Source organism: Aquarana catesbeiana, linkage group LG01, assembly GCF_042186555.1.
Source record: "Aquarana catesbeiana isolate 2022-GZ linkage group LG01, ASM4218655v1, whole genome shotgun sequence".
Taxonomy (NCBI): domain Eukaryota; kingdom Metazoa; phylum Chordata; class Amphibia; order Anura; family Ranidae; genus Aquarana; species Aquarana catesbeiana.
In genome coordinates, this window is record NC_133324.1 from 317,772,379 (window position 1) to 317,833,326 (window position 60,948).

A 60,948-nucleotide genomic window follows, 5' to 3' on the forward strand; every position below is an offset into this window, starting at 1 on the left:
AACAAAGAAGTATCTCCTTTTGTAATATCTAAAATTATGTGAGCCATTTAAACTCAGGCTGTAATGGATACTACAACACTAGACTACAAATTCTTAAAGGGAAAGTATATTGCATTTTCAGGGAACATATATTTTTGCAGTATTAACCACTTCAGCCCTGGAATGATTTACCCTCTTCCTGACCAGAGCACTTCTTGCGATTCGGCACTGCGTAGCTTTAACTGACAATTGCGCAGTCGTGTGAAGTTACACCAAAACAAAGTTGACGTCTTTTTTTTCCCCACAAATAGAGCTTTCTTTTGGTGGTATTTGATCACCTCTGCGTTTTTTATTTTTTGCGCTATAAACAAAAAAAGAACGACAATTTTGAAAAAAAAGCAATATTTTTTACTTCTGCTATAATAAATATCCCCAAAAATATATTAGAAAAACACATTTTTTCTGTTTAGGCCGATATGTATTCTTCTACATATTTTTGGTAAAAAAAAAAATCGCAATAAGCGTATATTGATTGTATATTGATTTGTTTGCGCAAAAGTTATAGCGTCTACAAAATAGGGGATAGATGCCATTTTTATTATTATTATTTTTTTTTTTTAGTAATAGCGGAGATCTTTTTATCATGACTGCGACATTGCGGCGGACACATCGGACACTTTTGACACTATTTTGGGACCATTGTCATTTATACAGCGATCAGTGCTATAAAAATTCACTGATAACTGTGTAAATGACACTGGCAGGGAAGGGGTTAAACACTAGGGGGCGATCAAGTGGTTAAGTGTGTCCTAGGGAGTGATTCTAACTGTGGGGGTTGTGGGCTCACTACAACATGACAGAGATCACTGCTCCCGATGACAGCGAGCAGTAGATCTCTGTCCTGTTGCTAGGCAGAACAGGGAAATGCCTTGTTTACATAGGCATCTCCCTGTTCTGCCGCTCCGTGACATGATTGCGGTACACTGGCGGACATCAAGTCCACGGTACACGCGTGCATGGTCACGCAGTACATGCGTGCATGGTCACGCAGTACGCGGCGGGCACGCGCACACACTAGCCCACAAATTAAAGGGGATGTACCTGTACTCCCATTTGCCCACCACTGCCATTGTGCCAACGTAAATCGGCATGCGGCGGACGGCAAGTGGTTAAAGTAGTATATTTTTTTTTTAGTTTAACACATTGAGCACAATAAGAGTAACAAATTCTCAGTAAACTGTTTGTTAAAATTCTTACCCAAGCACTTTCAGTGTACAATGTTCAATGCTATTGGCTTCTGTGCTCTCAGTGCTGCTTCCTTGAACTTCTGTCCTCGCAGGAATTAACAGTGGACAGTGCAGTCTCCAGTCTGTCTGTTAGCTTAGAGAATGGAAGAAGAAGGGAGAAGGGGATGAGTAGAGGATGAGCAGAGGATGGCCTTGCCATCCTAGGCTATGGAGATCTGTATTTCTATTAATGCACACAGTGTAATAAGAGAGGGCTCTAGTCCCTGCATGCAAGGGTAGATCCAAAGGATGCTGCAAGAGAAAAGAGCCATCCTGAAACAGGAAACCTGGGGCAGCAGTCAGGGCACCAGCTGAAACTTGAATTTGGGCAAGGATTAAATAATAAACTGACCTTATGCCTTCAATACAAGTAAAGAAATACAACTCAGAGGTCATTTGCATGCATGTTCTAGGACAGTGATTCAAAGTATTTTTAAAAAAGGTAATAAAACAGAGTCTTAATAATAAAAAAAAGTTGTATAACAGTGATTTTTTAACATTTACAAACAAATATGACTGATGTTTGGCTCCATTCACACTTGTGCGACTTGTTATGCAACTTTGGACATCAAAGTCGCATGGCAAGTCACTCCCAGTGTTTTCCAATGATAACCATTCATAACTTGAAGTTGCAGCAACTTGAACTTGAACTTAAACTTGCAGCAACTTCAGAGTAGTTCATGTACTACTTTGGTCAGACTTTCATGCAACTTGAGGGCCATAGACTTCAATGTTAACCCTCAAAAATACACTAAAGTCATACCTGAATGTTATACAATGCAACAGCTGTCCATTATTACTGGTCAAAACCAAAGTGGTATCCAAGTTCCACCCATCCAAAGTTGAGTCAAAGTTGCATCAAAGTTGCACTTCAAAGTTAGCACAACTTTGGAGTCATACAAGTGTGAATGGAGCCTAATGGATCAAGTGAGGACTCAGGTAAGTGTTTAGAGTTGTGAGGGGGCTATACTGCTACTGGGACATTTTTTACCTTAATGCAGGGAATGAATTACAGTATAGTAAAAAAAAATGTCTTGACTTCACAACCACTTTAAGATTTCCAACCCTTGACAAAAAAAACCCCCAAACTATCAATAGTAGGTATAACACAGACAACAATGAATGAGTCTCCCGCTTTGACAAGAAAATGTCAGGGAGATGCAAACCAGATATTCCTGCATACAGAACTGCTGCTGCCAATGCAAATAGTGTTATCAGTTATTCAGAATCTTTTCTGATTTTTTTTGTTATTGTTTTTTTTATCATTATTTTATAGGGCAGTGGGGAATAAATGGAAGTGCCAATGCAATGAATACTTGAAAGGGTTATTTTGTAGCACCTGAGAATACAACTGGAATACACTCATTTCTTTAATCCCAAAACATTTAAAATATAATAGAAATTAAGGTCTGTGATACAAAATATACAATACACTAACTTTCTTTGATTCTAGCAAAATCCAAGTATTCGACTAGTCTCCATTCACTGGGACTACAAATTTCTACTACTTCTAATTATTTATTGACAAATTTAGTTTATTATTTGACAAATTTAGTTAACTGATATTGTATTGCTCTCTGTACTGCCTCATTTCTTGCTTGGTGTTACAAAGACAGTAAGTGAGGGAAAAATCAACAAAGTAGGATCATAGTCAGAAATGAAAACTTGAAACGGGCTAAAAGAGAGAGGGCTCGGACACAAATATATGTAGAGCAATACAAAAACAATGGAAAAATTTAAAAAGAGTTCTACTCCTCCCAAAGGTAAAAGCATACTTTATGACTTATACAATTGCCAAAAACCATAAGGTCTAAAAAAACATATAGAAGAAATGTATAGCTAACAGAAAAATGATATATAAAAAAAATAACCCAACAGTGTCAAAAGCTACAGTGTCCCACTGCTGATCAGGAAATTAACCTCTTACCAGGTGCGTAATGCACATATGCAATGATCAGTAGGGGGGGCTTTACCAGACAGCTTCTGCACACCCCTCCCCCCCCAAGATAGTGATTCCTCCAAAGAAATAGTGTAACTGACACTCAATATAGAGAATGAGATCACACGCAATCATAAGCACCAAGCATTGGATTACATAAGGGGAGGAAAAACACAACCCTACATGTTTTGCCTTGTTGGCTTCTTCAGGAGGCTTGGAGGGGGATAATACAATAGAGTTGAGCGAGTACACATTTCATTTAGGAGGGCCACAAAAGGCATTTCACATTTCTCCCAGAGCAGTCAGACGCGATAAGAGCACCCAGTGGTGCCTGCGAATGGAAACATAAGCCAGAAAGGAGCCCCACCAGGGGGCCACGGATTTGGTCTATAACATAAGGGTTAACATCTCAGGATATTAAGTCCAGATATATGAACAGAGGGCACTAAGAAGCTTTTGTTTAGGGTATAGAGGTGGTATATAGAGTGTTTTCGTCTTATAATACCAAACAAGATAGGCTCCACTGCTGTTCTATTACGAATATCCCAGAGTCCAAGCTGAACAAATGACCCAACAGTGTCAAAAGCTACAGTGTCCCACTGCTGATCAGGAAATTAACCTCTTACCAGGTGCGTAATGCACATATGCAATGATCAGTAGGGGGGGGCTTTACCAGACAGCTTCTGCACCCCCCCCCCCCAAGATAGTGATTCCTCCAAAGAAATAGTGTAACTGACACTCAATATAGAGAATGAGATCACACGCAATCATAAGCACCAAGCATTGGATTACATAAGGGGAGGAAAAACACAACCCTACATGTTTTGCCTTGTTGGCTTCTTCAGGAGGCTTGGAGGGGGATAATACAATAGAGTTGAGCGAGTACACATTTCATTTAGGAGGGCCACAAAAGGCATTTCACATTTCTCCCAGAGCAGTCAGACGCGATAAGAGCACCCAGTGGTGCCTGCGAATGGAAACATAAGCCAGAAAGGAGCCCCACCAGGGGGCCACGGATTTGGTCTATAACATAAGGGTTAACATCTCAGGATATTAAGTCCAGATATATGAACAGAGGGCACTAAGAAGCTTTTGTTTAGGGTATAGAGGTGGTATATAGAGTGTTTTCGTCTTATAATACCAAACAAGATAGGCTCCACTGCTGTTCTATTACGAATATCCCAGAGTCCAAGCTGAACAAATGACTGCTGCTCTCCAAAGTACCTTCAAGAAAAGACCCACACCGCTGTGAAAGCTATTCACAGATGTCACCTCCCGGGCATTAAAACCCACTTAAAAGATCAGGTGGCAGCGTGAAGAGCGTGAAGAGGTTAAAGTATATCTATAGCCAAATTCTTTTCTAGTTTGGAATGGAGTGGGGAGATGTTAGAACCTTTGTCAGGTTTCACTGCTATCCAGGGCTCTGTTTATGAGATTTTTTCTTACTTCCTGTCTTGGTGGCACCTCTTTAACCAGACAGAAAGTGAGGGAAAATCTGCAAACAGGGAAACAGACAATAAAAAGCTGACAATGGTTCTAGCATTATCTTAAAAAAGGATTTTTACTTTTGTCTGTGTTGCTTTTGGAGAATTTGTCTTACTACTTGTTTGGTAAAACAGTGTCACCAGTGCAGAAATTGAGGGGAAATCTATTGAATTGAGCCCTAAATAACAGTAAAACCTGACAGGGGTTCTAATCCTTCCAAAACTAGAAAAAATACAGTTTAAATCTGAACATTTGTAGCAGAATATGGTTGTTTTTAAGTAACTGCCAGGTTTACTTCCAGATCTTTGTAAAAAACCAAAGCTGGAATCCGGTAACTAAGCCTACATGGTTGCTCTTCTTATCTTAGACCCCTTTCACACTGGGGCATTTTTCAGGTGCTTTTGGGCTAAAAATAGCGCCTGTAAAGCGCCTGAAAAATGTCTTCCCTGCAGCCCCAGTGTGAGAGCCCGAGTGCTTTTACACTGGGGTGTTGTGCTTGCAGGACGTTAGAAAAAGTCCTGCAAGCAGCATCTTTCCTGCGGTGGTGGAGCGGTGTATACACTGCTCCTCCACCACCCCTGCCCATTTAAATCAATGGGCACCGCCTGCAAAGTGCTTCGGCAGTGGCGCTTTGCGGGCGCTTTCAACCCTTTATTCGGCTGCTAGCGGGGGTTAAAAGTGACCCACTAGCGGGCGAAAAGTGCCGCTATAGCAGCGGTAAAGTGCCACTAAAATTAGCGGCGCTTTACTGCTAACGACCCCCGCCCCAGTGTGAAAGTAGCCTTAAGGATAGTTGCAACACATGTAATGTGAAATCCATATGTTGGCATTGTATTCAAAAACCAACAGTCTATCTATTGCATTTGTGGTAGGATGTCCCATACGAGTGAGAGAGAGAGGAGTGGTGCCACTCTGAGTGCAGTATGTCAGTTAAAACTCAATGTTTAATAAAAGTAAAATCAACTCACACTTTGAAGAGATATAATGTGCATGGCATAAGTAGCTTGGGCTCCTGTAGTCCAGCTGGGCAGCGGTGGTGATCAGCAGTTCCCGGCGGCTCCGGTGGTTCTCGAGGCTGAAGACAGTCACACAACAAGCACGTCAGCGGTGATGAACGGGAGGCATAGTCGAACTCGCGTTCGGAGCATGCATGCTACTTCATCAGGTATATGTCGCTGACATGCTTCAAATTGTCCACTGCTCCATTCACAAAAGAGCCAGACAGTGTCCAACAAATAAAGTGAAACATTTGAATATATAATCGAACAGGATCAGAATACCGGAGGGGTCTTCCTGTGGAAGTCTTCTGCTCTCACCCCCAGGTTCTATGAAAGACACGGGTGGACTGGCCATAGCAAGACATCATTATGAGTTATCATACCTCGAGCTGTCAGGGTCACAAAAGTTTAGAAAAATATGAGTTGGTGTGGACAGCCACTTGTATCCTTGCACCATAGCTTTCTCAAAGCAGCATACATAGTTTTTTTTTTTTTTATGAGACTTAGATCACTAGAGACCCTATTAACCCCTTGCTGCCTGTACACATATATGCGGCTTCACAGGAGTGGGTCTTTATCCGTGAGGCTGCATATATGCGTATCTGTGTTTGTGCTACAGCGCCAGAGCCCCAAGAGCCCCGGGTTTTGTACTAACGCTCGGAACCAATCAGAGGCTATCACAGTGATCAGTAACTGTGCAACCTGCCTCTGTGGGTTTTTTCCCTCCTATTAAATGTAGAAAAGGATACATTGTATCTTTTTCTCCTGCTAGAGGGGAAATGTAAAAAAAAAAAATGTATGTGTGTAAAAAAATAATGATAAAAAATAAAAATAAAATAGGTAGATCAGAGTTTGATCTAGGTCAGTGTAAGTTTTAAACAATATATATATATATATATATATATATATATATATATATATATATAAATTTAGGATCAGTGTCAGTGTGTTTAGGTAGAATAAAAAAAGCAAAACGCGCACTATTGGTTTGCAGTGCAGGTCACTTTCTTATCACCCTATAAGCTATATAGTATCACCCTATATACTGTATTGTTCCTCTAAGTTGAAATCTCAGATTCCTGTGTGGTGAAAGTGCTGTCACCGGACAGCAAGTAAAGGGAGATGTCTTAACAAAACCCCAGATAGCAGTAATCTAGTCCCTCCCCACTCCATCCAAAACTAAACAAAAAAGTTTTGGCTGGACATACACTTTTTTAGTTGGAGTGAATTTTCTTGAGATTCAAATTTCTCTATAGCTCACCATACACTATACAATCTGTTTGTACAATCTCCTTTAGATCTACCATCAACTATGTAGTGCAAGGACATGCCTGATTTAAAAGATTGGGTGCATCCTTCTATTTTTTTACTTTTCATACATCTAAAGGAGATTGTACAATCAAATTGTATAGGGTACGGCCGCGTTCAAATGCCTAGTTAACTTTTGTGACCAAAGGTAGACTGTGCCTTCATGTTACACCCCAATTCCCCCCACTTACCTGAATTGTGGTGTGTTTCTCCCTGGAACATCCTGTGTCATCCATTCACAGAGATCTGTTAATGGAAACACTACAAATCCCATGAGCCACCACAGCAGAGGAACTTGTAGATCTCAGAGGTGAATGCAATAGCACTTGTAGTGAATTGATTACCTCCTCCAGCCCCATAACAGAAGGTCCTACCAGTCTACAGACCTGGAGCTGGGATCTAAATCAGGGGTCTTCAAACTGTGGCCCTTTGCTTGCTTTTACCTAGCCCTTGGGGCATTATTCCCCCCCCCCCCCCCCCCATTGTTCCTGACATAGTTTCTGCCACTGACACCAACAATGGGGCACTATTCCTCCCACTAACACCAATGATGGGGCACTTACCCTCCCATTGATACCAAAGATGCGGCACTATTCCTCCCATTGATACCAATGATGGGGCACTATTCCTCCCACTAACACCAATGATGGGGCACTAATCCTCCCAATGATGGGGCATTAATTCTCCCATTGATACCCATGATGAGGCACTATTCCTCCCATTGACATCAATGATGGGCACTATTCCTCCCATTGAAGCCAATGATGGGGCACTATTCCTCCCACTTCCACCAATGATGGAACACTATTCCTCACCCTAATACAAATCATGGAGCATTGTTTACTCCCACTGATGCCAGGCCATTTTCTTCTCCCACTGGCCACAGTGCGGCCCCTCTAAAGTTTGAAAGTCAGTAAACTGGCCCTTTGTTTAGAAAGTTTGGAGACCGACAAAATAAAATGCGGCGTGTGCAAAATATGGGTGTGGCATATTCATGTATTTTTGATGCTATTGATGTCTATGGAGCCAAAAACCCACTGTGCTGTGTAAAAAAAATCTCTCCATGTTTTAAAAAAAAAACCCCTGGTGTGAACACAGACATTGCATGTGATTTTCACCACATTGCTGTACAGATCACAGGTGATGACTGTGCGATGCAAAATCAGCCATATAGCTGTATGGCTGAACTTGTATCGTATTCGCACCAAAATGCTGCAGGACTCTTTTTTTGTCCCGTACTGGAATCCGATTTCTGTACCAGTTGACAGTTCACACTGCGATCCGATCTGGGGGTGTCATCAAATGTAGGTTCACACTGACAGCAGGAATGAAACCGTGCGAGTTCAGCTCATTCCCATGTCAGTCCCGACTTCGGGAGCGATTTCAGTGAGACCTGTGCGGGTTGCTGCACAGATGTCTATGGAAATCGCACCCAAAGTCGTTAAAAGTAGTACAGAAACTACTTTTGGGAATCAATGCGGCATTGCACCGATTCAGACCGTCGATTTGGCATGCAATTTGACATGTCAAATCGCATGCCAAATCTCTCCAATGTGAACCAGGGCTTAAGTGGAGTTCCACCCAAAAGTGGAAGCTCTGCTTATCTGCTTCCTTCCCCCCCCTTCGGTGCCATATTTGGCACCTTTTGGGGGGGAATAGGTATCTGTTTTTGACAGGTACCTATCCCCACTTTCCGGGAGACCTGGCTGCAGTGAGGTCCCCCAAAAGTTTGACCCCCCCCCCGCTGGGCCATTCACAAGGCGCAGCGTGCCTCGCGCATGCACAGTACAGGGTTGCTAACCTCCCGCAGCATTTTTTACTGACAAAACATGGACATTTTACTGGCGGAGCACATTTTTTACTGGCAACCTGAGAAATTACAGAACTCCTATTGAAAACTAACCCAGTGAATATTTGAACAGTATAAATATGATATGGAAACACTGACAATACCTATAACAAAGTAATTTTCTTGATTTACTCTTATGCCGTGTACACACGACCGGAGTTTCTGGCAGAAAAGGTCAGACGGAGTCATTCCATCGGACATTCCGATCAGGTGTGGGCTTCATTGGACTTTCACTTTCGAAAATTCTGACGGACCTAGAAATAGAAAACATTTCAAATCTTTACGACGGAATCAGTTCCTATCTCGAAAACCGCTCGTCTGTATGCTGTTCCGACGGACCAAAAACCACGCAAGGGCAGCTATTGGCTACTGGCTATTGAACTTCCTTTTTCTAGTCCGGTCTACGTCATCGCGTTCTAAACGATTGGACTTTGGTGTGATCGTGTGTAGGCAAGTCCATTTCAGCGGAACTCCGTCGAAAAAACCGTCAGAGTTTATTCTGACGGAAAAACCGGTCGTGTGTACGTGGCATTAAACAGTCAACACAGTATGAAATTATCAGCCCCCAATATTTACTGGCAGTTGTAAAAAAATCACAGATTTTTACACACTGTCAGTAAATTTTCTGGCGGTTGGCAACCCTGGCACAGTAGCGAACCGGTTGTGATGCCGCAAGGCTTTACTGCTGCTGGTTTCCCTTATAGGCAATGGCGGCGGCAGCACCCCAAGAGCCGATGGAAACACCGGCTGGGGTGCCGACACCTGGATTCCAGGACAGGTAAGTGTCCTAATATAAAAGCCAGAAGCTTCAGTATTTTTCGGGGGGGCTCTTGAGCTCCTCTTCAACTTTGTATAGACCCCCGCAGCGGTTCGTATAGGGCAGTGCCTGCAAGAAACATGCGATGTGGGAACCCGTACAGGAATGGCGCTGGTTCCCGAATCGCATATGTGTGAGCCCGGGCTAAATGTGAATGGGACTCAGGAAATAGTGTTATATGGACTGTAATGCATCTCTGTAAAGGCACGGCCTGTGAACCTAGCTGTAAAAAGAATGCGCTTTTTCTGTTCGCTGTGGAAACGCACTAGCTTACATGACACAAATGTAAGGGGGCCTTGATATGGGGGTTACACTGTTATAAAAGGTGGACTATGCCTTGAAGAAATGTGAACACAGACTGAGGTGAGGAACCATCCAGCTGACTGAACTCAGGTCACATCCAAGGAACAAAGCCTTCCCCGTCCTCCTGTCACCTGCACACAGCTCTACCTTTCCAGTAATGAGCAGAGATCACCGTACACACACACAATAGCACTTTGTTTTCTCTGTGAGTGTGTAATGTGTGTGAGGCGCCTGCTGTCCCTCCCTTTCTCTATTCCCTGGTGCTGCCGCCATCTGAGCAGCCTTTTCCCGGGCTAGAACGCGGGTAGAGCGGCGGGCATGGACAGCGCGGGTCGGGCGGGCTCCCTGGCTGGCCAACGGCTGCTCACAGCTGCTGAGGAAACAGTGAGGACTGAGCAGGACTCGGGCTCACACCAGCACGGAGCTCCTCACCGGCCCGCCTGGACATTACACCGGCCCGCCTGGACATTACACCGGCCAACTACAGCTCAGCGAGGGGTGTTCTTCTCCAGGGAAGCCAATGTATCCCCTTCACCCCAGTGAGAGGAGCAGCAGGGCGCACAGGGGACAAGCAGCTCGGCCTCTATGACACCCCGGAGAAGAAGCTTTGCTCCAAGGCAGTGAACAGCAGCAGGTGGCCCAATTCTCACGCCCGCCCGTGTGAGTTTTGTTTTTATACTTCACAAAGTGCCGTGTCTCAGCAATTAGCCGTGAATAAAGTACAGACATTGAAATACAAGCGTCTCCGTGTACTTCTACGACACGGCGTCCCCTGGGACCAAGCCCCTGACACTGGGACACTAATAACACGAGCAGCCCGGGAGCTCCGTGCTAGGGACCGGCCACAGCAAGGAGAACATGAAGACAGCACTGCCCTGCTAGTGACCCAAGGGGGGAGCAGTGCGCATGCGCCGAGCTGGACAGCTCCTGAGAGGGAAATTTAAAAACGGTTTGGGAGCAGAGAGACATCTCATTACAAAGAAGAGAGCAGTGCCCAGGGAGCTGATCAGCAGCTGCACATCCTCTGCCTCCCTCACCCAACGACACAGCAACCTGCCTTACCAGTCTTAGGTATTCATATATCACCTCCATAGGATAAAAAAAAACACTGCAGTGTTCTATGCAACATGGGAATAGCCATACCACTGCTTATATGTCATATTGTGATAACATCCATCCATCTATAGATCATCTACTTATGTCTGATCTATCTATCTATCTATCTATCTATCTATCTATCTATCTATCTATCTATCTATCTATCTATCTATCTATCTATCTATCATCTACTTATGTCTATCTATCTATCTATCTATCTATCTATCTATCTATCTATCTATCTATCTATCTATCTATCTATCTATCTATAGATAATCTACTTATGATCTATCTATCTATCTATCTATCTATCTATCTATCTATCTATCTATCTATCTATCTATCTATCTATCTATCTATCTATCTCTCATAACATGATTTTATATCTAACCATCTTTTTTTATGTCCCCATTGAAGGAGATGATAGACAGTGACATCTCAGGAATGATGTCTGGAATTATCAGGACAACGGAACATACCCACCCTACAAACCAGGATTACAGGTAAGTCCCATGATTTTTTGATTTATTTATGTTATTACAGCTACTTATATAGCGCTGTCAATTTACGCAGCACTTTACATGTACATTGTACATTCACATCAGTCCCTGCCCTCAAGGAGCTTACAATCTAAGGTCCCTAAAGCCTGGTACACACGATGAGATTATCAGACTAATGATCGTCGTTTTTTTTGTTTTTTTTTTATGCATGCTAGTCTCAGATCGAACCTGAAGAGTTTACTAAAGTCACGAAAAGTCTCATACGACAGAATAAAAATTCGGAAGTGATGTAATGTGTTGTAGTGTATTTGTAATTGCATTTTCAAACGACATCTGTACCGATTAAATGAAAAACTGTACGATCTGGCATTGTATGAAATTTTTTTTCTTGCTTGTCCGATCGGATAATATCGGATGAACTGTCTTGATCGGCTCTTGAAAGCTCTGTACTAACGATCCGATTATCTGATGATCGCTTAGAAAGCGGTATTTTTCATACGATTTTCTGATCGTGTGTATGGGGCTTAACTCACATTCATACATATACATACTAGGGCCAATTTCATTGACCAGAGGACACGTAACCCAAGTATTACAGAGCCCACCTACTAACTAAGATTTTGGTCTAAAGAGCATTAACAAGGTATTACAGTATTTTCACAAGAAAGATTATTTTTTCCTCTTTGTTTAATTAAGATGTCCATGCCTGTGGTGTTTTGAGCACATCAGCTTTGTGCTGACAGTTACCTAGTTATGTGCTTTCAAAGTGTGTGATTTTTGCACATACATTTTTTCTATCATAAAAAAAACATGATTTCAGAATAAACGGTACACTATTAATGCAGAGTAATATTCTTAAATTGTGTTTTTTCCCCCATTTTTAGAATTCATAATTTTAACTTGTTAATTGCAGATGCACTGTCAAAAATCTAAAATAAAATTATTATCTATTAATACAGTGCAGACAATTTAGGCAGCAGTTTTCATATACTGTACATTCCCACTACAGCCTGTCCTCAAGGAGCTTACAATCTATGGTCCCTATCTCACATACTAGGGCCAATGTAGACAGAAACCTAGGAACCTACCTACACAGCAGCATGTATGTAATATGATTTAGAGAGAAATTCATAAACATCACAAAACATCCATATCTGTCTATATTATGGGTGTATAAAATATTAGTTGGTTATCTGTATTGGTGTGTGTATATCTACCCTTATTGCACACAACTGATTTGATTTTTAGTAGATAGTGCTGACTGATTTTATTTTATAAAATATTAGTTTTGATATAAAGCCTTTTCCCATGCCAGCAGAATCCAAATACAGAATGTCTTTCCAGTATGTGATCTTAATGTGCTTGTGCTTTTTCAATATGTCAAAAATGTCATCTTCTCTTTACAATCCTACAAATGGGCTGATTTCTGAATGTATTAGAAGGATAACAGGGCCTTGACTGTAGGAATTAGTACATTCTTACCTGTCATGCGACCTCATGTACTGGGCAACTGAAATCTCATTTGTTTCTGTGTACAAGATGTTGTTACAGTTCAGCAAATACTATATCCAGTACATCAGAGCTGATTATAATTTCAGCATTGTCATTTTAGGAGACAACTTGCATAGGAGAGCATTTGTACCAAAAAAATAGAAAATCATAAAATGGGGCAAACAGTAGCTTTATTGCATTAAGTGTATACATTTAGCATGGCTTCTAAAGTAACATTTCTAACTTTGATTTTGTTGCAAAGTAAATGAATGTGTACATAAATGTCTATTTAGAATGATCTGTTAAAGAAACAGATTTTATCAGGTTTAGGGTGGCAAAAATTCATAGACAAAAGAATAGAAGAGTGACGTCAGAAAAAAGGACCAAGTACTCCATCAAGTAGTGGGCCTCATTTTATATATATTTATATATATATTTAAATATATAAAAATTCTACTTTTTTTCTTTGCCTGAGTATAGTTTGTCCCAAGCATGTTTGAATTCACTTATTGACTGACTTACTGACTGACTACCTCTACTACTTCAATAAATTAATACTTTCTAAGAGTACTTTTGAACTTTCCAAGTCTTTGAGCTGTACATTGTAAAATATATCCTGGAAAATATATTTATGTAGAATTTTCATGTGGAATGTGAGGACACTGACTTAGGAAAATTGCCCAGTGCTGCTTTATAAATAGGCTGATATATTTACGTAGCTTTTTATTACATTGCTCGGTAATAGTGTCTTTCTTGCTTTGCTGTATTTTTACAAAAAAAAAATGGTACAGGTTCAATATCATTTGTAAGAACTCCTTCATTAGAATAGAGTGTTGGTGGCACTCCCTGGTCCCTATGCTTTATTAGTACAGTACATTTATTGCTCAGTCATTTTATGATTTGTACGCAGCTATATTGCCTATATTGCCTAAAGGCATTTGGTGTGAAACAGCAAACATCTGGTCAAATTTAACTTATTCCACTATTTCTTATTTTTATCAAATTTGAACTTCCCTTGGTATTCCCATAGTAGTAATAAGTAGTAGTAGGCCTCTCTCACATTTATATATGTCATGCTTTATAAGTAGAGGATTGGCATATGCCAAATTAAGTACATTGTGATTTACATGTTTCTTTTGGAACACATTTTGTGGACATCAAGGTTTGCATTCATTTCATTGTTGCTAGTATTTCTATTGCAGCTGTAAGCTATGTTGTTGATCGATTGTCCATTTTACACTGAAGGTTTTATAAATAAATATGATTTTTTTATGACAACAAAAAAATTTGACATAATTGTATTTCAGTGCCCAGTTATGCTTGGCTTTGGTAAACTGTTTATTGCTTCTATAGCATGATTTCATCACTTAATAACATGTGTATGTGATGTAATTTGCTTTTTTTAAATTGTTATAATTCTGTTTCCTTTCTACCAATAAACTAGGAAAATTCTGTTATCGGTTCAAGGCACAATATCTTTGTGGAATTCAGTGGCATTTAACTTTTGCTTTCAAAAGTTTTTATTGAAATTTTAACAGAAAACAAAACCAACAGTAGAGGAAAAGTAGAATTTTACAAAAATTGTTATATATCATAAAGTCATACAAGGATACATATCCCAGTCTGCAAAAGTTCAGGTAATCCAAAAACAGCATCAGGTGACACAGGGGGTAGAAGTTATACCTATAACCATACCATGCAATTAAATCACAGTGCAAAGGACCAACAAGATAAAAAATGAACAGTCATTGGAAAGCTCAATCTTGGCATTTAACGTTTATACAAAACCGATATAGTGGGTGGACATCAGAAAACTGGATCCGTTTCTAGTCTGTTATAGGTCTTGGTGACTCTACAAACAATAGCTAGTGTTTGCTTCCCTTTGTACTGGCCATAGTTTACTTGGTATCATTTTTGTACTGCATCACGAAGAATGGTTTAAGAGAACATGATACCAGTAGTTGGCTCTGTAATGCCAGGGCAATTGAGTAGAACTTGGAATTTACTTTTTTGATATCTTGCCACTGCAGTTCCCAGGTAATATAAGAAGTCATCAACATATTGAACTTGCCATCAACCATGTTAAACTATGATTGTGGATTGAGGTGGGGTTGACTTTTAAAGTGAACATCATATCGTTTTATATGTTTGTTTTCATGTGTCTAATAAAAATATTAAAACGTGGCATATTTTAAACGTGCAATTAACTTTGGTTCTATTGGTACTTTTTTCTTGCACAGCCCATTAGTATTTAGCACTTTGTATCTGGGTGGTTTGCATTGTATGCATGATATGGAAGAAACTGCATAGTATGGTGTTTTCTTCTCTGTAAACCTGTACCCACATTGTATTTCTTCTGCAGTAGTTGTGATTGTTCCTGAGAGAGTGGCGTAAATAATGGCAAGTTTTTTTCATGAGGCCTGACAGAGAAAAGAATAGAGCTGTCACTTTGTATGAGTGCTGTTTACACTTGCCCTGTCACCATAGCACATAACGGGGCCCGAACATCGCTGCGGGGTTGCTGTGCAGTCCCACATTACATCGCCAAGAGAATGGCTCCCAATTAAGAGAAGGACTGTGTGAATTTGCCACTGTGTGGAGATCTCTGGGAGAACATCTCTTGCAGCAGTCAAAGCATATTTAGGGAATGGTTACTCAAGCTTTAAATGATGTCACGGCAGTTTCTGTTAATAACTGCTGTAACTAGCACAACATATCTTATGCTACATGAAAAGGGATCTGGTCTTTGTCCAGCTTCATAAACTTCAGTGTAAAAATGCACTGTGATGAAATGCTTGTTCATTCTTATTTACTGATTTAGTCAGAAGCCAGTTAATTACAATAGGTCTGAATGATAATTAAGTTTGCCTGTGTGTGCTAGTGTATAAGCAAGCAGAAACAGACCTTTTAGCTGGTCATTTGCATTACTAGTTGTACAACTGTGAAAGAGCCTGTTTGTAATCTCTGCAACAGGGTTCTCTGCTTTCATCTTTTGCTACTGTCCCTGAGATCATCATAGTAAAAAAAGTGAAAGGGAAAATTGACTTGTCAGGTAAAGAATTTTACAAGATATTTTTACTTGGGACTGAAATTTCAGTATGAGTGGAATTAAAGCAATATTAAACCCAAAAACAAAAATGTATTAAATTGCAGCTTACCAATTCTTAGAAGCGGTGGCTGCATTTGTTTCTTCTTTAATCGTTTAACTGGCATTTGTCTATAGGCCGGGTGGGGCATTTGTCTTTCCGGATGGACGTCATATGACATCCTGCAGCATGATCTGTCACTGGCTGTGTCCACCGGATACAGCCAATGACTGATCACTGTACTTGGCCACTGCCGGTATCATGTGATCACTGTGACCAATCACAGCAGATCACGTGACAATTGTACATGCATGAATGGCTTCCATTCATGGTGTACAATTGTGTTGCTAGCTGTGATTGGTCCCAGTGATCACATGGTACAGGCAGGGCCAATCACAACCCATCTGAACAATGGGATTAGCTGTGGCCAATCACAGTTAATCATAACAATACACACTGAATAAATCTATTTCATTCAGTAAAAATGGTTGCTGATTACAGCAATATTCGCTGGTATAAGCAATCATAATGTGCTAAAAAAAATCCTGATCACTTCCCCAGAGTACTACAATTGTCCCATGGTAACACTGTACTGCGCTGGTCACAGTGTGTTAAAAATTGTGAAACAATGTAATAAAAAAGGAAAAGAAAATTGAATATTATTTATTTTATTTTTTTTGCATCCTGTCACCAGTCAGTGTCCCTGATCACCACCACATCAGTTATATGATCACACTGTACTGCATTGGTGACAGTATGTAAAAATAAAAGAAAAAAAAATGCAAAAAAAAGTTACAATTGCAAAAAAAACCCCATGCCTCTTACTAAATACCTTGGACTGACTGCTTTGCAAATAGGGCCTCAAGAAAGGATATAGTCCGTGAGCACATCAGGACTGATCAATTTTCAAATATATACTTATGGACTCTATAACTTTGCTACAGACTAAATAATGAACACTGATTTGTATTATTTTCACCAAAGAAATGTAACAGAATACAGTTTGGCCCAAATTTATGAAGAAGGATTATTAAAATTTTTATAAGAGAAACGAAGAAAAACAATTTTTTTGTAATTATTGGTATTTTTTTCATTTATTAAGCAAAAAATAAAAAACCCAGTGGTGAATAAATACAACCAAGAGAAAGCTCTGTTTGTGTGAAAAAAATGATAAAAATTTAGTTTGGGTGCTGTGTTACATGACTACGCAATTGTCATTCAAAGTGCAACAGCACTGAATGCTGAAAACTGGCCTGGGCAGGAAGGGGGTGAAAGTGTTCAGTATTGAAGTGGTTAAGCTTTTTTCCTTTATTGTCATCTGGTGATCTAGTTAGTAAGTCTTTTATTTTTCAACTTACTTTAAAGTAGTGATGCACCGAATGTTTTTTTTGGTGCCAAAACCAATACTGAAAATAAATCTTCCTTGATCCCGAAAACCGATACCGAAACAGCACCGAAACCGAAATAGGCTTTTTTTATATATATTACACAAAAAAATTATTGGATATACAAAATTGTGTTACATTCGTATTCGTTATATTATTTATATTCAACTTAATCATTAATTTTATGAAGAAAAGAATACTACAATCCAGTAATGTCAAAAAGTACTTTAATAAAAAGTAATCCACATAAAATTAGACAGTGGACACAGAAGATAAAAATAAAATAAAATAAGACTGCAGTCAGTGCACATTGCACCACCATACCAAATAAAACAGGCATAATATAATAATAATATATAAATATAATTAATATTAATATAATAATAATATAAAAATGCCAAAGACTGACATTTTTATATTTTATTAATTTCCAACTTACATCAGAACTAGTAATTCAGTTCTCTCTCCGTAAGGTGTGAGCGGCTGGATGTGCGATAAGTGTATGTATGTAGCTGCGTGTTACATACATAGTCATACAGTAGACCGCACTATGTTCCGGCCCCGGGTATGGGCGGCGACATCCTGGAACACAGACTAGTCTACAGCAGCGGTGCTCAGCCAATCACAGCAAGCAATGTAGACTAGTTTGTGTTTGTGGAAGTCACCGCCCATTCCCCGAAACACAGTGTGGTACTGTAGTATATAGACAGCCACAGATGCAGAACATACAGTTTTGCACATGCAGCAGGCTGACAGCTTAGGGAGAGACAATGACATAGTTTGGCCCAACAACAGAACAAACTATGTATAAGTAAGTAATACTTTAAAGAACAACTCTCGTCTCAACTAACCATAACAGAAATAATATGGCAGAAGGCCGTTATTCTGTTTCACAGTTTCTGTAAATATAACATAGTACAGTGCTATCTGCTATGCTATAATAAAATTTTTATTTTATTATTTTCTTTCAACTTAAATGAGAACTAGTAGTTTTTTTCCCCAAGTTCTCTCCCTAAGGTGTCAGCGGCTGGATGTGCCGTATAAAGTGTATGTATGTAGCTGCGGGTTAGATACATACTAGTCATACAGTAGACCGCACTGTGTTCTGGCCCCGGGTATGGGGACATCCTGGAAGTGGAACACAGACTAGTCTATAGCAGCGGTGCTCAGCCAATCGCAGCAAGCAATGTAGACTAGTCTAGTCTGTGTTTATGGAAGTCACTTCCCATACCCGGAACACAGTGCGGTATAGTACTGTAGTATGTAGACAGCCACAGATACAGAACATACAGTTTTGCATTTGCACATGCAGTGGGCTGACAGCTTAAGGAGAGACATAGTTTAGCCCAACAGCAAAAAACTATGGTACAGTAGTTCAAAAGTTGGAGTTCTCTCTTAAATTGATGTGCAAAAAACTGTAGAACTACAATGAACAACCAACAAATGGCACAACTAGACAATTGGAACATACTAGGTAGTCAGTCATACTATGTTGTATGTTCCAATTGTCCAATAGCACAGTCCAATACCAATTCATTTACTATGTTCAACATGGTAAATGACTTGGTCTATGCTACGGATTTTTAAATCTATTTCAGTAAAAGTGGCAGATTTCGCTCTAAGAACAAAAGCTGTTCAGCTTTCTCACAGGAGAGACGGTTTCTCTTCTCATCAAGAATATGAGATGCTAGACTGGATAGTCTCTTACTCTTTGTACTGGTGCTTGGGGCAGATAAATATCTACGTGCAATCTGTGCAAGCAAGGGAAAACGTTCTTTGTTGATGTGCCAGTTACTCAAGGGGATTGTTGCTTCTGGCAATAGGCTGTTCAGCTAAATAAATGTCCAACTGTTGGGTATCTGCACTTGTTGTGGCACCGCTATGGATTGGGGTGCATTCGTGTAAAATTTCTTCAAACATATCAGATATGGAGGGAGTGTGTACCTCTTCACTTGTATGCGACCGTTTCTCACTTTCCTCTGTGCGACACCTCAAAACTCCTTCACTAGATGCTTCCACCACCTCCATTTGTGCCAGTATCATTTCCCGTGCATGCTGCTTTTTCTCCACATTAAAGTAATGCTCTTTAATTCGAGGATTTAGAACTGTTGCAATGCAGTACAGAGGGTTGGACTCGGTGTCTCGAAACCATTTGGTAACGGCCTTCAGTAGAGTGGTTTTAGCCGTTTTTACGCCATGGTCTGTTTCTACCTCTTTTCCAAGCAGACGCTTCAGTGCAGCAATCAAGGGGATAACTTCAGCAATGGAAGCATTAGCTGAGCTTATTTCTTTTGTTAACTTCTCAAATGGAGATAGAAGAGACAAACTATTTTCAACTAACGTCCACTCATGTGCACTCAGTGTTGCTGGCAGCTCGTAATCTGCACTGTATGCAGCTAAAACACGCTTTTGTTCAAAAAGACTTTGTAGCATATAGTAGGTGCTGTTCCAAGGAGTGGCTACATCTTGCTGCAGCCGTTTCTGTGCCATTCCAAACTGCATCTGCAAAGCTTGTAATCTGTAATAAGCAAGCGGAGAATGCTTAAAGTGACCCACAATATTTCTTCCTTTTGATACGATATCAGATATGGTGTGCTGTCTCAGCAATCCTTCATTCACAGCCAATTGTAGCATGTGTGCCATGCACGGTATGCTTTGAAGTTCACTGTCCTCCATTGCCTTTGCCATGTTCCGCGCATTATCTCAGACAATCAAATGCACTTTAGACTTCTCAATGTGCCAAGTGTCAAGCATGGTTTTTAAAGCATCAGATATTGCTGCTGCACTATGTGATTCAACAAACTCACGTGCGTTAAGTAGGATGTTTTGCAAATGAAATTTGTCATCTATCCACTGCGCTGTCAGGCTGAGCATTCTCGTTGGACTGACATCTGAACTCCAAATGTTGGTAGTAAAACTGATTGCTATGATGTCGGTAGTCATGAGCTCCTGAACGTGTTTTCTAACACTGCTAAACAATTCATGTAGACTGGTATCTGCAAAGTAGCGTCTGCTTGGTAGTGAGTAACGCGGTTTAATATGTTGCATGAGCCTACGGAATCCAATGTCCTCCACAACAGAGAATGGCTGGTCGTCTAATAAATTCCATAATTTTAGCTGTAATGGCATGAGCTTTGGGACTGTCACTTGCATATTTTTTAACCTTTTCAAACACTGTGGCCACAGATGGTGTTAAGCCTGAGGCACTTTTTGAAAGTGGCACTGTTTTCTTGTAATGAGAATGCTGAACTGGATGACGTGTTTTCAGGTGGTGTATCAAACCTTTTGTTGAAAAATTCTTTGGCACTGTACCACCTCTTGAAATTTCTGTTGAGCAAAGTACAGAGTACAGATTGCAAATTTGGGGTCTTTATCAGAAACTTTAAAATATTTCCACACTGCAGACATGGTCCACCTTTGCTGGTAACGTAGAATAATATCATAGAATGATTTATAGTGGGAGTGAAATTTGAGGGGGGGTAAAAAAAAGGACGACATCAATTTAAAAGCTAAACCCCAGGAGGCAGCTTCAAAAAATAAAATAAAAACTAACCAATTTTTTTTTTTATGGTGCTGCTCTTGGCATGCAAGGTAGTTATGTCTGCACTGCAGTACATCTGACTTGTACCAAAAAAATATAATTGAACTGAATAAATTTGATTTGAAATGGAATGGATTGCTTGCAAATTGCAATTGCATGCTATTTTATTTTTTTTAGCTATTCTGTAGTATACTTCATGCGCCTTGTTGTCATTGAATAAAGTTTGTCACTTTGTCTCAGCGTAGTATTATAAGTTATACAGTTATACGACACTGACATGACAGCAAGCGCATTAATTTTTTAAACATGACAGTACGCAATAAATATAATTATTAATATATTATATATGAATTATAATACATTATATATTATTTATTGCATACTGTCATGTTTAAAAAATTCATGCGCTTGCTGTCATGTCAGTACTGTATAACTTATACTACGCTGTCAAAGTGACACATTCAATAACAGCAAGCGCAGGAATTTTTTACTGTATACTACAGAATAGCTAAAAAAAAATAGCTTGCAATTTGCAAATCCATTCCATTCCATTTCAAATCATATTTAATCACTCAGTTCAATTATATAATTTTTTTTGCTACAAGTCAGATCAGATGTACTGCAGTGCAGACACACAGTCATTTTAAATAGTCAGTACTAGACTAGTACTATAATAAAATAATCAAGAAATAAAATTACTAGTTTGTTTCTGTCAGTTTAAGAAGGCAAAAGCAGCAATGCGAATAGTAATGGAATAGTAATGGTAGCCATCCAGGAGTGAAAGTGCCCACTCTTGTACTTGAGTATGCTATGTGCAGCCCTCTATGAAGCCGTCTCTCGCTTCCCAGTTCCGTCTCTTGCTTCCCAGCAGCGTCTCTCAGGTCCCAGCAGCGTCTCACAAGCACGAGGAGTGTCCGCGGGGAAGGTGCCAGCGTCTCAGCAGGGAACGTGCTTACGAGTGCGGCGTTGCTGTGTCTTAACCACGAGGAACGTGCATGCCGCCCACACAACGAGTGACGTCACCCGCTGGTTCTTCCGCCTCTACAGCGCATGCTCGATTTTCGGCGCCATATCAGCAAGAATTCTATTTCGGCTTTTTGCCGAAAGGGCCATTTTCGGCCGCTATGTTTCGGTGGCCGAAATTTCGGTGCATCTCTACTTTAAAGCAGAACTTCACCTAAAAAGGGAAGTTCTGCTTTTCCTCCTTCCCCCTCTTCTACCACTATTGGATGTTTAATTTTTGTTTTCTTGGAGCAGTTCTATTTCTGACTGGTACCTGCTCAACTTACGCTTGACTCACCTTGGCAAACCGAGCAGAAGTTCAGCCTCCTCCCCCATGCCCGCAATCTTCTGGGATACAATACAGGTCCCAGGAGTCTGCGGGTCCATTGAGAAAGTGCAGAACTACTTGCAGATGCACAGTGGGAAGCTAGTGTTAAAGTACCAGGAGGCCACAGCCAGCTTGCCACATCCAAGAGGGCAGAAAATTAGGTCCTAATAGCTCACTTCACGCTGGCACCTTTTGCAGGAATAGCTATGTAAAACTTTACAAAAAAGTGCCTATACTGTTTAAAATCCAGTAATACACTATCTCACCCTGCTCTGCACATGATTGGTTGCTCTATATTTTTCTTCGCTGTGTCGAAAAATATAGAAGTCGATCTGCTGACAGCTTAAAGATTTCGGCTGGGTTCACACCGTCGCCGCATGCGGCTCCCAGCAGGGGTCCGATACGTCCAGGTTCACAGTCAACCCAAATTTTTGGCTAAATTCGGACCTGAAAGGGACCAAAAGACGCAGAGGGCTCCTGTGCAAATTTGCACCGGAGCCGGGGTGGAGATATGTGAATCGGCTCCATAGAGAGCCAGTCAAAATCTCCTGCTATTGCGAATTGGATGTGGGGAACCCACAAATTCACAATGCTGTGAACCCAGCCTCAGTGTTGCTCAGGGGCTCCGGGCTTCACCAAAATGGCAGCCTCCAGCAAGAAGAAACAGGAACAATGGTGGAGACAATTTACAGCACACACTAATTTTGGTAGCAAAATTATTAATGTGGAATGCATGCTCCTTGCTAAAAAAAAATTACTTTTTTTACCAAGTTGTTATGGGTAAAGTTCCACTTTAGGCAGGTCACACTGCCATGCATATAAAAAAATAATAAAAACATTACAGATTCAATTTAACATCTCCAGTTCTCCATTGTAATAATTACTTGAAATAGTAAAAAAAGGAGTGAAGCAACTTGTTTCAATCACACGCAGCATTGGCGGTAGAAGCAGAGAAGTATATTAGCCTGCTTTATCAATTGTCTCATAAAGTGAACCAGTCAGCCTTTTTAAAGTTTTACTGCATAAACTAGGCTAAGAACCTTTAAAAGTTTAAAAAAGCTGGAATGTTTGCTGTGACTAAGACCTGTTATGTTTAACCTGTAGTCAGGTTGCCTACTGTGAGTTAGCTAGCCAGCTCGGCTGCCTAAGTCAGGGAGAAGGTGTTATTGTTTTACCGCCTTCTCAGGGTTAGTTTGTGAGCTTTTTTGGGGTCCGCCCTCCCATCCTATGTATTATAAAAGGGGAGAGGTCCGGGTCCCCGTGGCACGGGAACTGTTGAAGAAGAAGAGGGTTGCTGGGTACATGTTGGGTTCTGGCGTATTCCAATCAGGCAGTCCCTTGCACTACATAGTTGAAGGTAAATCTAAAGAAAATTGAACAAGAAAATTTCATAATGTATGGCCAGCTTAAATGTTTGATTTCTCACATGACCGCAGACTGCACCTGGTAATGGGCATTGTTGAGCATGCCTTTGGGCAAGGTGTTACCCTACGTACATAGGCGAGGTAGACCTGGCCCACACCCCACAATGTTTTCATGGCCATAGGGGGGGTCCTCCAGTTTTTTTCAGTTCAAGGGCCACATTATATATGTTAGAACAGTGTTTCTCAACTCCAGTCCTCAAGGCACCCCAACAGGTTATGTTTTCAGGCTCCATTATTTTGCACAGGTGATTTGATCAGTTTCACTGCCTTAGTAATTACTACATCTGTTTCATCTGAGGGAAATCCTGAAAACATGACCTGTTGGGGTGCCTTGAGGACTGGAGTTGAGAAACACTGTGTAAGAACATTCAGCAAATTGGTTCATAACTGGACTAGAGACAAATGGATGTAACAGTGGTAGCTATGCAAAAACACAAATCAGTATTTTCAAAGTTTTAAAAGTAAAAGTTCTGCCTAAGTTCAGGTGCCTCAAGGTGCCTGCTATTAACCAGAAAGCCCTCATCTGTGCAGTCACTATTGCTCTGAAACAAAAGATTTAATTTCTCTGGCATCAGAGCAGTTTTTGTGTAAGAAGCTATTCACACCAAGGTGCTTCACTGCGGTGCATTATGTGGCGCTTTAACGTGCGTTGCATTAAGCATTCATTTAAATAGGCTGCCAAATGCACCACCGTGGATCAAAACTCCTACCTACTTCACTTTTGGTAACACAGTAAACTGTAATGCCGCGTACACACGGTCGGACTTTTCAGCTACAAAAGTCCGACAGCCCGTGTGACAGACTTTCGACAGACTTTCGACGGACTTTAGGCGGAGTTTCAACAGACTTTCTAACGACCGGACTTGCCTACACATGATCACACCATAGTCCGACGGATTCGTACGTGATGACGTACACGGACTAAAATAAGGAAGTTGACAGCCAGTAGCCAATAGCTGCCCTAGCGTCGTTTTTTGTACGTCGGACTAGCATACAGACGAGCGGATTTCTGGGTCCGGCTGAGTTACGACGTAAAGATTTGAAGCATGTTCCAAATCTAAAGTCCGTCAGATTTGCGAAAAGTCCACTGAAGGTCCGGTGAAGCCCACACACGATAGGATTGTCCGCCGGATTTGGTCCGTCGGACAAGTCCGGTCGAAAAGTCTGACCGTGTGTACGCGGCATTACACACAGAAGCGCGTTATTGTGCATTGCATTGTGCTATAGGAAAGATGCATTTTGAAGGTACGTTAGGGTGCCATTCAGTATATTGCAAAGGCATGGTGTGAATGGGCCCTCCTAAAAAGTAATAGCAGGCACCTTGTGGTACCTGATCCAATGCTGGCCAAGATTCAAGTGTCTGAAAATTACTTTCAATCAAAAAACATTGTTTGATACAAAAAAATAAAAAGATTGATTTGCTCCAACTGGATTGGATTTTCAACCAGGGCCTTTTATTACTTACAAAAAAAATAATAATAATAATAAGCCCATCTTTTCGTGCAAGAACTTCTGAAAGAAACATGTCGTTTTGTTTTTCCATGCATTACAGTTCATCACAAGGCGTATATTGATGGAAAATCCTGTTTTGTGCACTCCTTTAGGCCTGGTTCACACCTATGCAGGTTGCAGTTTGCAAATTCCAGGTGCATTTTGCGTTTTTCAATACACATTTTTGATCCATTGAAGTCTATGGAACCAAAAACCAGAAAAAAGTCCCTGGCCCTTTCCATAAAATTCACAGATGTGAACTACATTCATAGGAAACCATGATAAATGGAGGACTGTAGTGTGTTTCTGCAAAACTGAAAACCCACTAAAAAAATGCATAGGTGTGAACCAGACCTTAATCCTGCTTTGACTTTATTAACTAACTGTCAGATAAGTACTTACCGAGGCTGAGATGCCGAGAGCGGTTCGCCCTTGCCACTACGCGCACCCCGTCCCCTGGTGATTAAACAGGGAATGGGTGGCACTAAGGAGCACGGGCCACCAGCAGGTATGGGTCCCTTGTGGGAAACTGCAGAGCCGGGTCTGGGGATGCAGGAGTCCAGGAACCGGTGGAAATCCCGTTGCTGGGTGGAGCAGACAAACTGTAAGCAAGCAGAGGGTCAAACACAGGTATCAAGCAGAGGAAGTCCGTTAATCAGGCCGGGGGTCAAACACTGGTATCAAGCAGAGGAAGTCCGTTAATCAGGCTGGGGGTCAAACACTGGTATCAAGCAGAAGAAGTCCGTTAATCAGGCCGGGGGTCAATCCAGGAGAGAGGCAGCGTGGTAAGAGCAGTCCGGGTCACAACAGGAGATCAGGTGAGCATCAACAGGAAACAGGAAGCAGGAAGCAACAGGAGCTGAAGACAAACCAGCAACCAGTTTGGGTGCTGGAGCTGATTTAAATAGCCCCGCCAGAGTGTCACGGTGGGCGTGCATGAGTCACCGCGTGCACCCGTGTGCTATCGCGCACGCGTGCTCGCCGCTCCATCGGGCCACGCGCACGCATGCGCCGAAGCGCCAATCCAGCGCGCACGCGCCCAGGGACAGGATGAATGTGATTGGAGAGGACCCTTCTCTGACACTAACAGTCACCGCCCTTTGCTCAGAGCTGGCCAAGAATTGAGCGATCAGCAGCCATGTGATCACTCAGTTCTCGGGCTTAGAGCCGGCAGGGATTATAGATGTTTGTTTTTTGTGAACCCCAAACTTCTCTTTTAAAGAGAACCACATCAAACCTGGTCATGGTTGGCCTTATGCAAAAATCTAAATGCTCAGTAAAAATATTGTAATTGTACAGGCTTACTTTTAAAATGTTTATTTGTTCCTGAAGAAGCTGTACCTACTCTCTTAGTCTGATAGCTCAGCTTGTGTCGGGTGGTCAGAACCTAAAGTCTGGGGGCCCATTTAGTTCCAGGCACTGTGTTGTGGTGCATTAACAAAACACATGTTAACATATGCTGCATTAAGCCAGCCCCATTCATTTTAATGAGTGTAATGATGTATTAGTGCGGTGTGATAAAAAATGACAGCTTCAAAAAACTCGACATGCCTCTTACTAAATATCTTGTGTTCTCCTGATATTTTAGAGCTGAAAGAAATGAGGTAGGCCAAGAGTATATCAGGATTGGTCAATTTATGATCAATAGTTTGTGGACTCTATAACTTTTACAAAGACTAAATAATATACAATGATTTTTTTTTTAACCAAAGAAATGTAGCAGGATACATTTTGGCCTAAAAATTATGAAGAAAGATTCTTTATTTGCACATTTGTATAACAGAAATGAAGAAAAAAGTTTTTCTTTTCAAAATTTTTGGTATCTTTTTGTTTATATAGCAAAAATTAAAAAAACCCAGTGGTGATTAAATGCCACCAAAAGAAAGCTCTATCTGTCTCAAAAAATGATAAAAATTTTGTTTGGGTACAGTGTTGCATGACTGAGTAATTGTCATTCAAAGTATGACAGCAATGAAGGCTGAAAATTGACCTGAGCAGGAAGGGGATGCAAGTGTCCAGTTTTGAAGTGGTTAATGTTGGGATCCACCTAGATGCCTGACTGGCAGCTGGCTCAGCCTCTCAGCGCTCCTCTGTGAGCATAAGCCAACTGCTTCTGTCCCCTGCACAGCCCAGTGTTCCAGTGAGTGCTGAAGGGGCAGAGCAGAGAGCTGGGGACTGACAATCATCATGAGGGCTGGAAAATGTAAGCTGCATGCTTTCTGGATTTTTTTACCTCTGACTATTCTAAATAAATGAACTTTATGCTGTGAAGTAAACCGTGTCACAGATTGCATCTGTTTCAAGTGTCATCAGAGTCCCCCCCTTCACCCAGGTGTGCCCATAAGAGCCTCCCCTTTCATCCAGCGTGTGTGCCCATAAGAGCCTTCCCTTTCAATGTGTGCCCATAAGAGCCCCCCCCCCTTTCATCCAATGTGTGCCCGGCAGAGCCCCCCTTACACCCAGTCTGTACCTGGCAGAGCCCCCACTTTCATTCAATGTGTGCCTGGAAGAACCCCCCCCCCAACTTACAAATAGCAGGACTGGGCAGATCAAGTCTAATCCTGTGAATTTGTAAATAGAGCATTCACATAATTGGTTGCTAAGATGCCGGGGGATGGGGTGATCTGCATTGGGGACGGTCACGGCTGTTACAGATATATGTGATAGCTGATCCACTCCCATCCAGCCAGGGTGTTTTTATTAACAGTTGCTGAAGGCCGGATAAAATCTTGTACTGGGCTGGATGTGGCCCACTGGCTGTAGTTTAGAGACCCCTGTGTAAGTGCATTGGTGTATCAGTTAAAATCAATGGTGCTGCACCACAGTACGTGGTTGCAAGAATGTATTATCCTGCATGTGTTTTACTGCAATGCATATCCTATGCACTCTGTATTATCTCAAGGAGTCTAATCTGTCCTGCCAAGTTTTTACCTTAGACCATATAACCCTTCCCCACCAAGTTATGGAGAGGAGAGGGTGGCTATTCTGTAGTTCAACAAATTAGCACTATGCAGCTGGGTAGGGCTGACAACATGCCTTTCAATTTCAGGGTAGCAAAAGCACTGTTTTTTCAGCACATAAGAGGAAATTAGGAGCTGGGTGCAGTCCAGTCTCTGCCAGGATCAACACACGTTTTCTTTACTTGCAGCATGAGGGATGAAGCATGGGGAAATTTTGCATGTATTGCACATGTGTAGGTTCTTTTTTTTTCCTGTTACGTACACTTTAAACTTTTTTTCCAAAAGGAGTAAAAAAGCTTACCTTACAATTGTGCATTGACTAATCAAGGCTTTCAGTCAGTGCTCCGTCCCCAGGCTTCATCACCTCTCCCACTACATCTGGGACACCGTCATCCTTTTTAATCATTGGGTGACCTCTGATGTAACTCCTGCATATGTGCACAGCATTTAGTTTGTCCCCCTACACCCGGCTCTACACTTCATCTTACAAATGGCGGAAGGAGCCGGAGTGTACACTACACAGCACATGCCTAATGCAGTGTACACAGAACATGAAAACCCACTAGAAGTGAGAAGAAGCAGTTTTGTGGCAGAAGAGATTTTGCCAGTCTGATCTCCCAGAAAACTACATTCTAGCAGTTTTTTGTAAGTTTAGTTCCACTTTAAAATGGTGTTAGCCAGGGTAAAGTTGGCCATAGATTCTTCAAAATTAAGCCAGTTCAGCAGGGAACAGACTAATTTCGGACCACATGTGGGCATCCCTGTTCGATCGACTTCTGTTGAACAGGAATGTTGCAGAACTTTTGTTCATCAACGGCTGCAGCCACTGATCAGTGTATTCTGATAACAGAAAGTCCCTGCTGTCAGAATACCATGTACTGGTAGCGGTGATTCCTCCATCCACCTTATTTGTGTGGATTGAGGAATCTTTTCCTTTTTTTTTTTTTTTCTTGAGTCCACTAGCAAATCTTACAAATAATACAAATCTTTGTCCAGCTTTGGTCTCTATTTGTCCTGGTGACCGGTCACTGGGACTAAAAGTAAGGTAAAATTTAAGATTTTGAGTTGCCACCAGAGTAAGAATAGTAGAAAAATCTTCCAATGCATACACTCATTCAAATAACAACCAAAAGATTTACCTTATGTTGAAGAGATTTCCTCTCACTTTGTGTTGTGCCTAGTTGTGTCTTCGTGACAAGAAGTAAATTAAAATCTTTTGAATGGGACACTGGTGTGAAAAACAAACTCACAAGGGTTTTAACCATTACATACTAAAATAGAAATAGTTTTGGCTCTAAATAAGTTAGAGTCCATAAGATGTCCACCTAAGGCTACCCTGTCCCTGCAATGGTAATGATGCTACACAATTTCATTGCAGAAGGAACAGTGTTGTCATCCTGTTAAAGTTAGTGGAAAATAATGGATCTGTTGGCAGGATCAATAAGTAAAAAACTATGTTATAGGGAAGACTCAGAAGGACAAAAACTATAATGCTAGTAAGAGACAGTAAAGTACCACATTGTAGAACTAAAGGCAAAACTTTTTTTTTCATCATTTTGGATAGTGTATGGGAGGAAAATGAACCCCTGTTTATGCCTGGGCACCCTGGTTGAAAAAGGCTGTTTTAATACATTGATCTAAAGTTGTCTTTATTGCACACAGAGGGTTAAATTTGGAATGGTTGTTCAGATCCATTTTGTGTATTATTCTGACCCTTATTGGACATGATACTAATCTCCTGAGGGAGAAAAGAAGCAGTGAGTTGGTGCTGAAGTATTGCCAGCTCTGTGAAAGCTTTGTGGTGCTTCCTCAAAGCCAGACTTGCCAAGTGGCTCTGGAGCTATGAGCAGTTTCTTACACCCCGATTGGGACACTGGATTTTGGTGCAGCAAAAATTTATGGTTTGTTACCTTTATTGGCAGTAAGTATCCTATTATGTCCTTTCTACTCAAATCTACTCCCTTTTCGGTTGAGACTACATGCACCAATGTTGTATTACCTGACTGCTTTGCTTGTTGAAGTTCAGCTAAACTTGGTGCATCTCTGAAACGTGTAGCTCCCACTGCTGTCTGTCAAATCCTGTGATAAGGGAGCAGGTGGCAGGCCCGAGTCATGCTGACTTTGGTTATGGATGACTATCATCCCAAGGTGTGTCGCATGTGTTATTGCGATTTGGAATCGTGGGCAGAACCGCATCAATTCTTCCGGCGAATCCAAATTGCCAAGTGTGAAGGGCTTTAGCTGGAACTTATTTTTACACATATATTCTGTATTGCATTGCATTGTATTATGCTACTACAGGTCGAGCATATGGAGTGCTCTGCAGCAAGATCCTGATTCCAGGATCTAAACAATTTAGCAACTGGGTTAAGTATTGAACCACAGTTGTCACTGACAGGCCAGCCAGTGCCACTGGAAATCTGTGGTGCCCAATGTGCCAGACCACAGTCACGTCCAAAGTAGACTGGCCGGTCACTTGCAGACCGCAGCCCTCATGTTGGACACAATGGGTTAAACAGGGTACCTTTTTATGGGCTTCTTCACATCCTATTAGTGGCTATGCATTTTAGAGTATTTACAAACCTGGAAAAATGCATTGACAAGAAAAAAATACATTGTTTTCAATTGAACTCATTCACTCCAATCTGTTGCATTTGCAAAAAGTCATGAAAACTACATTTGAGTGCGCTACCTGCATTTTTCCACTCAAAACAAATTAATTTAGTCTTTAACACACATGTATACTATTGACAGAACAATAGGATAAATGGATGTCATTCTGGTGTGAACCAAGCCTACAGGTATGTAGTTGAGCTTATTTACCTTGACAAGTGCTCAGGTCTACAATGGAACAAATTCACCTATTCACCAATGTTTGGATATAGTATGTGTTTTATAGTTTGAGAGCAAGCTTATACAACATTAATTCCTTCTAATCATATTCCTCTGATACACTGTGCCAATACCAGGGTGTGACAGAATAGTCCAGAGTACCCACCAAAATCTCTTAGGGTGCCTAGAGACGTGAGATGGGCACTGCACGATCAGTTGGATCTGGTGACAATCTTATATCTTTGGGGATTGAGCAGACAACCCCTACAAGAGCTCTTGGTAAAACAGAAATGTAAGAGGTTCGAAAATTTTGACTAATCCCTGTTTTTCCCATGGCATAGTATAGATTGTAAAATTTGTTGACCCAAGGGTTTGTTTCGTCTGCATCCACAGTTATCTCGATGTCAAATTATGCCCACAGTGACTTGGAACACTCAAAGGCCTCCCACCCTTAAAATCATGTGCGAAGACTGCTGAGAGTCCTATTGAAAGGGTTTTTTTTTTTTTACATTTTTTTTTTGAGAATTCCACTGTCATGAAACCTCAGCCACACAAGCTATTTTATAGAGTAATTATTATGTCCTCAGCCCCCCTCCCCACAGTTGTGTCCTCTGGCCCTCATAGCAGTTTCCTTTGCCCCCACAATAGTGTCCTCTGTCCCCCATCCTGCCCTTAGCACAGCAGTGTCCTTTTCCCCCTTTACAAACACATAGCACTGTTTAAGTAGCACTCCTACCTAACAGCTTGTGTACAGCAGAGTGGAGAGCAGGATGCAGCACAGTACCAGATGGAGGGTGGGAGCTACTGAAGTTAACTTTTCATATTGACAAGCTTGTGATTGGTTGCTAGGATGGCCCGACGTCCTAGCAAACAATTACCTACTGTTGAACCTGAAAGTTTAACTGAGGCAGCTCCCGCTTCTGCCCTCCTTTCAGTACTGTGCTGCCTCCCGATCTCTGCTCTGCGGTGAAGATGAGAGTGGTGGAGGCAGCAGAGGGGAAGGATTGGCAAAGCAGACAATGTTTGCGATCTACCCATCAGCTGCCTGCAGTCCACGGGTAGACCGCGATCGACGGGTTGCCAAGCCCCGCTCTAGAGGACGATCTTATTATTCCTGATATTACCTAATTACCATTGACACCGCCGGACTGTAGGCCTCCCAAAGAATCGTTGTCTCTATTGGTCATGGCAACCATACAGAAGTGGGACTCCTACGTAAATAAAGGGCTATTATCCCCAAGCCCAAGCCCCTTGACACTATTATTTGGCAACTATGTACTCCTCCCAACCTTAACCCAGCCACACTTTTTAACACTTTTTAACAGGGACCTTGACTAACTGGACACTTCTTTAACATGCTCTAGTTCAGAGTAAACTATCACATGCCCCCGCTAGATGCGATCAATAGGTCACACACAGACTTTTATAATTACTTCAACATCCTAACATCAACTGTTATTTAGGGAGTCTTTCCAACAGGCTCCACATTTTCTTGTTAAATGGGAAAAGGAACGTCTTTTCAGATGACATTGACTGTGACCAAATACTGGTATCACAAAACCTCTTTATACTCCAGAGCCCAAGAATGCAACTATAAAATCCTATCTAGGTGGTATCGTTGTTCTACAAGTTTACACCACATGAACCCATCTATCTCCATGGCATCTCTATTGTATTGGAGATGCCATTCTGCTTTTGGAACAATTACTCACATTTGGGGGACATGCCTAAGAATGACCCCTTTTTGGGTCAAAATCCTGCAAATACATCACAAACTGGCAAGTGATAAGATACATAACACCCCTCAACGTACTCTACTCTGCTTGATCTCTGGTTCCTTACAAAAAAATCAAACCTCTGCAAGAACTATTATCTCTGAAAACGGGTGACAACCCACTACTCCCTTGTTAACGGATTGGGCGGGTGCGCTAGATGCCAGCTGTGAAATGGAAATAATGGACTGTGTGGTCTCATTTCAGACTATCTCTGAATTCACGACATACCTTTAATGAATGTCCTATAGATAGTGAGGTTCACTCATCTTAAGCCAGCCAGTATGGGTAGATTCCAGGTGTTGTTCGGCTCTGAATGAGCTTATCTATAGTTGCTAATCTTTGTCTTAAATTTTTTATTTATTTTTAGTTTATTTTTTTTTCTTCATTCCCTCCCCCCCCCCCTTGCCACATTGATCTTCTTCCCTCCTTAATTCCTCCTTCTCCCATATTATATAAAAATGGTGTTTTTTTCCTTTTGACTTTCATCCTATTTTCTGCCTCTTGAGTTGTTATATGAATCTAGATATGAATCTAAGTATAACCACATAGGGCAGTGATGGCGAACCTTGGCATCCCAGATGCTTTGGAACAACATTTCCCATGATGCTCAACTACACTGCAGAGCGCCTGAGCATCATGGGAAATTTAGTTCCAAAACATCTGGGGCGCCATGGTTTGCCATCATTGACATATGGGGATACCTGCTTCACTAGCAAACAAACATCCCCCATGTGCAATTGTTTTACTGCCCTCTCACAGCTGAGTAGGCCTAGCCTGTTGTTTATATACAGGTTACGGTTTGATATCTGTGCTAGAGACACATTACTGTATGTTACATCTATGATGCATAAATTGTTATCCCCTCTTTTATGGGAAAATTATGCCTTATTTTTCCTGTGTTCATTGTTTCCTTTCATGTGTAGCTTACATGATTACTTTTATGTGAATAATTCATCAGTGTCATTTATTTGTCTGATGAAAAACATAATAAATTGAGTTCAAAACAAGATGATATTTGAAAATGAAGAATGGGAGCCTTAATTATATGTATTGGTACCCACATCCCCAACGTGTGTGTGTGCATATTATTTATATTATTATTATAATATAGGATTTATATAGCGCCAACAGTTTGCACGGCACTTTACAATATAAAGGGAGACAATGCGATACAAGAGGGTTAGGATATATATTATATAAATATATATCTCATATTGGATCTATGTGAAAATAATAAATGTGATTGTTATATTACTGGACTTCATTTTAGTAGTATAGTGAAAGTAAAGTGGCACATTTCAGAAGCTGTAGAATATGACTAGTTCATATAGAGATAAGAAGCATAACAGATCAAACTAGGGGCAATAATTCCACATGTTTGGTAATTATTGCTTCTGACAGTCCAAATAACTTGTTCTTGCCCTATAAGGTAGCCCTAAGGCTACTTTCAAACTGAGGCACTTTACAGGCATTTAAGCGCTAAAAATAGCGCTTTACAAGCGCCTCTCCTGTCACACCAGTGTGAAAGCCCAAGCGGTGCGCTTGCGGGACGTTAAAAAAGTCCTGCAAGCAGCATCTTTGGGACGCTTTAGGAGCGGTGTTTACACTAGGCAGCGCCACCGAAGTGCCTGCAAAGCGATGGGCAGCGCCGCTGAAGTGCCTGCAAAGCGATTCGGCAGCAGCGCTTTGCGGGCGCTATTAACCCCTTCATCGGCCGCTAGCGGGGGTTAAAAGTGCCCCGCTATTGGCCGAAAAGCACGCTAAAATTATGGTAAAGCGCCACTAAAAATAGCGGCGCTTTACTGCCAACGCCCCGCCCCAGTGCGAAAGTGCCTAAAGAATCTTTGAAGCCATTGTGACTTCTCCCAGTTAGATTACTGACTCATGCACAGTAACCCCCGGTTCACACCGAATGCGGTTTTGAAATCGCACTTTAGCGCAATTTCAAAGCCTGCTGGTCAATGCGATTTCATGTGCGGCTTGCCTATATCTGTGCAATTTCATGCACAGATGTGAATGCAATTTGCAAATGTAATCGCCAAAAATAGTGCAAGAGCCTTTTCAAAGTTGATGCAAGACGGAGTCGCACCTTTTTGAATGGTTCCATAGCCAGAAATAGGGTGTGACTTGTCATGCAACTTGTTAAATTTGATCTGTCAAATCACATGACAAGTCACAACGGTGTGAACGGGGGGCTAAAATAATTACCGTATATACTCGAGTATAAGCCGAGGTTTTCAGCACATTTTTTTGTGCTGAAAATGCCCCCCTCGGCTTATACTCGAGTCAAGCACTTTTCTGGTGCAAAGAATGATATTTTCCGAACCGACTTTGGGGCCCCATATCTCTGGACCACTTGGTGCTAGGAACCCCAAATTTGGTGTGCAAACCCACATATCCAAAGCTGAGGTTCCTAGCACCAAGTGGCCCTGAGATATGGGGCCCCAAAGTCGGTTTGGAAAATGTCATTTTCTGCTGCAGAAAAGTGCTTGACATTTTCCGAACTGATTTTGGGGCCCCGTATCTCTGGGCCACTTGGTGCTAGGAACCCCAGCTTTGGATATGTTATAGAGCCAGTTACACTGGGTTTTCACACCAAATTTGGGGTTCCTAGCACCAAGTGGCCCCAAGATATGGGGCCCCAAAGTCGAGCAACTGTGTCCATCTGCAGCAATGTCATTTCGGGACCCTTTCGGTCCAGAGACCCCAAATTTTGGCTGCAGCTAGGGGGCATCTAGGAACCCTTAACTACCGAGTTTGAAGTTCGGGGGACCTATGGCTGCAAATGGGGACAGTGAGGCATGCAAATGGGCATTGTTGACCCTCTTTTCCACTTACAGCGCATTTCTCACCCTAGGCTTATACTCGAGTCAATAAGTTTTCTCAGTTTTTTGTGGTAAAATTAGGTGCTTCGGCTTATATTCGGGTCGGCTTATAGTCGAGTATATACGGTATTCCAATTTCTTTAGGAAAAGATAATCACATGATTGTTGGCAGCAGCACCCTGGGTAAATTTCTGGAACCAACTGTAAGCCTCTACGTCCCCTAAATGGCCTGATTATTTTGTATAAATGCTTACATTTGGTTGTATTTCTAGAACTGGGTTATTTGTTAACTGGCTATTTAGCTACAAAAACTGCTAGTAGACCCCTACCTGTATTTAACTGATGAGTTTCTAGCTGCCAGCAAAAAATAATATAAGTGTGGGAATCGCCTCAGAACCCTTATTGTACCCTAGCTAGATCTCAGTGAGGGAAGCCAGTACATTGCTATATTTGATTTGCACATGTATGTTCTATAGCACTGAAAATTTACACCGTGCTTTACATACTGTACTTTCACATCAGCCCCTGCTCTCAAGGATCCTACAATCTAAGGTCCCTATATCACATACATACTTACATACACATACTAGAGCCAGTTTAGATGGGAATCAAATAACCTACCAGAATGTTACCAGCAATGAAATGTAAGCCCATAGCAACTAACCAGATTTTATTTAATAAACTCAGATTAGTAAACTTGTAATTCTAATTGGTTGCTGATGGTTACTTCAATTTGTACATTTATTTATTATTCTAAATGTTGAGTTGAGTCAGTATAGATATATGCCCCAGCATAGAAAAGCTGTAGGATCTATTGAACAATACACTGTCCCCTGGCTTCTCCTGATATACGTGTCACTTTTCCCTATAGAGAGTATGTAACAAATACAAACAATACAATTCTTATCATCAGTTGAGCATTACAGAATGACTGAATGGTTAACCAAACCTGCAACCCAGCTGATATGAGCAGCATATTGGTATAATGAGATTATAGCAGCGGTAGTGAAAAAAAGCAGCTTTATTAAGTAACATTTTGTGATCCTGTGAGCTCTATAGTGAGCATTGCCCTGTTATATGTTAACACAATGTTTGATAGTGCTTTACAGGCCTGGAAGGAGGTTTGCCACATGACAGGAGGTATTCGCACAGGGTTTTGACTCTTCACACCACTCATCCGACCTTTCGATTCAAAATAAGAAAAATCACGAGCTCCCTCTTTCAGGCCAGTAGGCACCAGGCGGGTGGCAGATGGCACGTTTTTGTGCGTTACTTGTCTGCTGTCATTCAGCTAGATTAATGCAGGGTCTGTAGAGAGGGGTAAAGAAGAGGGGGAGGATGATGAAAAAGAGAAACAATTAACCTAAAAACAAAACAATAGAGACACGTGTCAGTCGGCTCTAGCCGTTTGTGGACACAATGGGCAATCATTCAATAACAGAACCAACTGTTGCAAAGCAGCCAGGCCTGCCCAGCTTTCAAATGATGTTGTTTGATCTAGTTTGTTTATGATTCAGCCAATGAGAGAGCAGGAATAAAGGTCAGCCGTGTCCTCTCGCTCACACTACAGCCTTTTTATACTGCAAAATTGCAAAGGGATATTATGTCCTGGAACAGAGAACACTCATGCTACAAAACCACTTTCCCTGATGACTGATCACAATCCAATCTAAAATCTTCAGGCTGGCACTACATGACCTGGAGGAGGCAGGGAGAGGGTAGAAGATGTGTTTTAGCTCAATACATTACTATTCTGATTGAATAGCTATATGCTCTTTTTAACAATGTAATTCTGTATGTTTTAATGACTCACATTTGAATTAAAGACAGCTATAGACCAGAATTCAATGCTTCATAGCAAATACCTGTAAAATTGATCATGTAAAAATGCTCAGGTGTGTTTTATTGATTTATGATGAATCCGTATACTATAAAATTTGTCCAGTCATGTTCTATAACTCACATTAACATCTGTTTATCAATCATTTGTATTGAAAGTGTAATGCTAAAAGAACACAAAAAAAAAAAATCTAAACTATAGATTGTAAATGAGGATTGTGTTCCATGTTTCCTTATACTGTTTGAAACAATACACTGTTGATGCATTCTCAAGACAATTATTATTAACAGAGATCAACAGTATATTGATGCAATTATAGAGCAACAGCCATTCTGGTAGTAGAAAAGAGGCTAATTAATACACATACAGAAAATCATTTAAATATGTATAGCACGGTTATATAGCAAAAAGAAGAAGAAATAGGACAGAGAGCCCTGCCTTGTGTAACCTTCCATGTAAAATTGAGCTGAGAGAATAGAAAGCCACAGCAGCAGGGATCTTGAACTTTAGTTTTTAGATCAGGTTGAAGCAGTTTCCAAGAGACGGTGAACAAAATAACCCACTAGTATTGTGAAATATTAATAAAAATATGCTTGTGATATATGACAAGCAAATGACTACTTGACATTCTCAGATAGATATATTATATATATATATATATATATATATATATATATATATATATATATATATATATATATATATACACACACAGGGCCTTGAAGAAGTATTCATATCCCTTCATACATCCTTTTTCTGTTTTTATTTTGGATGTAAACGTGAAGGATTAGAGGTAGTCTGATGTACAGTGCCTTGAAAAAGTATTCATACCCCTCGAAATTTTCCACATTTTATCAGGTTACAACCAGAAATGTAAATGTATTTTTTGGAATTTTATGTGATAGACCAAACACAAAGTGGCACATAATTGTGGAGTGGAAGGAAAATGATAAATGGTTTTCAACATTTTTTACAAATAAATATGTGAAAAGTGTGGCGTGCATTTGTCTTCAGCCCCCTTTACTCTGATACCCCTAACTAAAATCTAGTGGAACCAATTGCTTTCAGAAGTCACCTAATTGGTAAATAGAGTACACCTGTGTGTAATTTAATCTCAGTATAAACGCAGCTGTTCTGTGAAGCCCTCAGAAGTTTTTTAGAGAATCTTAGTGAAGAAACAGCATCATGAAGGCCAGGGAACACACCAGACAGGTCAGGGATAAAGTTTAATGCAGAGTTAGGTTATAAAAAAATATCCCAAGCTTTGAACGTTTCACGGAGCACTGTTCAATCCATCATCTGAAAATGGAAAGAGTATGGCACAACTGCAAACCTACCAAGACATGGTCGTCCACCTAAATCAAAAGGCCGGGCAAGGAGAGCATTAATCAGAGAAGCAGCCAAGAGGCCCATGGTAACTCTGGAGGAGCTGCAGAGATCCACAGCTCAGGTGGGAGAATCTGTCCACAGGACAACTATTATTCATGCTCTCTACAAATCTGGCTTTTATGGAAGAGTGGCAAGACAAAAGCCATTGTTGAAAGAAAGCCATAAGAAGTCCCATTTGCGAGAAGCCATGTGGGGGACACAGTAAACATGGAAGAAGGTGCTCTGGTCAAATGAGAGCAAAATTGAACTTTTTGGCCTAAAAGCAAAATGCTATGTGTGGTGGAAAACTAACACTGCACATCACCATGAACATATCATCTCCACCATGAAACATGTTGGTGGAAGCATCATGTTGTGGAGATGCTTTTCTTCAGCAGGGACAGGGAAGCTGGTGAGAGTTGATATTTACCAAATATTGTTACATATCTGAGTGCGGATCCCCCCTTACATCAGGGTCCCCAGAGGGCCCCCTTACATCAGGGTCCCCAGAGAGCCCCCCTTACTTTAGGGTCCCCAGAGAGGCCTTCCTTACATCAGGGTCCCCAGAGAGCCCCCCTCTTACATCAGGGTCCCCAGACAGCTGCCCCCCCCTTCCAGAGGTTCCCCTGTACCTGGCTGGTCTCCGCTGTGCACCTTCAACCCCCAGCTCATCTTTGGGAACCCCCCCACATGGGGGGAGGTGGGAGGCAGCGATTGGCAGCTCTGTGGTGCTTGTGAGTCGTGGGATCTCCCTGGGGCTTGTAGTTCTCTTCCCGACTGTATACAGTGGAGAGGGGAGGGGCCTCTGACCCGACCAGGTATCAGCAAGAGTGTAGAAGCAGAGCCGACTCACTTGTAAACTGAGTGATGCAGATACATGCCCGGATCAGAGGCCCCTCCCCTCTCCACTGTATACAGTCGGGAAGAGAACTACAAGACCCAGGGAGATCCCACGGCTCATGGGCACTATAGAGCTGCCGATCGCCGCCTCCCATCTCCCCCCACTGCATTCTAAATTGACAGCCAGAGGTGCAGGGGGAGGTGCCAGGTCTTGGGCCCCCCCCCCACAGTGGCAGAACACCAGGGCCCAGTCGCAAGTGTGACTGCTGCGACCCTGAAAGTTCCGCCACTGGGAAGATGGATGGAGCCAAATACAGGGCAGTCTTAGAAGAAAACCTGTTAGAGTCTGCAAAAGACTTGAGACTGGGGCAGAGGTTCACCTTCCAGCAGGACAACGACCCTAAACATACAGCCAGAGCTACAATGGAATGGTTTAAATAAAAGCATATTCATGTATTAGAATGGCCCAGTCAAAGCCCAGACCTAAATCCAATTGAGAATCTGTGGCAAGACTTGAAAATTCCTGTTCACAGACGCTCTCCATCCAATCTGACAGAGCTTGAGCTATTTTGCAAAGAAGAATGGGCAAACATTTCACTCTAGATGTGCAAAGCTGGTAGAGACATCCCCAAAAAAGACTTGCAGCTGTAATTGCAGAGAAATGTGGTTCTACAAATTATTGACTCAGGGGGGCTGAATACAAATGCACGCCACACTTTTCACATATCTATTTGTAAAAAATGTTGAAAACCATTTATCATTTTCCTTCCACTTCACAATTATGTGCCACTTTTTTTTCTCAAGGCACTGTATATATACATATATATATATATTTTTTTTTTTTTCTAAACATGGATTGGTTTCATTTCAAATATTTTTATTTCCCTTTTATTCTCAAGACTTACAGCTTCAGACGCTTCACAAATGCGAAATGATGACCTTCCTAACGACTTACAGTCTTTGTCATGGCTGACTTCTGTGGATGTACCCAGGTTACAGCAGATGACTGGTAACAGGATGGAGTACAGTCATCCTTCACAGAACTCGGTCATACAGCAATCAGGTATATGAAGTGTCACACTAGTAAAATCTGATCCAGCTGTGTTAAATGATGCCTGTTATGTGACCTGTTGCTTTTTTCTTATACGTAGGTCAGCTGGCCAGCACAGTGCCCGGACAAATGATTCATATACCTGTCAGCTTGCAGCAAAGCATTCTTGGTCTTAATACCATGAGTTCACATGGATCCAGTGTAAGTGGTAATATGTTGCAACTGCATCATAGCAAATTTGATTTGTATATACACAGTTATTTATATTTTATTCTTCATTAGATGAGCCAATTCAATTTGAGTGGACATCTGTCTCCTGGTATTCAATCCCAACAGCCTCTGTATCAGCCCCATTCTCAACAAATCTATGCACTGTCTCAGGCTCCTCAGCAGGTGAGTTGTTTTATTTGTAATAATTTATGATTGCCCATTAAACAGAATCTGTCAGGACTATAATGTGGAAGCTCTCGCTGATGCTTTTGAAGGTGTGTAGCAGTGGTCTCCAAATTGTGGCCCGGGGGCCAGATGCGGCCCTTTGCTTGCCTATATTCGGCACTATAGGTACTATTCCTGCCTCTGATACAAGGCACGTTTCCCCCCACTGACACCAGCAATGGGGCACCATTCCTCCCACTAATGCCAATGGCATTTACTCCCAGGGCATTTTCTACTCACACTGGCCACAGCCCGGCCCCCTTGAAGTCTAAAGGACAGTAAACTGGGCCATTGTTTTGAAAGTTTGGAGACCCCTGGTGTATAGTCTTGCACTGTCATCTTTATCTGTGCTTCATTACACTTAGGCTGCTTTCACACTGAGGCGCTTTACAGGCGCTATATCGTTAAAAATAGCGCTTGTAAAGCGCCTCTCCTCTCACTTCAGTGTGAAAGCCAGAGTGCTTTCACACTGGAGTGGTGCACTGGCAAGACACCAAAAAAAGTCCTGCAAGCCGCATCTTTGCAGCGCTGTAGTAGCGGTGTATACACCACTCCTAAAGCGCCCCTGCCCATTGAAATCAATGGGCAGCGCTGGCATTAGCGGGCAGTTTTAACGCTTTTTCGGCCGCTAGCGGGGGTTAAAAGCGCCCTGCTAGCGGCTGAAAACCTCTGCAAAAATTACGGTAAAGCGCCGCTAAAAATAGTGGCGCTTTACCGCCGACGCCCCAGTGTGAAAGTAGCCTTAAGGAATTACTGACCCAGAATTAGCATATGTTGATCAGGTGTCCCAACACCTGATATGCATGTTTGATCTAGGTCATTAAAGTGGGAGTCCGGCGACCAATCTTTTTTTTTTTTTTTTTTTAGGTCATTGAGACACTTTGCTAATCCCAAAATAATACTCACAGTTTGGGTGTAATATTTCCACCTCTGTCTGTTTTTGTACTGAAGAATAACTTTAAAAATGTGATGCTGGCTGTTTCCATCTTGCTTGTGGGCATGTGAAGCCCACAAGCATTGATTTCCTGGATGCGGTGAATGCTGTTCATTCACAGCTTGTTCACAAGCATGATCATTGTTCCCGCACTGAATCTTGGGAAGCCTGACACTAAGCTCCCAGGAGACAGTGCGGCGCCGGGGAAAGGCAATAAACACGCCTACTCCCATGGGAGGAGAGACAGGAAGTGCCACAATAAAGTACAATATAAAGGTAATTACAGCGATAAAAAATTTTTCCGTGCAGCATTTGAACATCTATGCAATTAATTGAAGGAGTTAAGATTAAGTTAAAAATTTGAGTGGAACCCCGCTTTAACTCACCAAGAAGTGAAGCATGAATCAGGATGACAGCCCTGAGGTTTGCACACCCAAAAATAAAACAGCAATGGCAGCCCCAATATTCCAGTCCTGCCAGCTACCATTTAATGAACTTCCAGACCCTGTGAAAGACCCCACTTCACCTATAGCGTACACATTGCAGTCTTGACTTATTTCAGCACAGATCAGAACTGGCTAAATATTTCCTGTCTGCCCAGCTGGCATGTAGTTAATACCTTTTCTAAAAGAGCCCGTTCACATCTATGAGTTTTAATGCAAGTTAGGGCATGAAACGCTTTTTGTATTCTATTATTTTTAATAGTGCTAGTTCACATCCGTGCAGTGTGTTGAAATGCTTTTGGGTAAAAAGGGTTCACGTTTGTTTTCTGATGCATCATTGTGCATTAAAGGGAATATTTAAGGGAATGACAGCACATGCCAATCCTAGCAGATTTATAGGTGGCTTTGCTCACCAAGTTTCATTAATATATTATTTAGGTTATAAACTACATACTTTATTTTATAAAGGACTTTAATATATCAGTAGTATAAAATGTATATTCGTCAAAAGCTAACTTATTGTATAAAATTTTTGCCATTTTTGTCCTAGTGTTCTCCTGGGACAATGTTTAATAGCTCCTACAGGCCACAGCCGTATGCTCAGGCACGCCTGACAGCTCATGCTACACAAGATCTGCACCCTAAAAACTACCCAAAGCCTATCTATTCATACAGGTAAGTGAATTTCTCATTGAAGGTTATTATGCATTGTCATAAGTTTGTACGCCATTGATGTGTTTTCTTATTGCTTCTTATTGCTTTTACGTAACAGTTGCCTTATTGCAATGGCCTTAAAAAACAGCAAAACTGGCAGCCTGCCTGTGAGTGAAATCTACAGTTTCATGAAGGAACACTTTCCATATTTTAAGGTATGGCAGTCTAGCTGTCTAACAGTGGTTTCAGAAGTTTGTTCATGTTTTCTAATCAGTCTGTTGTTTAACGCTTTTATGCCTCAGGCTCGGTTCACACTGGAACCCGCTGCAGATCGCACAGGAGCGCTGTGCGTCCCTGTTCCCTGTTTCAGGGCCGATTCTATGCCTGAATTTGGCCCTGAAACGGAGCCAAAGATGCACAGCGTTTCTGTGCAGTGCGCTCCGCAGTCGCAACGGAGATATGTGAACTGGCTCCATAGGGAGCCAGTCACATTCTCCTGCTATGCAAATTAGATGCGGGGAAACCCGCATCTAATTCGCATGGGTGTGAACCCGGCCTAAGCCTATTTCCGAATTTGTTGCTTACAAGTTAAAATCTGTATTTATTGCTAGAAAATTACCTAGAACCCCCAAACATATACATTTTTTAGCAGAGATCCTAGAGAATAAAATGGCGATCGTTGCAAATTTTTTATGTCACACGGTATTTGCGCAGTGGTCTTTCAAGCGCAATTTTTTGGGAAAAAAGATACTTTCAAGAATCAAAAAAAAAACCAAAACAGTAAAGTTAGCCAAATTTTTTTGTATAATATGAAAGATGATGTTACGCCGAGTAAATAGATACCTAACATGTCATGCTTTGAAATTGCGCACACTCGTGGAATGGCGGCAAACTACGGTACTTAAAAATCTCCATGGGCAACGGTTTAAACATTTCTACTGGTTACCAGTTTAGAGTTACAGAGGAGGTCTAGTGCTAGAAATATTGCTCTCACTCTAACAATCGTGGCAATACCTCACATATGTGGTTTGAACGCCGTTTACATTTGTGGGCCCGACTTACATATGCGTTCCCTTCTGCGCCCAAGCATAGTTAGACGGGGTGCTTTAATTTTTTTTTTTTTTATTAAATTTTTTAATTTTTACACTGTTTTTTTAAAATAAAATTCTGATCATTTTTATTGCTATCACAAGGAATGTAAACATCCCTTGTGACAGTAATAGTCAGTGACATATACTTTATGGAGGGATCTGGGGACCCCAAATCCCTCCTTTGCACTTAAAAGTATTCAAAACACCAAAATCAGCGTTTTGGAATACTAGGGATTTTTAAAAATCAACTTCATTGGCAGCCAAATAAACCGGAAGTGATGTCATGATATCACTTCCGGGTTACTAGATAGGAGACCCGATCAGAGCCGATTCTGGCTTCATTCGGGTCTTCGGCCAGCCATCGGACATGTCAGCTGGCTGCTCGAGCCTCCCAGTGGGGCGGGAGAGCCGCCGAAAGAGGCAGGAGGGGGAGTTCCCTCCCGCTCCTTAGGATAACAGCCTAGTCGCTTTTTAGCCGCATTGGTTGTTATCACTAAAAAGCCAACCGTTGGCTCTAAAAAACGCTATCTGGGTGATGCACTTCACTGGGTATATGTAAGGGTTTAAATTCACTTTAAGGCCTCCTGTCATTGTTAAAACCGAAGATATTTATTTTCGTGATTTTGTCAGACAGCATTTATTTGAATTTAGCATAATGTCCCATTTTTACAAAAATCACACTATTTTATCAATTTAATTTTTGTTACTTGTATTAAATTAAAAATGGTATAATGAAAGTGTTCACATAAGTATCTTTTTCATTAAAAACTGGAATTTTATTTCAATATGTAAATCCAACACAAGTATGAATTAATGGGTCTGAAAAATACTTGTTCTCTGCATAACAACCAATCAGTTTTTCAAAGACAGACATTACAGTATTTCATTTAAATAGGTTATTAGCAACACTAAGTAGGTGGTAGAGGCTTTAGTTTAAATTCCTGTTCTTGGTTGGTATATGATTTAACTTTTTTGAATGTTGCTATTTGCAATGAATAAGTAAGTCACAGTTTTAACAACTATCTATTGTACCTCATTTCAGACAGCCCCAGACGGCTGGAAAAACTCAGTTCGGCACAATCTGTCCCTTAACAAATGCTTTGAAAAGGTGGAGAACAAGCTGAGTGGATCCTCCCGCAAGGGATGCCTCTGGGCATTAAATCCAGCTAAAATTGACAAAATGGAAGAGGAGATGCAGAAGTGGAAGAGGAAAGATCTGCCAGCAATTCGTAGGAGTATGGCTAACCCAGGTGAGAACTTACAAAGCAGGTCAATTGGATAGAATTGGTTTACTGAATTCTTTTAATGTATTAGTGTAATGCAGTCAATCTGTATATACAGTAATAAATATGCCCCTTTCATTTTTTTTATCAGCTAAGTTCTGCAGCAAGAGTTAAAAAAAATAACAAGTGTCCGCAGGACTGTAGCTGTCACATACAGGTTCTCCTGTGGTCCAACACACCCCCTGAACACTGCTCTAATCAACATGGCTCTACTCCCTTGGGGCAGTGTTTGGGGGGGGGGGTCAAAGAGTTGGGCTTTTGTGACCTTCATATTTCTGTAAGCACACTAGCACAGGTTTTAACTCTCGCTGAAACACTTAGCAGATAAAAATAAAAAAAGATATAAGAATGTTCAATTGAGCTTTAAATACAGTATAATAGTGAACAGCATTATAGTGTGATGCCAAAGGATCTATTTGCAAACATGCATGTTCGCTTTGCGCAAATGTGCATGTTTGTTCTTATAAAGAGAGGGATTATTCAATATATATCCCATGTGCCAGACTCTCAGTAGAAAACAAAAGCTGTTTTTGTTTGCAATCAGTCTACTAAAAAGTACAAATTCGTTTGTTTTAAAGTTTGCCTATGTACCCTGACAACAAAGTTTTCCCTTATTTGTAGATGAACTGGATAAACTGATTATGGACAGACCTGAAAACTGCAAAGCTCCATCTAAGCTGACAGCCTCAGAAACACCAACAATGACAAATGTTGGGAGCATTCCTGGAAGAGTGCCTATTACTCAGTTACAACCCCAGCCAGTCATGACATTATCCTTACAGTCCATACCTTTACATCATCAAATTCAGACTCAGGCAAGAATAGCATCAAGTTCTCCTGCTCCAGCCCAAAGTCCTCCACTCCACATGCTACCACAGATGACACATAGCCCACTGCACCAGCACATAATAGGCAGAGGTTCATCTGACTTCCTCGGCTTTACCTCAGACGTGAACACAGAGGTGGACTCACTTGACCCCAGCATTATGGATTTTGCTTTACAAGGTAGGATAACAGTGTGAAAAGATTGTAAAGATAGACAGAAATGTTATTTCCAATGACTTTAATAACGTTTAAAGGAAATCTATATTCACACCATACACTTCAGTTTTAAATCAAAGTTAACTTTTATTTAGCATAAAAGAAAATTTATAAACACACGGGTAATCAGTGCAACATGCACTACATTTGCGGATTAATCCATTTGACATACATGAGTAATGATACAGTTATAGCTTTGTACAGCTGACATCTACAGTATGTTGGCTTTAGGAGTTAAACAGAAGGCATTTATATACACAGGGGCATAATAAGTAGTTGGATTTTGAACATGAGAAGGGGAAAGAGGAGAAATTCAATTTTGGAGTCATAAGAGCATACCGCAATCCCTCTCCCCCCCCACGCACATATATATAAAAAGAGGAAAAAGAAATTCTAAATAAAACATTAATTTAAATTCCTGCGTCACAAGTGGAGGTATCTTCGAGCCATCTGTCCCAGATTTTGTAGTATTTGTCGGGGCAACCCCTGTGAATGTACAGCACCTTTTTGTAGGGAAGAGTTATGTTAACTGCTCTGATCCATTTCCGCAGTGTGGGAGGGGTGCCCCTCAGCCATGTTCTAGCAATCATTAGCCTGGCAAGAAACAGTGTCTTCTGTAGGAAAGTGTTTAGGTATTTCTCACTCTCTGGGAGTGAAAGGAGACCCAACACACACTGACAGGGGCAGAGGGACAGCGGAGAGCCCATGCGGTCGTGCAGGAACTTCACCACCTGTGACCAAAACCCCTGTATGGAGGGACAAGCCCACAGTAAGTGAAAGAAAGAGGCCGCATGGTGACCACAGTCTGGGCAGTTGGAATCATGGTCGCGTATATATTTGGATATGCGAGCCGGGGTCAGGTATGATCTGTGAAGGACGTATAGATGGGACAAGCGGTCAGAGAGTTTTGGGGAGACAGTTTTACAGTTGTTGAGGGCCTCCTCCCAGTCCTCGTCCGTCAGAACGCCAAGGTCCGACTCCCAACGCAACCTCAGTTGCTGCGTGATGGTGTCGGCCGCCGGCCGCATAAGGTATATGTATATTTGGGAGATCAATTTCTTGGGGTCGTCTCCCAGGACTATGTCCACCAATAGTGGGACCTCAAGGAAGGGGACAGGGCTCCCAAGCTGTGTATTTAGTGCGTGCTGCAGCTGGAGGTAGCGAAAAAACATGTGATTTGGCAAATCAAAGCTTTCTTTAAGTGTTTGAAATGGTTTAACCGACCCGTTGGCCACAACCTGTGACAGATAGATAACACCTTTGGCAATCCATAGGCTGTAATCAGGGACTGTGGCAAGTTCAGGCAGAGCGGGGTTATCCCATAAGGGAGTTTGGGAGTGGGGAGAGGGTGCTTGGCCCAGTCGCATGGCTGTTTTCCATATTTTACTGTGGTGTGATAGCATGTGCCTCTTGCCGCTACCATGTGACAGTCCCCGGGGTACACAGAATAGGATCTGAAAGGGGTGGGTTACTTGGCTGTGAAATTGTGAGCAGACCATGTGAGAGTAGCGTGTTCTGTCAGCGTGATTGAAGTGGAAGAAGTGAGATAGTTGGGATGCTATATAGTACGTGTATAAGTCAGGAAGCGCTGTGCCTCCCAGCTCAGTCGGGCATTTTAGAACCTTCATGGATAATTTATGGCGGGATGAGCCCCATATAAAGGAGTTAAGGATGGATTCCATCGATTTAAAAATACGCAGAGGAAGGGATATTGGGGCCTGCCAAAAGATATATAGCAGCTTGGGAAGGAGGACCATTTTCACTAGACTAATACGACCCATGACCCCAAGAGGGAGTCTGGACCATACTTGTGTTTTGGTTTTAAGTATGTTAAACAGTGGTTCAATGTTGAGAGTGATAAAATCAGAACGATATCGGGAGATATGGATACCCAAATATTTAATAGTACTTGCCCTTACCAAAGGGAGGGTAGCTTGGTCTGCCGTAGGGGCGCCCATATCGAGTGGGAGAATTTGAGATTTAGTCCAGTTTATCTGGAGCCCTGAAAACGCCCCGAACTCTGTGATGATACGAAGAGCGGTCTGGAGTGAGGGGCCTGAGTCGGAAAGGTAAAGGAGCATGTCGTCGGCGTATAGGCTTATTACCTCCGTCATCTGACCGCAGCGAAGGCCCCTGATGCCTGGTTGACATTGAAGAGCTATCGCAAGGGGCTCCACAGCGAGGGCATAGAGCATGGGTGAAATTGGGCAGCCCTGACGCGTACCGCGAGAGAGTGAAAAAGAGGGGGAGATCCTACCATTTACTTGTATGCGCGCCGTGGGGGTCTGATATAGGAGTTGGAGCCATTTTATAAATTTTGGTCCAAAGCCAAATCTTTTGAGGCGTTCCCATAAATAGTTCCACTCTACTGAGTCGAACGCTTTAGCAGCGTCTAGGCTGACCACTACTCTAGTGCATATATCTGTGTGTTGAGCTTAAAGGTTAGTGTGAAGCCGCCTCAGATTGAAGGCTGTATTTTTATTTGGCATAAAGCCGGTCTGATCGGGGTGTATTAGGCTGGATATTACTTTGTTAAGACGCACAGCCAAGATTTTTGCCAGTATCTTAACGTCTAGTTGTAAAAGGGAAATGGGTCTGTATGACTCAGGGAGGAGTGGGTCTTTACCCGGTTTGGGTATAAGGACAATGAGGGCTTCGCCCATGGAAGTTGGGAGGGTGTTTGTGTCGAATATATGGGCATATAGTTTGGAAAGCTTGGGAATTAGGATCTCACTGAATTGTTTGTAAAACAATCAGCCGGGTGTTTTGGATGTGGGGAGTAAAGAAATAGCTTCTGAAATGCATTCCGTAGTAATTGGTGCTTCTAGTTGGGCTATCTGTGGAGATGTCAGTGTAGGGAAATCTATATCCTGTAAAAAGTCTGAAAGTTCTGTCTGGGAGTGTTGGGAGGTAGAAGAGTAGAGAGCAGAGTAAAAAGACCTGAACTTTTCAGCCACCTGATCAGGGTCTGATATTTCGATCCCAGAGGGTGACTGGAGAGAAATCACTACAGGTGGCTTGTGATCTAGGTGGGCCATATATGCGAGGAGCTTACCAGCTCGTTCGCCATGTTTGAAGACACGCTGTTTGGTGAAGAAGATACCTTGTTTGGCCCTTTCAAAGTGTAAGTGATTCGTAAGCCTAGAATGCATTTGTACAAGAGAGGCATTGGCAGCAGTAGGGTTGTCTTGGAAGGCTTGTTCTAGTGTGATTAGATGGTCCTCTGCTTGGCGGAGCAACTGTTTGGAGGTAGCCTTATGGCGATTAATACGTGCGGATAGGATCATACGGACGTGTGCCTTGAAAGCTTCCCATATGGAGCCAACCCATGCAGTTCCATTGTTGATGCGAAAGTATTGTCCCCATTCACACTGGATACCATCCAGGTCAGGGAGAATGGTAAGCCAAAACAGGTTCAGCCTCCACAGCCCTGCAGTGGGGGGGGATGGCAATCTAAGTTTGATCCAATATGGGGAGTGATCAGAGAGCACTCTGGCATCAAGGCCCACGTCCAAAAGGTGTGGAAGTAGGGGGGGGTTAGAAGAATAAAGTCTATACGGGACATAGACGAGCGTGCGGGCGTGAAACAGGAGAAACCTGGTTTAGACGGATGCTTGTGTCTCCAGGTGTCAATGAGGGCAAATTCTGTGAGGAATTTGCCAAATCTAGTGCTGTTGGGTGTTGATGGGGGGAAAGGGGAAGGACTTAGTCTATCTAGATGCGGGTTTATATTAGTGTTAAAGTCCCCCGCCCAGACTGCCGGCACAGTGGGGTAATGAGACATAAAAGCAACTCCCTGCTGTAACATGGCAAATTGAAACGGGGGGGGGGGATGTAAAAGGCCAAGAGAAGGATCTCTAGGCCCCCAACCGTAGCATGCAAGAATAACGTCCGGCCCTGAGGGTCCGATTGCAAGGTATGTAGCTGGAACTGCACTGTTTTGGCAATTGGGATTGCAATCCCGCGGGAAGTGGATGTGTGTGGAGCCTGGTATAACCAGCCTACCCATGGTTTTATAAGGCAGAGTTGTTTCTGACCTGTAAGGTGGGTTTCAACCAGGATAGAAATATCTGCTCGCAGGGATTTAGGGTGCGACAATACCGCAGTTCGTTTGGCCCTCTCACCAAGGCCACGAACGTTCCAAGTTAAAATTTTAAGGGTGGCCATGATATGAAGGGATAGGAAGCAATCGGACCCTCAGTAATCGGTAAGAAGTGCAATATAGGATGTACTTCCTGACACCTTTTCCCCAAAAATAATAAACAAGTGCATTAAATAACAAAGTATTATAGAGTTCAAATGAGGTGCCCCATATCTGTGGTACAGCGTTACGGTAAAAACATAATGACCATGCCCTACTTAGGGGTGTTGTATGTCCAAAAGAGCAGACAAGGACAGCCGATGTCAGCTGTTTAAATTGAGTAGGGTGATGTATGCCACGTGTCGATATAAAGTTCAAAAATACAAAAATAAAAATGCATAAAAAAACTGAAATCAAACTCACTGCATATACTTTGAACCAGCAAGGCAGATTCAACTCACTGCCATCCATCAAATTGGAGAGGGCAGAGGCTGGACAGGGAAACATTTGCGGGTTGGTAACAGTCGGTGGTAGCAAGTAGACCACAGTCTCAAGGTGACCAACTTATTCTGGGGGGACGGTCAAGCTGAAAAGCGCACGGCTGGATAGGAGCGGTTTTCAGTCTCCCGGGTTGCAGGTGCGGACAGGCCGCTTGAGACTCATAGAGGAGATACATAAGTCATAACCGGCAATGTCATTAGATACGGAGAAGTAAGGAGTATGAGGGCCGTAAATCACAACTGGGGGGATTTAAGTAGAGCAAAGTAAGACTCATCATTATAAAGAGCCCCAACTCATGGTTTCCGGTGTTAGCAGGGTAAGTCAGGCGAGTTGTACAAAGTGGTCGATCGGCTTCAGGCAGCCTGAGGCTGCAAAATGTGATGGGCGCATCACGTCGCTCTAGCCAGGAGAGAACAGCCTGCGGGTCCTCGAAAAACTGCACTTTTCCATCGCTCACCACTCGAAGACGTGCTGGAAAGAGCATGGCGTAGGTCAGATGGTGGATACGGAGTTGCCGTTTTGCCTCTGAAAAGCGCGCTCTTTTCTTTTGGACCTCAGCGGAGAAATCCGGGTATACCGCCATGGTTAAGTTGCCCAGGGGGATGTTTCCTCTCTCACGCGTAAGCCGAAGGATCGCATCACGGTCTCGGTAGTTTAAAAACTTGGCTATAAAGGTTCGTGGCGGTGCACCGACAGGAGGAGGTTTTGCAGCAAGGCGGTGGGCGCGCTCCACAACAAAAGTGAAGGAGAAGGCCTCTCTGCCGAAGGTTTTAATGAGCAGGTTTTCCAGATAAGTGGGAGGGTCGGCACCCTCAGCCCTCTCGGGGAGTCCCACAAAGCAGAGATTGCATCTCCTAAGGCGGTTCTCCATGTCATCTTGCCTGGAGAGAACCATGTTCAATTGATGCTGTAGTTGTTCAGTGGTGATCTGTAATGGATGCAGGCCCTCTTCCACGTGATCGACGCGGCGTTCCGTCTCGGTCACCCTCTCACGGAGCTTATGAACATCCTGTCGGATTAGTGAAATGTCTATCTTTACCTCCTCAATCCTGGAGGTGAGAGTAGATTGACAAAGCGATATCGCTTCCAGCACTCTGGCTGTGTCTCCGGATGCCTGATCGTCTGACGAGGGACACTTAGCGGCGCCATCTTCCTCCTCTGGGTCTCGGTCGTCGTGGCGATACTGTGCCAATTTCGCCGCCGCTCCGGATCGCTTTGTAGGAGACATGTCGGGCACAGGGTTGGCTAGTATTTCGGGTCACTCAGGCGTCTTTCAGCGGGGGATACAGCCCCTAGGATCTTAGTTCAGGATATGTCTCAAGCGGAGCTCTCACGCCGCGCGTCCTACCCCATACAGCTCCAGACCACGCCCCCCCATACACTTCAGTTTTAGAACATCGAAAAAGTATGCATAGGGCAGCCCCTTTGGACTTTATAGGCAGAAAAAATCTGGTATAAAGAGTAGGTAATAGGCAACACAGTGCCACTTTTATTGGTACACGATATAGTAGAAAGTATGGACATGTTTTGGAATTGTCGGTATTTATTCCTTCATCAGGGGAGATTCATATTTTGGGTGACATTATTCTTATATAGGAAAATTCAGCAAAGACACGCAAAACAGGATAATGATAAAAGCAATAATGAAGCCCATGATGGCTGGGAAATTTCACATGGAAAACACAGGCGGACAAGTATGGGCCCCTGGACAAGCTTTCAAGCAGACATGCACAAGTAAAGCCCTGATCGCTACACCAGCGAAGGGGATAGTAAAGACTTTCAACAAGCTGGTAAAGACAGTCTCATCACAGCGGCCGTGCTCAGACTGAGGTGGAATTTCCCAGCCATCATGGGCTTCATTATTGCTTTTATCGTTATCCTGTTTTGTATGTCTATACTGAATTTTCCTATATAAGAAATAAAGTCACCCAAAATATAAATCCCGCCTCCCATATAAACACCTTACCTACTCTTTCTACCAGATTTTTTTCTGCCTATAAAGTCCAAGGGGGCTGCCCCATCTGCATCTTCGATGCATACTTTTTCCTGTATTTATAGGATGTTGGCAGTTTGATACACTTGATTCCCAATAATATATATTTTTTTTCAGTTTTAGAACATCAGCATTGCAATAGCTTTACAAACAATATTTACTTTTGACAATCCAATATAAGCAATTCCACCTCCTCTTAGCACCATTGTAGTTCAGAAGGCAGGCTCTTTGAATTCTGTGACACGGCCGTGCCAACTAATAGGGTATAATAAATACATTTCACAAAATTCATGGTAGTAAATGTGTGGGGATTTTCACAAAGTTCACAGTTTTATAGCAGGAGGCTAGAAATAATTGAAATCCAAAGTGGAAATGAATATATGATTTTACATTTTGAACATAGATACGCTTTACTAATAGTCTACTCTAATCTCTAATAGTCTATACTGCTATTGAGAAGGGGAAAACCTAATCAATCCACAGACTAATACTCTTTAAAGTGTGAATTCACTTGTACAGAAAATCTGTAAGGTGACCTTACACTGGACCCTACCCCCCCCCCCCCCAGTCCCGCTGTACCAGTTTCCCATGATCTCCCACTGTCAGGCACCGGGACGCCGGTCTGGTAATTTGAAATCCCCACAGCTTCATCTCCTATCCATATCCTATCCATACCTCTCAGCGTGTATGAACAAGAGGCATTCAAATTGGTCAGCACTGTCACTTGGACGGCAATAACCAATCAGAATCCATCTAGCATGTCCTGTCAGCGCTGCGAGGAGATAAAGCCAGGAAGATTTAAAATCCCCAGACCACCAGACCAGTGAAACAGTGTCCCAGTGCCTGGCAGCAGGGAATAGCGAGGTACTGGTACAGCAGGACGGGGGGGGGGGGGGGGGTGTCCAGTGTAAGGTCACCTTATGGATTTTCTGTAAAGGTGAACTTTCACTTTAAACTTTAAAAAAAACAATCTTTTCAGCGAAAGAAGCTGTCATCTTAGACTGTTTGCAACTGCCATGGTGCTGCACATGTGATCAGTTATGACACCAGCCATTTGATGGTTTGATAGGTTGAGAGTACAAGAAAATGTGTCAGTTGGCAGTCCCGCCATGCCTTGAATGTAACTGTTTTTTGAAACTGTTAAATTGATGAATTTTACCCATAAGAGCCCTTGCACACTGGGGCGGGGGGCGGCGTCGGCGGTAAAACGCCGCTATTATTAGCGGCGTTTTACCGTCGGTATGCGGCCGCTAGCGGGGCGGTTTTACCCCACGCTAGCGGCCGAGAAAGGGTTAAATACCACTGCAAAGCGCCTCTACAGAGGCGCTTTGCCGGCGGTATAGCCGCGCCGTCCCATTGATTTCAATGGGCAGGAGCGGTAAGGGAGCGGTATACACACCGCTCCTTCACCGCTCCGAAGATGCTGCTGGCAGGACTTTTTTTACCATCCTGCCAGCGCATCGCTCCAGTGTGCAAGCCCTCGGGGCCTGCACACTGGATACACAGCAGCGGCACTTTCGGGGCGGTTTGCAGGCGCTATTATTAGCGCAATAGCGCCTGCAAACCGCCCCAGTGTGCAAGGGCTCTAACAACTTACTTCTTGCTGGAGGCTGCCATTTTGCTGAACCTCAGAGCCCCCAAACAGCAGTAAATCATAAAATGGAACTAAAACCATTGATTTAACGGTTTCAAACAACAGTTCCATTCCTGGAATGCTGGGATTGCTAACTTTAACATTTGCTTGTGTCCACTACAAAATTGTCAAACCATCAAATGGCCGGTGTCCTAACTGATCATATGTGCAGCACCATGGCAGTTGCAGTTTAAACAGAAGCAGCTTCCTTGGCTGTAAAGGATAGGAGGGTTTAAGTCAGCTATTAGGCCCCTTTCACACTGGGGCGGTTTGCAGGCGTTATTGCGCTAAAAATACCGCCTGCAAACCGCCCCAAAATAGCCTCCGCTGTTTGTTCAGTGTGAAAGCCTGAGGGCTTTCACACTGAAGCGGTGCGCTGGCAGGAGAAGAAAAAATCTCCTGTCAGCCGCATCTTTGGAGGGGTGAAGGAGCGGTGTATTCACCGCTCCTAAACCGCTCCTGCCCATTGAAATCAATGGGACAGCGCGGCTATACCGCGGCAATACCGCGGCTATGGCCGCGCTATACGAGTGGTTTTAACCCTTTTTCGGCCGCCAGCGGCTAAAAATAGCGCTGTTTTACCGCCGACGCCCCCTACCGCCCCAGTGTGAAAGGGGCCTAAGGCTATCAGCAGATCGGCCTCTACAAACTCAGCAGTGCCTAAAAATGCCTAAAATTGGAGAGCAACTGAGCATGTGCAGAGCAGCATGAGACAGCGTATTACTGGATTTTAAACAGTACAGACACTTATTTTTTATGTTTTACATTACAGCTATTTCTGCAAAAGGGGCCAGCCTGAAGTGATCTAGCAGGACTTAATTTTCTGACTAAGGTTCCACTTTAAATCTGACTAATTTCTGGGAGGCAACAAAGTCAGTTGTTACTGAAGACACTTAGAGCTCGTTCACACCATACGTGCATGAAAACTGTGCAGATTTCTCTTGCAGAGACATCAGTTTACATACATGTCTGTTATGCACAGACTGACATCACATTCTGTGTCATCATTCTGTCCCCACCATCACTGATCACCATCCATTATTATTATTATACAGGATTTATATAGTGCCAACAGTTTGCGCAGCGCTTGTCCCCACCATCACTATCCGCCATCCATGTCCCCACCATCACTGACCGCCATCCATGTCCCCACCATCACTGTCCGCCATCCATGTCCCCACCATCACTGACCGCTATCCATGTCCCCACCATCACTGTCCGCCACCCATGTCCCCACCATCACTATCTGCCACCCATGTCCTCACCTTCACTGTCCGCCATCCATGTTCCCCTGATCACTGTCCGTCGCTCTGTTTGGCCCTTCACATACTGCCTTGGGTTACCTGCATCTGTGTCTTTGTCCCCCTCACAGCATACCTCAGTTCTGTTCCCCGCTAGTGCCCTTCCAGAAACTTACATGAGCAGCAGCATCCCAGCCACAGGGGGAGAAGGCGGGCTGTACACTCACAGAGCACTGCTCTGCATTCCCTCCCACTTCCTGTCATATGAGAGGCATGCAGACCAGTGCGGTCTGTTTTGTCTCCGTTCCAGTGCGGAGCAGTGAGGGAAACTGCAGACATGCTACATAATCCTGCACAGTTCTGCACCCGACATTACACCTTCGTTTTGGTGTGAAAGAGCCCATAGGAAACCGATGTTTCCTGCAGATGGTGTGAACAAGCCCTTAAAGTGGTTGTAAACCCTTCCATATACCCAGTGAAGTGACTGGCTCAGGTGATACACACAGAGATGAAACAAATCCTCCCACATAAGCTGTACTTGTTTATCTGCAGTCTTACCTTCTCTATATCCATTCAAAGTGCTGATTTATAAAGCTTGCCTGAGAGTTCAGAGAAGAGGGGTGGGGAGTTGGAATTACACTCTGCAGAGCTCAGTGAGAAGAGCTCTGAGAACTGATTGGAGGTAAGAGACACACCTCCTTCCACACAGCTCACAGGAATAGAGCTGAGGCTATCGATCTGCTGGAGGTCCCTCCTCTGTCATCATTTTTCTCTTGGTGTCAGGAAAACTTGTTAAAAGTGATTCATGCCAATAGCAGAAGAAAGAATCAGCAGACAGAAATGGCACTTAGTGCTCCTAATTGAAACAAGTACATACATACTATGAGAGATGTGCTTTGTTCATATTTCATGTTTGAGGTTTACAACCACCTTAAAATACTGATACTTTAGTCAAAAAATTAAAGTGGCTGTAAAGGCAAAAGGTTTTTTATCTTAATGCATTCTATACATTAAGATAAAAAGCCTTCTGTGTGCAGCTGCCCCCCTAATACATACTGAGCCCCCTCTTAATCCAGTGATGTCCACAAGTGCCTCGGCTGTCCGGGACTCTCCCTCCTTATTGGCTGAGACACAGCAGTGGCGTCATTGGCTCCCGCTGCTGTCAAAGTCAGTTAGCCAATGAGGAGAGAGAGGGGCCGGGGCCAAACCGTTGCTCCATGTCTGAATGGATACAGGGAGCTGCGGCTCGGCTCAGGTGCCCCCATAGCAAGCTGCTTGCTATGGGGGCACTCACCAGAGGGAGGGGCCAGGAGAGCCAAAGAAGGACCCGAGAAGAGGAGGATCTGGGATGCCCTGTGCAAAACCACTGCACAGAGCAGGTAACTATAACATGTTTGTTATATTTCTAGAAGATAAAAAAACTAGACTTTACAATCACTTAATACTGGGCCCATTTGCAGGTAAAGCTATGTTAAACATTAAAAATAAGTGCCTATATGGTTTAAAATCCAGTAATACACTGCCCCCCCCCTCTGCACATGCTCAGTTGCTCTCTGCATTGTGCCTAAAATGTAGAGACCGATCTGCTGATAGCCTAAAGATTTACTGCTGCTCAGGGGCTCTGGGCTTCAGCAAAATGGCAGCCTTCAGCAAGAAGAAACAGGAGCAATACTAGAGGCAATTTACAGCACACACTCATTTTAGTAGCATATTTATTAATGTTGAATGTATGTTCCTTGCTAAAGAACATTGTTTTTAATTGAGTTGTTATGGGTAAAGTTCAGCTTTAAGACACCTAAGATACTTAAAACAGGGCCCACAGTGCACACTAGTGACTCTTAAAAATGTTATTAGTAATATATCAATACTTATATTGTTTTTTCTTTTCAAGGTAACATATGGGAAGACATGAAGGATGAAAGCTTTAATCTGGACACGCTAGCTGCATTTAGCAACTCCCCAATCCAGCTATCAGACTGTGACTTGGGGACCATTGGTCTGACACCAGTTTCTAGCAGCAGTGACCACTCCTTTACAGACTTTCATGTCACCAGCCTGTACACCACATATGCAAATTTGGACAATGTGACACCTTCCCAGTGTGTGGCAGGACAGGGCAATAAACCCATTGCATTGCTATAGGCCTACCGGTCTACTGCAGATTGCACAGGCACCAGAAACAACATCACGGAAGCAGAATGTGAGGAACCAATATGTGCATTCACTTATTTTCTGCACGTTGCAAGCGCTGCCTTTATTATCTGGCCATCAATGTACATTTTATTTGTATCTGTCTCTACCATTAATAAGCCATTCAGAATCAAAGTGGGCAAGCAGGACAGGATTTCTGAAGCAAATGAGAAGCAGTTTATTTTCCTGGGATGTTTGCTACAATAGGATGTTTCTGGTGATCTGCGAAAATCCCAATGACTCTGGATATCCAGTGTTCTGATATGAAAATGCAAGCTGCACTGAACTCAGTATGGTTATTTGTTGCCAATAGAATAGAGATAAATGTGACTTCAATAGCACTCAAAATGGTATGATTTTTAAAATTTAGTTTTCTGTCAAAGAGCCAATAGAGCACGTTGCAGAGCAGTTGTGATTCCTGTCTGACAATGTACAATTTGATAGTTGTAACTCCATCTCACCTGATACAATAATAATAATTACTGTGTATTTGTCCAGTTTTACTATTTAGGGGTGTTTTGTCCTAGTAAGGTTGTCATTTCTACTGGAAAGAGAGTAACACTTGATTTGTTCCCACTAAGCAAGAGAAATTCCTAGGAAACGCATGGAGCAAATTATGGGAAAGAGCAGCTCGCACCACTGCAATAATGTATTCATAGTTCATGTCTGTAGGAAGTGAAAATCAGTTGCCAGAATTGGAGAAGAAAAACTCTGTGTTTATAAGAAAGCATTGCTCCAAAATGAGGTTGCAAAAACTCATTACTTTTATTCCCAAATTCAGGTGTATGTAGTAGAAAGTTTTTTTGCAGTTTGTGCTCCCCCTGGGTAAATTCCCCCTCTCTATTGGATTGTCACCAGAACAACAATCAAGGGGAAAACTTCCAATAGGGGCACTAGTTCTGGTCACCCTGGTGACAACAAGGGATTCCCTCATTTTTGAAGAATTTCCTCTCATTTCCTGTTTTGGCTATGGCACAGAAAGAGAAATTTCCCCAGTGGGATACAAATGCCATAAAAAACTGACATGGTTTATAACCCTCCCTTACTCTATCCAAAATGAAAAGAAAAAAGTTTTGCTTTTAGTTCTAATTTAAAGAGAAAAAATGAAAGTGGTTGTAAACCTTTACATACAGTGCCTTGGAAAAGTATTCATACCCTTTAACATTTTCCACTTTTTGTCATGTTACACCCAAACGTAAATGTATTTTATTGAGATTTTATGTGATATACCATCACAAAGTGGCACATAATTGTGAAGTGGAAGGAAAATGATAAATGGTTTTCAATTTTTTTTACAAATAAATATGTGAAAACTGTGGCGTGCATTTGTATTCAGCCCCCTTTACTCTGATACCCCTAACTAAAATCTATTTAGGGGTGTTTTGGAACCAATTGCTTTCAGAAGTCATCTAATTAGTAAATAAAGTCCACCTGCATGTAATTTAATCTCAATATAAATATGGTTATTATGTGACGCCCTCAGAGGTTTGTTAAAGAACCTTAGTGAACAAACAGCATCAGGAAGGCCAAGAACAAACCAGACAGGTCAGTGATAAAGTTGTAGAGAAGTTTAAAAAATATACCAAGCTTTGAACATTGCACGGAGCACTGTTTAATCCATCATCCGAAAATGGAAAGAGTATGGCACAACTGCAAACCTACCAAGACATGGCGGTCCATCTAAACTGACAGGCCAGGCGAGGAGAGCATTCATCAGAGAAGCAGCCAAGAGGCCCATGGTAACTCTGGAGGAGATGCAGAGATCACAAACAAACATGTGGAACATGTGGTAGAAGGGGCTCTGGTCAGATGAGACCAAAATTGAACTTTTGGCCTAAAAAGCAAAACGCTAAATGTGGCAAAAAACTAACACTGCACATTAATCTGAACACACCATCACCACCGTGAAACATGGAGGTGGCAGAATCATGTTGTGGGGATGCTTTTATTCAGCAGGGACAGGGAAGCTGGTCTGAGTTGGTGGGAAGATGGATGGAGCCAAATACAGGGCAATCTTAGAAGAAAACCTGTTAGAGTCTGCAAAAGACTTGAGACTGGATTGGAGGTTCACCTTCCAGCAGGACAACGACCCTAAACATACAGCCAGAGCTACAATGAAATGGTTTAGATCAAAGCATATTCATGTGTTAGAATAGCCCAGTCAAAGTCCAGACCTAAATCCAATTGAGAATCTGTGGCAAGACTTGAAAATGTATTTTCACAGATGCTCTCCATCCAATCTGACAAAGCTTGAGCTATTTTGCAAAGAAGAATGGGCAACTCTCTGTATGTGCAAAGCTGGTAGAGACATCCCCTAAAGGACTTGCAGCTGGAATTGCAGTGAAAGGTGGTTCTACAAAGTATTGACACAGGGGGGGCTGAATACAAATGCACGCCACACTTTTCACATATTTATTTGTAAAAAAAAATTGAAAACCATTTATCATTTTCCTTCTACTTCACAATTATGTGCCACTTTGTGTTGGTCTATCACATAAAATCCCAATAAAATACATTTACGTTTTTGGTTGTAACATGAGAAAATGTGGAAAATGTCAGTATGAATAATTTTTCAAGGCACTGTATACCGAGTGAAGTGGCTGGCCACAAGTGATACACAGAGATGA

The 60,948-nt window shown here is 42.3% G+C and overlaps 1 protein-coding gene across 2 annotated transcripts; it reads left to right on the plus strand.

Annotated features, from left to right (window-relative positions):
- The first annotated feature begins 10,214 nt into the window (after window positions 1–10,214).
- FOXN4 (forkhead box N4) lies at window positions 10,215–60,721 on the plus strand. Of its 2 annotated transcripts, none has more exons than XM_073629807.1 (10): window positions 10,215–11,035; window positions 11,480–11,565; window positions 40,650–40,813; window positions 40,902–41,002; window positions 41,084–41,194; window positions 43,164–43,288; window positions 43,386–43,482; window positions 45,401–45,608; window positions 46,263–46,646; window positions 58,023–60,721. In XM_073629807.1, the coding sequence occupies exons 2-10, from the start codon at window positions 11,483–11,485 to the stop codon at window positions 58,271–58,273; spliced, it is 1,524 nt and encodes a 507-aa protein (XP_073485908.1). In that variant the 5' UTR covers window positions 10,215–11,035; window positions 11,480–11,482; the 3' UTR covers window positions 58,274–60,721. The 2 variants fall into 2 exon arrangements, with proteins under 2 accessions (XP_073485908.1, XP_073485918.1); XM_073629817.1 differs by having other exon boundaries at window positions 10,215–10,624.
- The last annotated feature ends 227 nt before the right edge of the window (window positions 60,722–60,948 follow it).

What these genes read in the sequence shown, in the direction of transcription:
- FOXN4 (XM_073629807.1), top strand. Translation starts at nt 11,483, where the DNA reads ATGATAGACAGTGACATCTCAGGAATGATGTCTGGAATTATCAGGACA. An exon ending in TGAGTTCACATGGATCCAGT is followed by an intron (nt 41,003 to 41,083) that starts GTAAGTGGTAAT and finishes ATTCTTCATTAG; the next exon opens with ATGAGCCAATTCAATTTGAG. An exon ending in TGTCTCAGGCTCCTCAGCAG is followed by an intron (nt 41,195 to 43,163) that starts GTGAGTTGTTTT and finishes TTTTTGTCCTAG; the next exon opens with TGTTCTCCTGGGACAATGTT.